Source organism: Gracilinanus agilis, chromosome 3 (genome assembly GCF_016433145.1).
Source record: "Gracilinanus agilis isolate LMUSP501 chromosome 3, AgileGrace, whole genome shotgun sequence".
Taxonomy (NCBI): Eukaryota; Metazoa; Chordata; class Mammalia; order Didelphimorphia; family Didelphidae; genus Gracilinanus; species Gracilinanus agilis.
In genome coordinates, this window is record NC_058132.1 from 419,939,545 (window position 1) to 419,998,047 (window position 58,503).

At 36.5% G+C, this 58,503-nt stretch overlaps 1 protein-coding gene across 4 annotated transcripts; it reads right to left on the reverse strand.

The window, feature by feature from the left end:
• Positions 1–1,170: 1,170 nt before the first annotated feature.
• VPS26C (VPS26 endosomal protein sorting factor C) lies at positions 1,171–50,148 on the reverse strand. Of its 4 annotated transcripts, none has more exons than XM_044670288.1 (8): positions 49,907–50,148; positions 44,949–45,092; positions 41,145–41,294; positions 26,793–26,873; positions 23,506–23,580; positions 4,967–5,117; positions 2,450–2,602; positions 1,171–1,588 (listed from the first exon to the last, which is right to left on the reverse strand). In XM_044670288.1, the coding sequence occupies exons 1-8, from the start codon at positions 49,946–49,948 to the stop codon at positions 1,506–1,508; spliced, it is 879 nt and encodes a 292-aa protein (XP_044526223.1). In that variant the 5' UTR covers positions 49,949–50,148; the 3' UTR covers positions 1,171–1,505. The 4 variants fall into 4 exon arrangements, with proteins under 4 accessions (XP_044526223.1, XP_044526222.1, XP_044526225.1 ...); XM_044670287.1 differs by having other exon boundaries at positions 49,892–50,148; XM_044670290.1 differs by lacking the exon at positions 44,949–45,092 and having other exon boundaries at positions 49,892–50,148.
• Between the last annotated feature and the right edge of the window lie 8,355 nt (positions 50,149–58,503).

Consider the following 58,503-nt stretch of genomic DNA (forward strand, 5'->3'; position numbering starts at 1 on the left):
GCACTTTGGTGACTGAATGGGAAGATGAACTAGAGTGGGGAAGGGCCTTGAGACAGATGGAGTCACCAGAAGCCTAAGGCAATAGTCCAGATGATGAGGCCTGCTCCAGGGCCAGGACAGTGTCAGTGGAGAGATGAGAGTGTACTTGAGAGATGCTTAAAATTTAAACTGTCAAGCCATGGTATATAAGGGAGTTAGATCTGGGGAGTGTAAAGTTGAAAAGACCTTGTACCCCTTTTAAAAACTACATTATCCAAACTCCCTTTCACCATACCCTTAATTCCTTGCCTTTTCCTATTGGTTGTGGGTTAAAACTACATTACCCAAACTCCCTTTCACCATACCCATAATTCCTTAAGACTTTTCCTATTGGTTGTGGGTTTCATGGGCGCTTTTTGATATGGGTCTTGTGGCCGTGGTGACGGGAGCTTTTGGGGAGGAGGCCGCGTGGTTAAGGGTGAGTTAAGACTCTTCCCCAGTGCTTTAAATAAAATCCTTATAAATATCATACTTTGGAGGCATTGAAAATTAATTTCAAAACCCACAGGAGATACTGAAGACTTAAGGATGACAATTAGTGAGTAGCAGGGACTGGCAGGGTAGTATTGCCTTCGATACTAGTAGGAAAGCTGAGGAGAGCAGGAGGATTCGGAGGAAAAGAGGAGTTCAGTTTGGGGTATACTGAGTTTTGAAGTTAAGATGTCTATTGGACATCCAGTTTGAAATGCCTGAAAGCTAGAAATACAAGACTGAAAGTCAATAGAGAGGTTAGGGGAGAGGCAGATCTCCATTAGCTGGTTTACTCTAATGTAGAATCTCAGAGGATTGGCTGGGGCCTTGACAATGAAGGGACTTGCTCCAAGTCACAAAAGCAATTAGGTTTGTGTCAGAGGGGAAGGCAAGACTATAAGGACCACCCTCTATCTACTCCAAACTGCCTTTGCCATGTTGCCAGCATTAAGTAGAGTTCTTCTCAGCTCCCTTTTGATGACTGAAGATATATTTTGAGCTACAAACTTTCTGTCCCAGAGTTAGAGCAGTTAGTCCTTGGTGGTAATTTTGAGAGATCTACAGGACAGAGTTAGGGTCTGGGCCCCAGAGAGTTCCAGGTGACACAGATCTATATCATCTCTGCATATTACAGACAGAAAGTTGCTTAAAGCACTGAAAGCTTTACAATTTCTTTTACTTCTCCTAAAGATTCAGTAATGTTAACACCATTGTTATAAAACTCTTCATTGTAATGCTTAGAGAAGAAAAGTTAAATGTAGGTACAAATACATGTTTTTCTGCCAAGTAACATTATTAATAAACACTAAGAAAATCCTTGAATATCAAAGAAAATATGTCACTGAACCCAGTGACTAAAAAGCCATGTTTCAGAAACATAATTATAATTATAATTTCTGAGATATTAAGTTCATTTCTGATCAGATAATAAAGAAAAACAAGTAAAAGTCTATCAACTATTTGATCTCTTCATTTCCCAAAAATTTCATCTTCTTTTAAATTCTGCAGAGTTTCAGTGGGAAATTCTCTGTGATGAGGTGATCATCATGAAGCAGGACCACAATATTAACTTCAAATTCTATAAAAAAGGAGAAAATTTAGACTTGTATATTTACTGTGATTAGTTTAAGTTAAAATATAAAATGTGTCAGAATCATCTAGCTCTAAACAGAAGACCTGACTAATGTGACAGTGTAGTAGTGTAGTCTTTGCTATTTTCTTGTTGTTGTGTTTAATCTATTATACTCTATCAATCTTTGAGTAAAAACAAAATGCCTATTTAAAAAAATTTTTTTAAATGGCTTCTGGATAAATTTCCATCTCATTTTTAGAAGAGATAGACCTTATGTTTCAAAATATATACCTCTTTTAATGAAAGAAAAGCTTTTGGAGTTATTGAATTCACTTGCATTTTTTGTTAATTCTGTTTTGCCTTCTGAACAATAATTAGCCATTTATTTCTGCTCTACTTCCTTTACAACTAGCTTGCAATAGTCCAGGCAGAAATTTGAAACATCACATTTCCAAATAGGAAAAACAATTTTCATTAGCACTACACAATGTGTTTTTTCTTCCCTAGAAAAAACATTTACATATAAATGTTTTCTTAAGTCCTCTTTTCACTTGAAGTAAATAGGGATCTTTACTAGTTCTTTAACTACTCTAGCTAAAACTTTTCAGATTACAGTGAAATAAGGGCAGGTATAATATACAGCTTTATATAAATATATGCATAAATATATATTTTATGCTAAAAATATATATATGCCTTTATATAAAATAAACCCCTAACTGCTTCTTGCATTGGAAGGATTTTTAAAATGTAAGAAGCTGTGGACAATAATAATGTGGTACACTTATTATGTGTATATATGACCACAATAACCTTACTTTATTTTTTTTATTTATACAAGCTTTGAATTTATAGATATGAACTTACCAACTTTGAAATTCGTAGTTTCAAGAGTGGGGCAAGTGAAAAGTCTGGGAAATATCATGTATATGGGAACAGATAAATTCCTGCAAACGTCACCATCAGCAATTTGAATATTTTGAATCTCTGTGGCATCTCTGGCATAGCCTTCCGCACAACCTTGGAAAAAGAGAATATTAATGAAACAAAAATAAAACTAGAAACAAGAAGATACTGAAATCTTTTAAGCAGTATGAGATCTCTAAATAAAATCTCATTTCTCTCTCTCAAATGTTTACCAAAATTCATGGACAATTAAAATAGATTTTTTTTAAAAAAAAGAGTTCCTTAAGCCAAAAAAACAAATCTACTTTTCTCAAAAGTATTTTTAAAAATGTTTTACCAATGTCATTATTTTTACAGTTATTTTTATATCTATTGTCTCCCACTGCATCTTCCCTTGTGACAAAGAAAATTAACAAAAATATCTGATATAGTGACTACAATATTCTGTTGCAGTAGTCCATTGTCTCTTCCCTTGGATGTCCTCTATGGCCTTCATGGAAAACATGTAAATCTGAATAAAGCAGTGTCAGCAATCAAAAGGAATTTATTTAACAGCAAGAACATAAATGAAATATTTTTATGTCGTTCAAACTATGAGCATTATACACTTAGAAATAATAATGAGAGTAAAAAATATAAATAAGTATTTTGTAAGTAAGGCCTAGGGAAAATGAAAATTTACTTAATTTATTAATTCAGTCTCAAATTATGCTTTACTCTTTTTTTAAAAATACACTTTTTATTGATTTTTAAAAACCAATTGTATTTCCAAATGTAATTCATATTGTTACATGTGTATGTTCTCTATATATACATATATACATGCATATGTGTGTATGTATGCGTAGTCATCCCTTAAAACCGAGTTAAAAAGAGAAAATGAAGTTCAGAAAAACTGAAAAAGCCAGAAATTAAATGCAGCACTAAAAGCACCAATAAAAAAAAGGTGAGATACCTTCTCCTATCTCTTAACTTTGGTCACTGTAATTTCATATGACTCAGTTTTGATAGTTTTCTCACTATTCTTTCTATTTTCATCGTATATACTTTTTTTTTCCTGGTTCTTAACTTTATTTTGCATCAGTTCAGTCCTCTTCTAATGCCTGTTTGTAAACATCACATTTGTAATTTTTTATAGCATAATGATATTCCATTATAGCCAGAGCACAATTTGTCTACTCATTTCCAAATTGAAGGACACTGTTGTGTTTCCCATTCTCTGCTACTACAAAAAATGCTGCTATAAATATTCTGATGTACATAGTGTTATGAGGGTAATTTGAGGAAAGGTTTGGGATAAGGGAATTGAAAAGAGGATGTTGGAGACTTGGTAAGTGGATAAATTAGGCTACAGGTAGGCTGGGATTAAAAGAGATTCAAGGTATAATAGGACTGAAGTCAGGAGTATAACACAGAAGGGAAACAGAGATCTTTTTGGGAGAAGAGAAGTTAAACTAAACAGACTAATACTGCAGGCTTACAGACTGGGACTTAGACTCAAACACAAGCTGAGGGAAATAGACTAGACTGAAATTAACAAACAGGCTTTAGTTAATTTCACAGGAAGGGACCTATTTTGAAGTAACACCTTCCTTCAAGATGGATGCCTCAGCTACCCTCTAAGCCCAGAATATATTGACTCTTTCCCTCTTCTTCCCTCTTGATAACTACCAGACAAATTACACTAAATAGGACTATTGAAACACAAAGGGTTTATTTGTTTGAAGGATGTTGGTTAGGAAGGTAGATTAAAGGAAAGCCCTATCAGTTATCTCAGGAACCTCAGGTGGGGGAAGGGAAGTGAAGATGGAATCTGAGTAAGGACCTGCCTTATTCAGTTTTACAAAATGCTATCTAAAGGGAATAAATGATGATTTGATTAAATTATAAATAATGCTGTCAATTAGATAACTCTTCACAGATTTAACTCCTCTCTAATTTCTCTCCTTATAAACTCCACAGCCACTAAGGTAAGGGAGGGAAGGCAGGGTGATATTAGGAAAAGAAGATATAAAGGATTTATCTAAAATAATAATTTCTTAAGTAAATATATTAATGCTAGGCTAAATTTCAATATTGAAGCTAGATAATCTAAGAGCTTGCTCATTGACTTCCTCCCTCCACGGAAGATCCAGTCAACTGCCTCCTCCTCAAGATTCTAAAAGCCCAACTGCTTTTGGAACTCAGCCAAAGCTAGAAAAAACTATATCCCCCAATTCTGTATACTACAATAGGATCTTTCTTTTAATCCTTTACATCCATCTTTAGCACTGGTATTGCTGTGTTAAAAGTTATGGACATTTCAGTCACTTCCTTAGCACAATTCCCAACTGTTTTCAGAATGGTTGGACCAATTCAGAATTCCATCAGTAGTGTTATACTCTAACTTTTTACATACATACCATATTGACCTTTAAATATAAAGGAGTAACAAGAAGCAGCAGCAAATTACATTCAAATAAGAATGAAGCCACTTACCACAAGTTTCCACTCTTACCAACTGTAACTCTATGTTTTTAATGGCAGCTTCTGAGTACTCAACCACCAGCTCCCCTGTTAGCGGCTGTGTGATAACACAGTTAGTTGAGTTGAGATGTCCTCTGATGAGAAATTTGGGGAGGGAAGCTCTCTAAAGGAAAAGAAAAATAAGTACAAAAAGGAGGAATTTTATTTTATTTTTTCTTCCAAAATTATATGATTTATTCTGTCTCCCTCTCTTCTCCCCTCCACTCTCCCAGAGTCAACAAACAATTCAATCTGGGCTATCCATCTATTATCATGCAAAACATTTCCATATTATTCATTTTTGTAAATGAATAATCTTATAAAACCAAAATCCCAAATCATATACACAAATAAACAAGTGATAAATCATGTGTTTTCATCTGCATTTCTACTCCAATGGTTCTTTCTCTGCAGGTAGATAGCACTCTTTTTCACTAGTTCCTCAGAATTGTTCTAGATCATTGTATTGCTGTTAGTTGCACTTGATTGTTCCACAATATTGCAGTTACTGTGTATAATGTTCTCCTGTTTCTGCTTATTTTACTCTGCATCAGTTCATGTAGATCTTTCCAGCTCTTTCTGAAATCATCCTGTTCATCATTCCTTATAGCACAGTGGTATTCCATCACCATCATATACAACAATTTGTTCAACCATTCCTCAATTGAGGGATATCCCTTTAGTTTCTAATTCTTTGCCACCACAAAAAGAGCAGTTATAAATATTTTTGTACAAACAGGTCTTTTCCCAATTTTTTTTTATCTCTTTGGGATTCAGACCTAGTAGTGGTATTGCTAGATCAAAAGGTATGGTTTTTAGCCCTGTGGGCATAATCCAAATTGCCCTCCAGAATGGTTGAATTAATTCACAACTCCACCAGCAATACATTAATGTCCCAGTTTTGCCACATTCTCTCCAACACAAAATGGAGGAAAGTTAATGAGAACCTCTTCATGTGATCTAAGTTCCTTATTTTCTTTAAAAGGATTCTGAAGGTATTCTAGCCAACATGGCTGCTTAAACAGTAGTGGAATGCCAAGCTTCCATATACTTACTCCCCTCAAACCTAAATTTTGTAACAGACAAGAATTATCAAGAAATGCAAAGAGAAACCACATATAATCTCAGAACTGCATTTAAAAAGTCAGCCAGGTGCCACAAACAAAAGAAAAGGAGGCTACTTAGTGAAGCCAATGCCAACATTGGCAAAAAATCCTATAAACTTGCATTATGACCAGAAATGGATCAGAGACACGCTGACTTTAAAGCTCTTTATCCAAAGTCAGACCCCATAAAAAGACCTAAAAGGAATCAGAAAGCCCCAAGGAGGGTACCCTGAAAGGTCCAGGTAGTAGTGATCAGAGAGATGAAGCAGTGCTTAGCCTGGGACAACAAAAGCATCCAGTCTCTGAGATTCCTAGTGATGCCACAATAATCTCAAACTTCAAAGATTCAGCTAAAATTAGCGCAGAAACCAAAAGCTGGTCGACACCATCCAAGAATGACACCAAGCAGGGGTGACCACACCATGCAAAAGTCAGCAAGGTGTTGGAACCTGGCCCTAGCAAAAGGCCCCAATTCAGTAATTAAAGATGTAGTAGATAATTAAATCAAAGAAAACACTGACCAGAACAAAAAAAAAATTACTGTAAATTATAATCTACAAAATGGAGAGAGTAACTGCAAGCAGACTTAAGGGTGGGGGACGACTAATTTCCCACAGAGAGTACATGAATATCTAGATGAAATGAGTCAAGGCATAAAAATGAAATAAAAGCTTTTAAGGAAAGAATTAGAAGAAGGGTAAAAAGCTAAGATTTTAAAAATAAAATTTACCTAAATTTACTCTCTTAAATTTAATTATTAAATAAATTTAAATAAATTAAATTTACTCTCTTAAAAATAGACTAGATTTAACAAAAGTCAATGAATAACCAGAAAGATCAGAAAATCAAAATGTTGAAAAAATAGAATTTCTAAGCTATCTCAAAAATAACTGATTTAGCAGGTTGAAAGAGAATTTAAAAATTATTGTTCAAACCCTGTTCTCTTTCTGCCCTTACCAACATCTTACTCAAGAGCTACCCCTCTTCCATATACACTCTAGAATTCTTGTTCCATTGGTAACAAACTTGTACTTATCTTCACCTTTTTCCTTGCTCACTCCCTCCACTTCTTGCATTCAGTGAGACTTGGTTCCCTCCTGATGACACAATCTCCTTAGAAGCACTTTTTACCACTGCCTGCATTCACTCATACCCCTGATTGACTAGTCCTATTGGGGAAGTTGGAAGAATAGGCTCTTATTGCCTCGTTCAGGACCTCCCAGCAGCCTCATTCAAGCAGACACTCCATATTTAAAGTTCAGTCAATCCAACTCAATCACCCAATCATGATTCTGGTGACTGTTGTCTACTGATCATCCCCCTTTTCCTTCTTCAATGAATTCAATGCTGGCTCAGAAATTCTCTCCTGCTTTATTCTAGGGGCCTTCAACATACATATTATACTCTCTCAAACTAACCAGTTAGTTCTTCAGTTGATTGATTTCTCATGACTATTCATGAATGCTACCCATAAAGATACCCTTGATGCTGTCATCACATACAAGATCCATGTTCATAGATTCTCAGATCTTGTCTGATCATAGTGTTTTAATGCCATCTCTCCAGGGGTTTTGTCTTAGCAAAAAAGGTGACCTCTTTATGTAAGATGGTCAAAGATAGGAATTTAAAACACTTAAATGATGAGAAGAGGAAGAAAGAAGAGGGATGGCTTAAGTAATCATTTTAGTGAAATGAGGCCAACTTTTCAAAGTAGAGGGAAGGGCCATAGAAGGTTTGAGGTAGAATGACAAGATCTGGAAACTACTGTGGTGAGAAGGATAGAGAATACATTAGGGAGGTATAAAATATTGTCTTACTGAGTGAAGGCCCAGTTGAGATTATATAACAAATTTGTAGTGGACCTGGTCAGCACAGTTTTGTGATTTTTCTGAGTTTCTTTCAGCAGTATGTGAATAGCTGCAAAGAAAGCAGATGACAGGGATAATCCAAGGTTGGGATTTGGCAGGGCAATATATTTGATAGTACAAAGGAACAGGGGACTTGAGAGAAGAGTTGAGGTAGTTCATAAAAGGTTCAAGCTGAGGAGGGGAAGAGAATGTAGCTAATTACATGGCTGATGGTCTGGTAAATAACTAAGTGGTGGGAGGATCATGGATAGAAAAGGAATGAGTGTTCTAGAGGTCAGCATATTCCAGCCATCAGAATCTTCATTAGATGCTAAATATGGACTGAGTGAACCTCAAAGAGCTGGGGGATGGTAATTAAAAAGGTAATCTAGAGGTGACAGTGGGGAGTATTTAAGGAGATAGAAATCATAAAGAGGTAACAGGGAATGGAAAATAGAATTTGAAAAATGACCACAGAGTTCAGAATCATTGGGATGGGGAGGATATGAAGTGGAAGCTTGATGATCATTGAGGAATGAGAACTACTACAATTGTCCCTAGATGGTCTCCTGCTTCTTCTGACTCCTTTCTCCAATATTCCTCATATACTGCCAAAATGAATGTTCCCAAGTCATAGATCTTATCCACAAATCAATCCCCCTCTCAAAAATCTTCAGTGCCTTCTCATTGTCTTTAGAATAAAGAAATAAATCCTTCATCTTGGGATCTATAATCTGGCTCTAACTTACATTTCCAGAATTATTGCCTGATTTCTTATTTTAGCTCACACATTCTACTTTCCAGTCAAAATATATTCCTAGCTTTTCCTTGAATTTGACATCTTGATGTTTCAAAAGAACCTGTCCCTATTACTGAACTGCACTCCCTCATTTCGCTGTCAGAATCTTTACATCCCTTGAATTACCTCATCTATAAAATCTTTGCTACTTCCCCTCTCCATCTCAAATTATTTTGATTTTAGTTCTCTGTGCAAATAATGTATCCTTTTGAAGAAATCTGGAAGGCAGGGGTGGTTACACTTTTTCTTATCCTCACTACTTACCACAGCAGGGGCTTTATTTTAAAAAATGGGTCTGTGATGGCTCTTTTACAAGTAAGTTTCCACAATAGTTTTACAATTTCAATTTGAGCCACTTAATTCATCTAAGACTTTGGTGGGGCAAGAGAGGGTATTTTGACCAATGGGAATTAGGAAAACAGTAAAGTATTTTTAATGTCTTGTCCCAAAAATAACAAAATATTAAAAATTAGGCAATGTCTTATGTCACTTGAAATTGTTATAAGCCCTGGAAGGCTACAATTCCCAGGACTCTCTCTGCTACAACTTCCCCTGACAACTCGTACTTCCTTTGTGGGAGGTGTCAGAGAAAGTATAAAAGGGAAAGTTTGGCGCCTTTTCTCTCTTGACCAGGGAAGCTCTTCACTCTACCCTGAGACCCTGATCTCTCTCTTGGCACCTTTTTCCCTTTCTTCCTACCTCCTAGTTTTCCCTAGACCTTCCCTTTCCAATTCTAAATAAAACCCAGCTATTCTAAACCCTAAAGTTGCTCTCTGATCATTTATTTGAGCTCCTGAAGAGCTCTGGTCAATTTCCCCCTGCTGGGGCTGGGGAGATACCTTCCTTTCCCTTCCTCTACCTTCCTCTCTCCTTTCTCCCATCCATCCTATCCTACCTTCTTCCCTTCATTTTCACCATACCTCTTTTCTGTAGACAAACTTAAAATTAGGTTTGTATATATAGAAACCAAATATCTATGGGATACAGAATTGCTTTTTTAAATAATATTTTCTTTTTCCTCAATTATAGTAAAAAATAATTTTTGATGTTTTTTTTTAAATTTCAGACTCTTTCTCTCCTCCCCCCTCCCTAAGAGAATAAACAAGATGATATTAGAATAGAACAATAGAACTACTTTTAAAGTAAACTGTGTAAACTTCAATATGCTAAAAATTTAGTTCATTTAATCCAATTGCAGTATTTTAAACAACTCTTTGGAAATATTAAAGTAAAACAGACAAAATCAACAACCAAGTCAAGTAAATAGCCTTACTCCAATCCAGTTTTAACAATGACTATACAATATTCTTGAGTACAACTGTGGATTTACCATCTGACAGCTATAGAATTTCACCTAAACATATTCATTAGGACTTACCATTTCTGAGCCTCTTGTACTCTTAATTTGATAGTTTTGTAAATAAAGTAGTTGTACTTATTTTTAAATTTTTTTTTCATAAAAAGCAGCAATTATAATTCTTATACCTAACAACCTACAATGGAGAAATCTCCATAGAAATTATGAACACTAAAACATGAATGCAAATACAGGCAATAATTATACTTTAAAATGAAACCATCCATTTGGTTAAAATATCTGCTTAGAAATGATAAAATTGTTCTCAGCTCTTCTCCCACTCAGTGCTAGATCCACTGTTGTAGCCTTATCTCTGAGTTAAGATGGGTGAGTTGAAGTCAATGCATTCAACCACAGGACTTCTGGTGACCAGGCCTACATTTGCCTCTGGCAAAAAATCATCTTAATGGCCATCAATGACCTCTTAATTGACCTCAACTTTTTTATATAAAAAAAATTGTTTGTGTTCAATAAGATTCCTCTCATAGCAAGTTCAAGGGTACTAATAAGACTGAGAATGGAAAGTTAGTAAACAATGGGAAAGCCATTATCATTTTTTAGAAGTAATGATCCTATAGAGATGCTGGGGTAGAATATATTGTAGTCCTCTGGGGTCTTTACTATCTTGGAAAAGGCTGAGGCTCACTTAAGGTGAGAGGTAAGCATATTGTCATCTCTGTGCCTTCCTCTGTGATATCCCCATGTTGGGGGAAGGAAGGTTGGAGGAGGGGTGGTTTGAACTAAAAGAAATATCCATTGCAACTTTGGCATTGTGGAAGGACTCATGACTACAATTTGTGCCACAGAAAACAATTAATGGCCCCTCCCGCAAGATGTGATGTGATGGGCACTATGTTGCCAAGAGCATCATAATTGCTTCTACTGGACTCTGGGCAAGGTCATCTCTGAGATGAATGCAGTGCCAACAAGTATGATCTTCCATATTCTTACTTCGAATATATTGATCATGGATCTGACCTAGAGAAACTTGCTAAATATTAAGAAATATTTTTTAAATGGTGAAGTAGACATTAAGGACAGCTTTAATAGAGAATCTCGGTCTTCTGTTTTCTAACGCTGGTGTTGTGCCAAGTGACATTTCTGTCAAGTTCATTTGCTAGTGTGACAGGTGGACCATGAGGTTTATTATTATATGGTATCTATAACTATACTCATGTACACCATAAGTACTAAGTAGGGAGAGAGGGAGAAGAGAAACCAATCTAGTTAGTACCATCCTGTCAAGATTCTTAATGGGAATAGGGCTGGGAAATAAAACATATCAGAAAGGAACAGTGAACAATCTCAATATCTCTTCAAAAGGAGAATTTGGCAGACCAGTGGCATTACTTGAAGCACTTCCAAGTATTAAGTAATTTCTCTACTCTTTCCAATATAAATGGTCAGAGGAGAGAGGGCACATGGATATAGAACTTATATGATGTGCCCAGTTTTCTTTTTTCTTAACAGCAATAAAATTCCACTTTTCTCCTGAGAAAACTTGAGCAATGTGACTGTGCCCCCTTCACTTTTTCTGAGAGAGAGATAAATTTTTATATATCCTTTTTTAGAAAATGGCAATATAAAGAGGCTGAATTATTAGCACGAGTAACAAGTTACTTGTAATGAAGTAGAAGATGAAAGACTTTTTTTCCATTTTCCAGTTCTCTCCAAAATCTCAAAACTCCTCAAAATAAGAAATTATACATAATTAAATAATTCCACCTGTCTTCACAGGTCAGGACACCAAATAATCTAATAAGATAACAAACTGAAGTAATAATACCAGAGAAAGCTAAAACTTACTCAGCACCCTCTTTCCAGCAGTGTTCTAATCAAGGAGTAAGTTTGCATAAAGGAACCCAGGGAATTATTCTATGGGACTCTCCAAGCATTTTTTTTTTTTTTTTTTTTTTTTTGCTGCTGCTTTAGTCTCCACTAGTTCAAAATGCCCCTGTCCTCACCTCATGGCAAAAAGCAGCAGATCACAACTCAGACCACCCTTGTGGTGCTATATGTCGTCTTAAAACTCTATAGGAATATAGGATATAGGAAACTGAAAGTGTATTATTCCTGGGACTGCAATGCAAATTATTCTAACAATATTCACTAAAGAAGAGAAAGAAGAGAGGCAAGGTGCCAAGGTACTGTAGGAATGCATCAAGACCTAAAGGAAAGCTAGGAGATGCAGTGGAATGAGCATTGAGGTGTGAGTCTGAAAGTTCAAATTTGGTTTCGGACACTTATTAGCTGTGGACCCTGGGCAAGTCACTTAACTCTGTTTGCTTCAGTTTCCTCATCTGTAAATTGAGCTGGAGAAGGAAAAGGCAAACTAATACAGTATTTTTGCCAAGAAAATCCGAAAAGGGATTGGACACAACTGAAAACAACTAAATATCAACCACCAACAACCTAAAGGAAAAGGGACTAGCATAGAGCTGGGGTCAGTTCTGTCCCCTCAGAAGAGGGAATGTAACAAAAATTCCCTAAGATTAGAGAAGAATGAGACATTTTGGGTCCTAGACTTTTGAAGATTTACCATTAAAGGGGAAGGAACCAGAAACTGGGGAATATAAAGAAAAAAGTGAAATGTCATAGCTCTTGGAAAGAAGTACAATTAAAAGAACAAACAAATGAACAGGGAAAATATTAAAACAAAAGAGAAAGGTAGTCACTGAGGCATTTAACAAGTCCAAACATCTTTGAATAAGTATTTCAAGAAAAAGGATATTGAACCAATATCTGATGAGGCTGAAAATTTGTGGATTCTCAAGAAAGCACAGAACCAATGCAGAATATACCCAAATAGTTGAAGAAAGAAATAAGAATTAAGAGAATTTATGGCCTGCACAATGAAATAACTGGGAAAATGGAAAAACATGAATCTATGGTGGCAAGTCTCTCCAAAGAAGTAAAAGAAACAATTGCTTAAGAATACATGTACAACAGAGACCAATACACTGTGGTAAAGTAGAATGTAATGGACTTAGGTACTAGCAGCAGTGCAATGATCCAGGACAATTCTGAGGGATTTATGGAAAAGAACGCTACCCACATTCAGAGGAAGAATTACAGGAGTGGAAACACAAAAGAAAAGCAGCTGCTTGAACACATGGAATGAGGCAGACATGATTGGGGATTTTGATTTGAAACTACCACACCAATGCAACTATCAACAATTTGGAAATAGGTCTTGATCAAGGACACATGTTAAAACCAGTGGAAATGCGCATCGGCCAGTGGTGGGGGAAGGGCGAGGGGTGAAGGGGAAAGTAGGAGCATGAATCATGTAACCATGTTAACTTTTCTAAAAAATGAATATTAATAAATGTTAAAAAAAAGAATACATGTACAGTGATCCCTCACCTATTACAGGAATTATATTCCAGAGACAGAGAAAATCCATAAAGTAGCAGTATTCACTGCCAGAAGCCTTAAAAGACACAGAATGCTTGGATAGCATAGGGCTTGAAATAAATTCAAACTTCCATAAAAACTTAACAAAAACACAATACCACAGAGCAGTACTATGTGCAGCCATCAGATGTTGATGTGAAGTGGACAAGGAGATGCTGAACATATGGGCACAGTGTGGGAAGGCACACAGTCTAATGCTACAATCACTGAGCCAATTAGTGCCCAGGATATAGAACCCAGTACTGTGGTTGGTCACCTCTCATTCCATTAGCCAATAGTGTGCTGTGTACAATCTCACGTTGGCAAACTTGCATAAGTGATAGCTGTGTACTGCATTTCCATTGTGTACATCCACAAAATCCCACAATATAGCAAAAACTCCATGATACAGAATTAGATTTTTTTAAACCATGAAGTATTTTTTAATACAAGGAAGCTGTAATAAGTGAACCATTATAGTGAGGAACGACTGTATACAGAACTGAAAAATAATCTGGAGAATGATGAGATTTTATGATTAAGCAGAAAGCCCTAAGGATATATATAAGGATAATTTAGAGAATTTTGTCACCTTTTTTCTCTCCAACTATAAGAAGTTATTTTACTCATTTGAAAGCAAAATAATATATTTAATTAATTAAATGTTTAACAAAATTTTTATATTTATTAATATTTTATTTTTCTCCAGCAATAAAATATTGATTTTAAAATATTTTATATACATTATACATGTGCACTCATGCAAAACATTTTCATATAAGCCATTTGCAAAATAAAACACAGACCAAAAAAACAGGCCCTATTAGTGCTTTCTATGGAGGTGGAGAGCATTTTTCATCATAAGTCCTTTAGAACTGTCTTAAATAGTTGTATTACTGAGAACAGCTAAGTCATTTATAGTTGATCATTGTACAACATCCTCCTGGTTCTACTAAATTCACTTTGCATTTCATATAAATATTTCCATTTTTTTCTGAAATACACCTGCTCATCATTTTTTGTAGCATAATAGCATTCCATAACAATCACACAGTACAACTTGTTCAGCCATTCCCCAACTGATTCAGATTTTGCCACCACAAAAAGGGCTGCTGTAAGTATTTTTATACATATAGTCCCTTTCCTTTTTCTTTGATCTCTTTGGGATACAGACCTAATACTGATAATGCTGAGTCAAATGGTAGGCAGAGTTTTATGGCCCTTTGGGCATAGTTCCAAATTGTGCTCCAGAATTTTTTTTATAATACATCATGATCTTTTTTTACCACTCATAAAAAAAAAAAACAGTAAAAGCAAATAAAAATGATGCAATGCAGAAATCTTAATGATTGGATGAAATAGCTTCTTCTAAGTTGCTTTATTTCTTCAGATCTTCTGTTTCTGGGCAAACTGCCTATTGTTATCTTCCCCCTTATAGAATGAATGCTAGAAATGTCAAATATTGTTTGGATTCTAATACTTCCATTTTTTCTATGTCTTTTGGATAGTTTTATTCATTCCTATGAGAAAGGCTTATTCTTCTGTAGTATTTGGAACAAGAGCCATTTCTGTTCTATCAAAGAGTAGATGTACAAAAGCTCTTCCTCCTGATTGCATGAAAAGCCCCAGACACAGAATCATTCTCAAGATTTTTTTCTGCCTGAGACAGCAGAAAAAAAATTCAAGACAACCTGGGTGTAGGGCAAAATTTCAAATTCTCTGCTATTAGATGAACATTGTCCGCCTGGTTTGGTGAGAAGTAAAGGAAGTGAAACCCAAAGGAGACCAATTTCCTGTACTTCTTTGAAATCTTATACTACATCTGACTTTGGATCCACCAGTGCTTAACATCTTAAAGGCTTGTTTAATAAATTCAGCTAAACTGTTAAAGAGTTCAGAATTATCTGAAGGTTATTCTTCTTCCATTGGATAGGAGGTAGATGACTCATTTCCACCTTCTTCAAAATGGATCTTCTGATCATTTGGACAATACATAGAGTTTCTTTGTCTTGTTATAATTAGGATTTTATTTAGTTTCATTAAGAATAAGTTTCAATTAGGGTATGCTCTTCAGTTGGGGAATGGTTGAACAAATTGTGGTATATGCTAGTGATGGAATACTATTCTGCTCAAAGGAAAAATGAACTGGAGGAATTCCATGTGAACTGGAATGACCTCCAGGAATTGATGCACAGAGAAAAAAGGAGAACCAGGAGAACATTATACACAGAGATTGATACAATGTGGTAAAATCAAATGTAATGGACTTCTCTACTAGCAGCAATGCAATGGCCCAGAACAATTCTGAGGGACATATGAGAAAGAAAGCTATCCACATTCAAAGGAAGAACTATGGGAGTAGAAACATAAAAGAAAAACAACTGCTTGAACATATGGGATGATGGGGATATGATTTGGGATGTAGACTCTAAACAACCACCCCAGTGCAACTATCAATAATATGGAAACAGGTCTTGATTAATGACTCATGTAAAAACCCAGTGGAAATGCATGTTGGCTATGGGTGATGGTAGTGGGGTGATTTGGGGGGGAAGAGAAAGATAATGAATCATGTAACCATGGAAAAATTTTCTAAAAAATAAAATAATGAATTTTTAAAAAAGAGTAAGTTTCAAGCCAGAGAAAGGGTTTGTCCACTTTTACAACTTTCCCTTTAAGAAGGAGACAGAAAAAGGTTGCTGTGGGCTTTTTAAGAAACTAGGTAAAAGAGAGTGACAGCTGAGAATTCTGGGGCTGGTCTCTTGGACTTCCTCTGGAGAGGAGGTTGCTAGATCATTTTCTCTGAAAAGATCTGTTAGTGATTTGAGAGTTAACTTTGAGAAGTTGGATGAATACCTAAGAAGCTGAAGAAGAGTTGGTTAGAGTGAGAGCCTTTCTCCCAAAGAGAGAAACAGTTACCAGAAGGGGCTCTGTCCCCTCTCATTTGAACAGTGTCAGTGTCTGGCTCTCTGCTAAGAGAGTCTGACAGCCTAGAGATTCTAACAGCTATATCTGGCAGTTGGCTTTGTGATAATTAGATTAAGTCTACACTGGCCATCTTTAGATTTAATCACCAAAGGTGAGAGTATCTCCAATCTTGGGAGGTCCTAACCCACGTGTGCTAGAGTGGGAGATGAATCAGAATTGACTGACCACCCCCTGGGTGTCCTAATAAGAATCATCTATTGTGATTGGACACATAAAGTAGGAGGGAGGCACAGGAAGTGATGCATAAGTGACCCCTTTAAAAAGAGGGAGTTGAGTGAGAGGTCTTCAGTTGAAGAGGGCGGCTGCTGAAGAAGATCTTCTAGTTTTCCTGGTTCGTGGAGGAGTGCTGGCTGGAACGCTGAAACCTTGGGGAGTCTGTTTTCAATATCTTCTTTAGAAGCCCAAGGGACTGAGTTTAAAGACTGAATCTTCCTGAACTTCCCTTAAGGAACTTCTTTAAATAGACTCTGTGAATGAAGCTTTGCTTATTCCGGGCCTCTGGCCCTCTGACTCTAGGGTGAGGGTTAATTAGATCTACCTGGATTAATTAGAGAATCTTAGTAAATTACCTACTGTGTTAGATTCTTATTTCCTTATTTCCTCTCTCTCTTCTCAATTGTAAATAAACTTCCATAAAGTCAATTTTGACCTGAGATTATTCTTAATTGAGGATTGATAATTGTTCAATCCTCTGGTGATCATCTTTTAATATAGTCAACCCAAAACCCTTTTTCCCCCTTACAGTTTCAAACAGTTTGTTATTTTTCATAGGAGGTTAATATAAATTTAAGTTCATCTATTAGAATAAGTTTAGTTAGACAGAAATTGAATTTTAAATATTTGAGAATAGTTTAAGGAGGTTCACCTCAGTGAACAAGAAGAAAATCTGTGAGGATTTAGATCTGGGGGGTTTTATTTAGAAATATTAGAATTAGGGTAAGATTTCTTGTTTTATTCCTACCGCCTTTATCCTGTCCCTGACTCTCCTCATAGATACAAATAAGAATTGGATTAAGCTGTGTCCAGCACTTCATCCACTACCTTCAAATAGGTTACCCTGACAGCTTAGGCTTATCTATACTACTTGATCAGTATCAACCAGCTATCAATATTCAAAACCCATACAAGATAAATAATAGGGGGCAGTTAGGTGGCTCAGTGGATTGAGAGTCAGGCCCAGAGATGGGATATCCTGGGTTCAAATCTGACCTGACACTTCCTATCTGTGTGACCCTGGCAAATCACTTAACCCCCATTGCCTAGCCCTTACCACTCTTCTGTCTTGGAACCAATATACAGAATTGATTCTAAGATGGAAGGTAAGGGTTTAAAAAAAAGATCAATAATACCTATAAGTCTCCTTAAAATTTTTTTGTAATTTAAGAAGTTGCTGCTTGCTTTGAGTTTTCTTCATTTCAATTTTTGATCATGACTTTGGGTATGGCCCACTTCCTAACTCATATCAATATCTGATAGACCAGTGATGGGCAAACTTTTTAACGAGGGGGCCAAAGAAAAGGAAATGTTCATCTGTCAGTCTGTTTCTAAGGCAACTCTTTCAAAGTGTCACTGTATTGTATCCTACTCATTGTATCCGTCAGATTAGGAATAACGTTGCAGGGCCAATAGAAGATTTTAGGGAGCCACATCTGGCCTGCGGGCTATAGTTTGCCCATCACTATTATAGACCATTCTCCTCCCTTTCTGGAGTGGCTACTAAATGATTCATCTCCAGCCTTTCTTCAGAAGATACTTAGTCCTTCTACTTCCTGTGTATTGTCAAAGCTTTCAGATTTACGAATGCTTTCCACATCTGAAATAATAGCACCAGGATGCAAAACAATAAAACTGCAATTGGGAATAATTGGTACTATATCTTGCTCCATTGTAAGTTAGTGCTGGAGAGAGAAAACAGACATTTTGGTTCTGTAATGGATAGTATTGATCTTTATATCAATGGCCAAATGAACTTGATTAATTACTGCTATCAGGGAGCTTTCAGTGATAAATGGTTGATGAACTTGCTGGACATGATTTAATCAAACAAGTTTATTAAAACTATGATAAGAAATAGGGACAGGATAAGGAGGTAGAAAATTAGAATGAGATATTTTAACCTAACACTTCTATACTACAACGCAAAGGACTTTCTTCTTATTCACTGGAATGAATCTACACTCATCTACTCTCACTGTCTACCTAAGATTTAATCTGTCTTTCTAAACCTATTCTAAGAGATGATCTTTAAATATATAATCCTCCTTAATTCCAGCTATCTTTAACAAATTAATCAGGAATGGCTGTTAAGATTGGTATCCTGTGAATTTCTCACAGCAGGGGTCCCTGAAACTGACACAGCTTTAGCCAGATGGAACAGTGCCACCTGCTGGCCACTTTTCTCTCAAAGCACTCTCACCAACAAATCTCTCTTCTGATCAAAAGATGAATTTCTGCTTCTTCAAAGTAAATTCTCTCAAAATCCCTCACAGAGTGATCAGAGGAAATTTCCCAAACACTTATTCTCCGAGAACAAGATTAAGAGAGTGATCAGTTATCCCAAAGGTCTTTTCCTTGGGATTTCTGGGAATTCTTCTTAAGGAACCCACTGAAAATTCTTCTTTCTGTTTAAAGGGATAGATTTAAGTGACCAACTTTTTTTCTCTAGGCTGGAAACCTTGCTTCTAACTAGAACCTGTTCTTTAACTGAACTAATTAGCTAATTAACTAATTACAATTTACAGTTCTGAGTCCTTTTCTTCACATGGTCTGGTCCTCCAGCTGGTTTGTATGTTGAATATGGCTACTTCCATAAATTGCTACCATACTTACATTTGATTTTTGGTCAAAAGAAATTGGTGCAAAAGGATATCACTTTCTAAATCAGAAATGGAGTGTTCAGAAAGGCTATTTTCTTCATAAACTTGAGGCAGATGCAAGGTTTGGGGGTTCTTGGGTAAATATGGGTTTCTGGGTCTTCAAACTGGCTTATTTGGTTCAGAGATCATGACATCTTCATCTCTGCCTTTGGAATTGTAATCATCTTTTTTTGCATGTTAGGACAATCTGCACACCACAGAGCTGGCATCCTTTGTTGGTTTGGGGCTACTATAGAAGGACTCTCAGGGATCTCAGGAATAGGACTCAGAAAAGGTTTCTTAGAAGCCATCTCTCTTAATCCACAGAAAGATTTCTGCAAACTTTTTCCCTTCCTTTTCCTCCTCCTATTTTTTTAACACCTGTATCTTTTTTTATTCTGATCTGCTTGTGCTTTTTGTTCCTTGCGCCTTCTTCCTTTTCAGTTTCCTATCATCGTTCTTAACATTTATGCTAACTAGGTTGCTAAAACTGGTCTCTTCAGTAATATTGACCAACTGCTTTTGTCTCCTAGCAGACTGTTATTCTATCAACTTTAGAAAGGGAAATTTTTTCATATTTATTTGAAGAATTAATAGCATCAATATCTTCAATAGTTTCAGAGGATGAAAAAATTAGTAGCAGGTCTTAGAACCACAAAACTTACTTCGAGTGTTTCCATACTGATGAGATCCCATTCTGACTTTTTGAAGATTGGCTGAGGAATGGGAAGTTTTGGGAAGAAAGGAGCATTACTGTTTCTTACATCTTACTGTTGAGCCTTTATACCTCCTTTCCAAAGTGGAGTATTTACTTGCAATGATTCATCATATATTTCTGGGCTTAGCTCTTCTCCAAAAGTAATTCTTTCTATGCCATGATTTTGGGACCTAAAAACTGCTTTTATCATTTTTCAGTTCCTCAGAACCCTTTGAAGGATCTGAGAAGGAGAATGGTTGATTTTCATCATAACTAGAGGTGTCACAATGTTCCCATAAGCTTTCCAGAAGCACCTTCAAAGGGGTTTTTTTTCAGCACAGAGCAAAGGAAGGTGGACTCACAAAATGAAAGGTTCCCTTTGTACACAGGAGCAATTGGAGGCATGATCTCACTGAATGTTTCTGGGCTCTTTCTCAAATTTGTCTCTTCTACAATGTTTCGACACAGTATTACTTGCTCATTTTTCCTTTGCACATCCAGCAATGTTCTTCACCCTTGTAGCCCCTAAGAGATCCTTCTGTGGAGTGTCCTCTAAAACCAATCATCCAGGCCATGCAACAACGGATAGATCAAAAGAATATTCCTTAGAATGATTTGGTGTCCAAGTTTCACAGGTTCGATTTATGTCAGGAAAAGCAGCAACATGGCATATCTGGATGCCAGGCAATTTCTTTCAACCATTAGCTATATTTTCTTTTAAGTCTGTCTTGTAAGATGTTTGCCATTGCTTGAATGCTAAGTCCCTATCATCCTCTTTGTTTCTTATTTAGTCATAAATTTTTCCCTTAAAAGAGATCTGACATGTAAGATACTTCTTTAATTTGCTTATATCACCCTTTATGTCTAAATCATATATCTATTTCATCATATCCTAATATATGGTGTGAGATGTTGGTCTATACCTAGTTTCTGCCCAACTCCTTTCCAGTTTTCCAAGCAATTTTGGTCAAATAGTGAGTTCATGGCCCCAAAACACAAACTTTTCCATTTATCAAACATAAGATTACTATGGTTATTTATTACTGTGTATTATGTACCTAATATATTCCACTGGTCCACCACTCTATTTCTTAGAAGCAGATCATTTTGATGATTCCTAATTGTTAATACAGTTTGAGATCTGGTAGATTACCTTCCTTTGGTTCAGTCAGACAGGCCTATTGGGTGAGGGGTGCCTCTAAGAGCTCAGTCACAGACCTTGTTCTTGGCTTATTAAACTACAGGAAACTAGGAAACCCTAAGGGAGTCCCTCCTGGAAGGATGCAGGATTTTCATAAAGACCTTTGCTTTCTACATCTGGGTATGTAGTGTCTTACTCCCCCTTTGTAGGTGAGGCTTTGAATAGGCTAAATCCTTATCCAAGTATCCAGTTTACATCTTATACCAGGAGAAATTCACTCTACCAAGACACAAAAACACAGACACACAGATACATACACACACACACCTACTGGAAGAGTCTTCTTTCCTACTTCCCTCTTATGTTAACAAGAGCTAAGTCCATGTTAACTATGGGAGCTCTTTTAGAGCTCTACTCCTCTAGACTCTCTGCCAAAGTGCACCAAAAACATGAAACAAAAAATTATTTTTAGTTCTAGAAAACTTTCCTAGTCATAGCTTTCCTTTGAAAAAATTTCTTTTTGGTGCAGTACTGCTAAATCCTAGGAAATCCTTTACTGACTGATCCCCTTTACCCAGATAGTAGTTTGGATGGGGTTTGACTGACCTAATGATGTAAAGAGGGCGTTTATTCCCTAGGGCAGTAATGGGCAAACTACTAGAGGGCCAGAAGCAATGTGTTGAAGCTGATGAAATGTTCTATCTGGCCCCATGACATTATTCCTAATCTGATGAATACAATGAGTAGGATGCGATACAATGACACTTTGAAAGAGTTGCCTTAGAAACAGACTGACTGATGAGCATTTCCTTTCCTTTGGCCCCCTCTTTAAAAAGTTTGCCCATCATTGCCCTAGGGGACTTTGGGCTTGCAACGATTCAAAAGCAGGATTTAAATACCTTAAATAACTTGAATTCTGAGTCTAGAGGGGATCCATTTCTGGGGCAATCCTGAGAAAAAATCTTCAGTGAGAATTTTTCACCAGAGTGCTCTAGGGGGTCACCCCTTGAGGCAGCTCCAAAGGTTAAGAGTCTTGCCTTTGAATCTCTTTAAGGTTCTCAATGGAAATAAAGGTAGGGTGAGACTGCAAATAAACCAATTTATGCTCAATGTATTAGCTAGGCTAGCAGTAGCAAATAAATTGGGTAAATAAATCCTTAGTAATTGAAGACCCTGACTGGAGGCTGACAGGGTCTTTTATACTGATTAACATGATAACTGAGTAAAACCTCAAGTAATGTGTGTGCCTTCTTCTAATTGACTGAAAAAAGGAAAAACCTCTCACATGAACTTGACATTATTGGTTGGTTGGTGTGCACACAAAAGGGGCATAAAGGGCATTCATGGAAGACTAGTACCTTTAGTATGAGAGTTTGCTGAACCCTTTTCAGGGCTCCTCATCCTCCTTTGATGTCCTTTTGCCTCTCAATTCTCACCTGTGGCTCCAAGAAACTGTAGCATGAATAGTGGTCACAAGTGGCAAACTGTCTCATCTTGGCAGACTAAACCAGGTTGAGGGTCATCAAAGAGCCTCACTAGTGAGGTTTTTACCTCAGGCATGTTCCTTCCTCAAGCAGAAAGGTGGGATGAGAACAATTTGTTCCAACAGCCATGAAGGTGGCAGAAGCAGGCGCTGTAAAGCACTTAAAGTTTGGTCAGATACCAAAGAAGCCAAGGTCAGCTAGTCTATCCTGAGCCATCACCAGTCATCTTGACTTTTATCTTGCCATTAGACTTTAATGACTCTGGAAGATAAGAGTGAGGTTGACAACTCTGTGAAACTGTGCCTTATTTAAATTCAATTTGTGCTTAAGTGAAAAGACTTTGTCCAAATCTCATTTTGGTCAAAAACAACAAATAACCAACCAACCATAAACAATTTGGGTATGGCTACAACTACTTTGATTGAATCAGCTTTACCCTTTAGGTTAAGCAAGTTTCTCTAGAATGTGAGTAAGAGCAGGTGGGGGTGGGAAGTTATGAGAGTGGAGATATAAATAAAAGGTCAAGGGAAGAGGTACAAGTCACAAGGAAAAGGGAGGAGATACAAGCAAAAGTAAAATTATGAGACAAATGACTGAGGTTACCTGAGTAAACCTGCAGGAGTAAGGAACAACAAGGGGGAACATTAAATCTAGCTTAAGTTTTAACAAAATAGTATTAAAAATTAATTTTCAACTTCATAGTTCATAATATCAGAAAATTACTGAAACCACTGTTAAAGAGAAAGGGAATTAATTTCTTTTGACATCTTGAAATGGCACATGAAGAAAGCCATATCAATTGATTGTCACATTCATAGCACTATAATTAAAAAAACACTCACCTCTTTAACATTTTGCAAGGTTTCAGGTGTGATTGTGAAATCCACAGGACTTGGAGTTGATTTACCCTTCTGAGGCTAAAATGGAAAAGTAAAGAATTCTGTAAATAGAAGTCTTCTTCCTCTGAAAACAAGGTCCATAAAAAACAACAACAACACCAAAAAACACAATCTTAACATTACTGTGTGTGTGTGTGTGTGTGTGTATTTTTAAACATATTCCTTAAAGTCACATATATACAAATCTAAACCTATTTTTTTCTTAAGAAAGCTCATCTTTACAAATATAGTAAAATGTCTGTGCCTAAACTAACTAATTAACTTCCAAATCTAAGTGTATATAAAACCTGAATGCAATGTAAAATTATAATTGAGGCTATCAATAACCATATTAAAAATGTTCTAAATCCCTCTTGATTAGAGAAATGCAAATTAAAACAACTCTTAGGTACCACTGCACATTTATCAGATTAACAATCTGACGGTAAAGGAAAATGATAAATGTTGGAGGGAATGTGGCAAAATTGGGACACTGATGTACTGCTGGTGGAATTGGTAACTGATCCAAAGATTCTGAAAGGCAATTTGTAATTATGCCCAGAGCTATAAATGAATTCATACCTTTTGATCCAGTAATACTGTAAAGATGGGATTATCTCTCCCCTGTTCACTTTTAGATTTAATCACCAGAAGCATATATATCCCACATTTCCCTAAGTGAGGGGAGGTCCACAACCCACATGCTAGACTGGGTGACAACTCAGAAATGACTGACTGCCCCTGGGCAGTCCTAAGAAAATTCCAAAACTGCAATTGGTCCACATAAAGTGAAAGGAAGGCACAGGAAGTGCCGCAAAGAAGGGTCTTTAAAAGTAGTTGCAACTCCCTGTGACCAGCACTTTTCTCCTTTGAACTTGGCTTTGGAAAAGCTCCAGCTTGGGACCTCGGACTGCTCTTGGATTTTATTTTAGGATTACCATGTGGGTGAGTGAAAAGGCTGATTCCTTTCCTGATTTCTGGAGGGACTAGGATCCCAAGAAGGGTCCCCATCTTGGAGGAGGAGGCTGCGTGGCTGGAGCCCTTGCTTAATTTACCCCTAGGCCCTCCAGCTAGGACTTCTGGAGTTCTGCTGGAGTAAAGCCAGGGACAGAGCAAATAGTGTAGCTCATTAAGCTAGGTTTCTTACTCTACCACTGGTATATGAATATAATGGAATATTACTGTGCCATACAAAATGACAAAATAGTTTCAGAGAATCCTAGAAAATATGAAATGAAGCAGAATAAAGTGAGCAGAACTAAAAGAACATTATCAGAAAAATAAATCAAAAGGAAATATAAAACTGAACAAAAACCCTAGCGAAAATAGAGCTAAAAGACATCACATTTTCTAAACGGAACTACTAAACAAAGAGCATATTTCTCAGCATCTCATGGAATGTAATAAAATCTGATTATTGATTAGGGCATGGAGATATCAAAATAAATGTAAAAATACATATAATAAACACATCCTTTAAAGAGCATAACAATAAAAATAGAAATAAGTTTAAGAAAACACAAACAAAAGACACTAACCTAAATGGAGATTTAACAATGAAATCCTAAATAATGACTGGTTCAAACAACAAATCATTGAAAAAAATTATTTAAAGAAAAACGATGACAGTGAAACAATATACTAAAATTTCTAAGATGCAACCAAAGTATTCCTAAGGAGAAAAAGCAAGTGGATAAAAAATGCCCATTGTCCAAACTAGAAAATGTAGTTAGATGGATAATGATCCTTACTTTATATTGGAAGAACACCACAAGTGGATAATGAGCTGGGCCCAGAACTAAATATGCTGGATTGCCTTTGGGAAACTATACAATTCTTTTATGAAAGAATAATGATTTTATTGATAGCTTTTGTTTTACTTCACCTAGATGCTCTCTAATGTATTCCTGCTCTTCTCTAAGAACTATCCCCCATAATTTTTTTTTTAAAGAGGAAGAAGAAACTTTTGACCAAAAATTCAGTACACTGAAAACACCTGAAATGATATACCAGGTGTCACTTACAAAATACACTTCTCCCAGTCTCCACAATGGAGAAGATGAAGGTCTTCACCATATCTATTTTTCCAGCTAGCTCTCTTCTCCCCACAGCCTCCACTCCCTCATTTCCTGTCTGTCACCTCTTTCCCTAATTTTTCAGTTTTCCCTAATTTATTAATTCATTTTTCTTTTTTTTCTTTTATGTAGTTATATAATTCTCCCTCTTTTTTTCTCAGTAAGTAGTCAAAAATTTTTTCTTTTCCTTTATTTGAAGGGAACACTATTTTCATTCCCATTATGGTAGTCATAGTGTATTTTGTTTCCCTGGACCTGCTTACTTCATCTGACAACAGTTTATGTGAATTGTTCTATGTTTCTCTGAATTTAGCATATGACAATAGTAATATTGTAATACATTTGTGTAATATTTTTTAAAAGTTATTCTTCAGTCAACGTGCAACTACTTTGCTTCTACCACAAAAAGCACTTTGGGAACTGTCTGAGTTGAGCCTGATAATACAAAGATCTATTCTAATACTCCATGATACAAAGAACAGCACCCAAATGTCCTATAGGTTAGTCTACATAGAAGTTAAGTTCCTTGATTACAAGGACTTTTTTTGTATTATTTGTATCTTGAATATCTGGCATGACAACCTACATATTTAAAAGTGCAAAAAGCACTTTAGAAAGCACTAAAAAGTGCTTGTGGAATTGATTAATTTAATCACAAGTTCATTCTATAATGAATGCAAGAGACCAAGGGTTTTATCAGTCCCATTTTGAGTGTTCTACAAAGAGTAGAAATGCATATTTCCTTATTATAAAATGTGACCAGTAGCTTTTCTGCTAAAGTAGAATGTTAGGGGCACTATTTTTATCCTTATATATCTATACCATCCACCACAAAGTCCTACTCTAATTAATGTTTTATGTAGGGTAGAGGTAGAAGTATCCAAATATCTACATGCCTTAAATATTTAAATATTTGTGCCTTAAATACTGGGGTATTAAATATTAAATAAGTATTAAATACTTAAGTACTGATTCTATGAATTCATTTGGACAAGGAATTCATGAATAAGGAAATTCTGATAATGCAAGTCAGCACTTATTCTGTCTATATTCTATCCACAACACCATGATGCTTCTCATAGAGTAAATGCTCTAAAACATGTTGAATTGAATGACTATAATAAAGTTCCTATTGTCAAGTATTAAAATGGAGATACCACCCAAAACATATCTTACAGTTGAATGAACGATGAATTCACATATCTTTGTCAAGTCCTTGGCCAAAAGAGAGCGTTTCAAGTCACACCGGAGGGTATACTGTAGAAACAAAATTGAAGAAAAATGTTGCTTTGGTAAAATTTATTTTTGACTTCGTTATTTCTGTTTTAGGTAGTTTTCTTTCAAAATTTTATAAAAAATTTTATATGCTTGTTTTTTCCCTTAAGAGTTTTTTTTATTTAAACATATTTAGTAAAATTTCAATACACAACTGTGATATTTTATTATTTATTTAGCCCATGTTCTATCTTCTTTGTCCATTTCCTTGTAATAGGTAACAAGGGTCTTAAATCTTTGGGCCCAAGTTTCTTCATCTATAAAATCATATTTTAAAATCATAAAATCATTTGACTTCAACAAAGTACTTACTTGTTAAGCACTTACTATGTGCCAGATGTGATAATGACATTAAATCTACCCTGCCCATTCTTAGATTTAATCACCAAAGGTGAAAACAACCTCACTTAATTCTCAAGTGGAAAGTCTATGACCCACATGTATAAGAGTGGGTGACAAATCAGAATGGACTGATTGCCCTATGGGCAGTCCTAAGCAAAGCGTCCATTGTGATTGGACACATAAACTAGAGGAAGGCACAGGAAGTGATGCAAAAGAAGTGCCTTTAAAAGGGAGTGACAACTTCCTGTCAGTTCTCTTCCTTCTCTTCTTGTTCGTTGGAGCCTCTGAAGCCCTACTAGAATAAAGCCCAGAATTAAATACAAATCTAGTTCATTAAGTTAGATCTCTCTACTTCCACTCTCTCCTATATTTTGTAAATAAATTACTAAAAATCATTTTAGAATTGATATTTATTCAATTTTTGGCAACCACCCATTTAAATATTAATATCCAACCAAAAACTCCCTTTTTTCTTTTTACACAGACACTATGCAAAGAGCTGAGAATATAAATATAAGCAAAAGAAGAAAGAGGACTCTCTGCCCTAAAGGAGATTACATTCTAATGAATGGCTGCCTTGGACCATTTTTCAAAATGGATGTTCCAAGAGGACCTCAACAACTGAAAAGTGGAACTTTGGGGGCAAAGGGATCTTCCAGGGTGTGAAAGCTGCTGGGGTAGGATGAGAAAAGCAAAGAGCTGGTCTTAGATGATATCTATGATTCCTTCCAACTCTAATTCTATAATCTTTATATACTACACTTTGTTTAAATATTCTCTTACCATTAGAAACCTTTGTTGCTTCCAGTTCTTTCCTATTACAAATAAACAGCTATAAAAATCTTTAACATAGTTTTTTGTTATTTTTTTGATGACACTCTTAGAATGCATTCCTCAAAGGGAGACTTTGCCTGGGTCAAAGGACATGATTATTTTTATTAACTTATTAGATGCTGTCAGATTATTTGCTAAAAATATTTCACAAATTTGTAGGATCATCCATAGAACAAACATGGAACCATTTCTTCCCTACCAATTTTGTCATTTTTGCTATTTGGCTGTGTAACAGAACCTTAGTTTTCCTTTGATGTCCATCTCTTTAGATATTACTCCATGAGGGGAATATTATTTGTAATTCAAGATAAATATTAAACAAGACAATATGAAAGTGATTCCAGTTTTTAAAAAATTGATTCCAGTTAATAAATTATATAAAAGTCAAATTAACAAGCATTTATGTGCCAGCAATTGGCTAAGGTGTTGTTAATAAAAAGTTAACACAAATCATCTAGAAGGTTTTATTCTAAAGATAAAACCATTACCTCCTAGATAAAATCTTATTTTAACATAAATCTTGAAACATTCCAGTAACCAATTTAAACTTTAATATACTGGAAAGTAGTTACAATTTTTAAAAATCAGCATTTAGCTAATAATAAAGTTAAACTTACAACTTAATAGAACACAATATTCCTAGTATCATGGAAAAATCATGCCAATAATAATAATTAACAGATTTTAGAAATTATTTTTGCATTTCTAGCTGAAAAGATAGAAGTGGAAAAGGCATTCTCACACAAATTTAACAGGACTTAGTAGTTCCTTCCAAAGACTCTAATTCATCCATGCCTACCTATCCTGGGTGACTCTTGTCCATGTTCTCTCAAAAATCTGCCACAGGGGGTGAAATGAAGGTCTTTTAAAAGTTTAAACTTTCTTCTAATGTCTTGAACATTCAGTCTGTCCCCCTTCCATCCCTCATTTTTGCTATATGACCAGCTCATCTTCTTTTCCTATTATTCAGTTCCTTCTGACTCCTTATTAAAAGTTCCTCATAAGTTATGTTGTGGCTTGCTCACACTCAACATATATGAATCTCTCCACTGATCAGGGATACTTATTTTTAGTTCTTAAAAGGCAATATTATTCCATGTCTTGTCTTCATAAAATAATATTACATTAGCACTGAAAAAAATGAGTCTTTGATTTTGAGTGAGGCTTGAGAGAGGAGTTTTGTAACCTCCCAAGAGCAATCCAACCTGCTTCTTCTTCCCATTCAATGTCATTCTCAACTTCTTGTCCATCTATATTGTCTATCTCAGATATACATACAAACATTTCTTCCTTTATATAAATGGCTCATTCTACAGACCCCTATATAAAGTGATTTTTATGTAATGCTAATTTGTTCTCAGACTTGGGAGAGAAAAAGAGAAAAAAAGAGGGACTTCAGACCCATGGAGGAAGATAGCACATAGTTCCACAATATGTGAGATGAAAGAGAAATGAGAAGCCAAGGTCAAGACTAGCCATGTGGGAACCTGTCCAGAACCAAGAGGAATAACATGGGGGCAGACACATGGGGGCTAGATATGGACCTAGATAGGTGAGGATGACATGTGGGGGGCCAGGGACAGACACTGAAGTACTTGATGGCAGAGGGATGGAAATCAGACATGTGGGAATAGGACACACAAACAGGAGGGCAGAGTGGGACAAAGGCGGTCTCCTCTCAAGTGCTGGAGGTCTCAAGTTAATCACCTGCCAGTAGTGGTAGCAGTGGTAGTAGAGTCTCTCCAAATATTCATTCTTCTACTTTCAATTGGAATTCTAATTTCAATTGGTGGGTGGGTGGGTAGGAGGCCATGGAACACTGAGCAGAGGTGCAGAAGCACACAGAGAGAAAGAGCAGAGTATTGTAAAGTATAGTTCAGTGATGGGCAAACTATGGCCTGTGGGCCAGATGTGGGCCCCCTGAAATCTTCTATTGGCCCTGCAACATTATTCTTAATCTGATGAATACAATGAATAGGATATAATACAATGAGACTTTGAAAGAGTAGCCTTAGAAACAGACTGACAGATGAGCATTTCCTTTCCTTTGGCTCGCTCTTTAAAAAGTTTGCCCATCACTGGTATAGTTAATGGAGGGTTTTTTTGGAATGAGGGGTTTTCTTTTAGAATTCTTTTTTTTTTTTAAACCCTTACCTTCCATCTTAGAATCAATACTGTGTATTGGCTTCAAGGCAGAAGAATGGTAAGGGTAGGCAATGGGGGTTAAAGTGACTTGCCCAGGGTCACACAGATGGGAAGTGTCTGAGGTGAGATTTGAACCTAGAACTTCCTGTCTCTAGGCCTGGTTCTCAATCCACTGAGCTACCCAGCTGCCCCCCTGTTTTAGAATTCTTAATGTAAAGTTGAATTTGTATAATGTGAATTAACTTCAAGTGGAAACTATCTGTATTACTGAAAATTACAGGACATCCATTTCAATTAAGCAAACTTTTTTTAAGCACCTACTATGTGCTAGGCACTGTGTTAAGCACCAGGGATAAAAATTTTTAAAAGGCAGTACTTGCCATCAAAGTTATACAATCTAAAATGAGAAGACAAAACACAAAATGAAGCTAGAAAGAGGGAGGTAGATACCAAAAGATACCCAGCACAGGAGTATCTTGTTCTATGGAGCTAAAATTAAGTAGAGCTGCAGAAAGAAAGTAAAGTGTAGGCTGAAATGTGGGCAATAGACACTCTTCATTTACTTAGTCTTTCTTGCATGGATAGCTATAACAAATTGCTTTAGATGATTTTAGATCTCTTCCAGTAAACTGTACCATGTCCTGGGGCTTGATAAAATAAAAAGTGTCATCTGAAGCAAAAATATGTTGAGGAACTCCTTATCCAAAAAAATCTCTTACTAGACACAGCTAGATTGTCTCTATTATGGTGACAAATGCCTCTAAGAAGTATATATCTCCCTGTTTTGTGTCTCACTTGATGTCTTCTCTCTTACTAAATCTTCCCAGGAATCTTAGATGGTCTTAATTTATGGATGGAAGAAAACTTAGAAAAGAACTTATAAGGTTATTCTATTCTTTAAGATAAAATTTTCTGGGTGTAATCAACAAATAATAAGCACAACGGGATCCAATGGTCTCTACATCTTTCAGTTAATTGTGAAATGGTAAAGATGGATAGTGTTGTGAATATCACTTGTGAAAATCTATTTCCCTAGATTTACAAATAGATGACACTCAAGGATTTTTATAGATGGGATAGTAGGCCTAGAGGTGATGATTTCAGTTCCCTTTTTTCAGTATTTAAATTGTCTGAATTTTTTTTCACATTTGTATTATTCTTTCCTTCAGCTAGCTTGCAGGTTATTTTTGTTTAGTTATTTTTCAGTCATGCCCAACTCTTTGTGATGACTGAGTGGTTTGTCATTTCTTTTCCCAGCTCATTTTATAGAAGCAGAATTGAGTCAAACAGGGTTAAATGACTTACCTAGGGCCACAGATCAAGTGTGTATCTAAAGCCAGATCTGAACTCAGGAAGATGAGTCTTCCTGACTCCAGTCTGATATTTTATCCACTGTCTCCTCTAATCCACATAATCCACATAATATCCTCTAAATAGCCATGGTTCAATCTGATTGCTTTTCCTGTTTTTGTTCTCAATGGCATCATTTCTACTTTCTCTTTAAGCATATCTACAGCTGTGATATTAGGGTCCAAATGTGAGAGTACGACCATCCTTAATTGAAAAAACAATTTATTAAAATTATTCTTGCAAATCTTTTCCATTTGTCTTGTTTGTAGTCTTTCTGTTTTCATCCTTGAATGTCCTTAAGTATGCTTTGAACACTGTGCCAAGCTTTTTTTTGAACTGGTTTTATTCCTCACTGTTTCTGCTTTATGAAATGATACTGCTCATAACAGCCACTCACTCTTCTTCATAAGAGCTTACTAACAAGTTTACATACTAACCCAATAATGCCTTTGCCAGTCCTCTCCCTCCATAAGGTAAATAATTTAGATGTTGGCTCCATTTGCTTTCATACTCACATAGGTAAAAATGATGGGTTTTTAAAACAACAACAACAAACTTTCTGGGTTTCCTAGAATTAATGAGTGTTCTGCTCAAGTAAAATACAGAAAGGATAAATATATAACACAATAAATACTAACAGCTTTGCCAACCTTCATCTTCTGCCTTAAAAAGAAACAAAATAGTATTATAAATAAATGGTATCAGCTACAAAAGCAGCCACATTTGCCTTTGCCTTTTCATACCTGTAAGATATGGGTAGGGAGAAACCAAAAAAGAATTTTCATCAAGGTATTATTTTACTATCTCATTAGTTTCAATTTGTCTCTCTTCTCTGTGCAAACCTCCTACCCACAACCTCAAGTGAAAAACAACTCCCTGAGTTGTGAAAAGCAGCTGCCTGAGACTGTTAAAGGATCTTCAGGCAGAAGAACGAGCAAGGAGACCACCAGGAGGCTTGTCCCAGAACAACTAGACTTGAGATCTCAGGAGTCTAAAGAGTGCAGACAGATCCTAGGCGTGAGCATAAAGCTGAGAGGGCACTCAGCTTACAATGGCAAGTCAGAATCATAAGTAAAACCAGAAGAGAAAGATGAAGAAGAAAAAACCTTTAACACTCGACAACTTTTACACAGAAAAAATCCAGACAACAGAGGAAACAACTGAGGAGAACACACAAATAACCATATCCAAACCTTCCCAAAACAATGAAAACGGGTCACAAGGTCTTGAAGAGTTCAAATCTGAGATCATTAGAAAGATGGAAGAGATCTGGCAAGAAAATAACAGTTTAAAAGGCAGAATTTCACAACTGGAAAGTGAGGCAAGTAAATCAAAGACCAGAAATGACCAGATTGAAAAGGAAAACCAAAAGATTGTAGCGGAAAACCAGGCTCTAAAGGCTAGAATTGGGCAATTAGAAAAAGATGCCACCAAATCAAAAGAATTAATAAGCAAATTGAAAACCAAAACCAAACAGCTGGAAAACAGGTCAGACCAAACTGAAAAGGAAAATCAAAAGCTTATAGCAGAAAACCAGTCTCTAAAGACAAGAATTGGGCAAGTAGAAACCAATGATCTATCAAGACAGCAAGAACAAATAAAACAAAGTCAAAAGACTGATAAAATAGAAGGAAACACGAAATATCTCAATGAGAAACTGAAAGATCAAGAAAACAGGTCTAGAAGAGACAATTTGAAAATCATTGGTCTTCCTGAAAAAGCAGAAATTAATAGAAATTTGGACTACATACTAAAAGAAATTATTCAGCAAAATTGCCGTGAAGTTCTACAACAAGAGGGCAATATAGACATTGAAAGGATCCATAGATGACCCTCTACACTAGACCCTGAAAAGACAACCCCCAGGAATATAATAGCCAAATTCAAGAGCTTCCAAGTAAAAGAAAAAATTTTACAAGAAGCCAGAAAGAGACAACTCAGATATCGAGGAGCAACAATCAGGATCACACAGGATCTGGCAGCCTCCACACTAAAAGACCGCAAGGCTTGGAATATGATATTCAGAAAGGCAAGAGAACTGGGTTTACAACCAAGGATCACATACCCATCAAAACTGACTATATTCTTCAAGGGGAAAGTTTGGGCATTCAACAAGATAGAAAATTTCCAAGCATTTGCACAGAAAAGAGCAGGACTAAATGGAAAGTTCAATATCCAACCACAAAAATCAAGAGAAAGAAGAAAAGGTAAATAAGAAACAGAAGGGAAAGTAAGAAAACTCATATTTTTTAAATTTGCCTCTTCGAGGGCTTCAAAAAGATCTAATTATAGGTATTCCTATGTGGAGAAATGTTATGTATAATTCTCTGTAGTGAACTCAGTTCACCATTATAGCATTCACTATTATAATAATTAGAAGAATTATTCATAGGGAAAGGTTGGAATACTAAGTGGTCTAAGATGATATGGGTGGGGGGGAAGGAGGGGGGTGAATAGTAGAGGACACCAAAAGAATCTTGAAGGAATAAGAAAAATAGGATATTCTATTACACACAAAGAGGGCATGGGAAGGGGAAGGGATGAATAAGAAGGAGAGGAAGAGAGAATTAAGAGGTAATATTTAAACCTTACTCTCAGTGTAATTAACCCTGAGAGGGAAGAGTAGCTATATCCATTGGGATATAAAACTCTATCTAACCCTACTGAGAAAGTCAGAAGGGATAAACCAAGGGGAGCAGGGGAGTGGGGAGGTCAAAAAAGGGAGGGGAGGGGGAGGGAATTCATTAGGTCTTAAAAATAAAAAGAGGGGAATAATAAGGAAGGGGGTAAAAAGGGAAGTAAATCAAGGGAGGGGACAAGGGTTAGTGACTTAAAGCAAACCACTGGTTTAAAAGGAAATAATGTAAGAAGAAGGGATAAAACTATGGGAGGATACCAAAATGTCGGCAAATACACAACTGATAATTATAACTCTGAATGTGAATGGGATGAACTCACCCATTAAACAGAAGCAAATAGCAGAGTGGATTAGAAACCAAAATCCTAACATACCTTGTCTACAAGAAACACATATGAGGAGGGTGGACATATACAAGTTTAAAATAAAGGGCTTCAGCAAAATCTTTTGGGCTTCAAATGAGAAAAAAAAGACTTGAGTGGCGATCATGATTTCTGATAAAGCCAAAGTAAAAATAGATATGACTAAAAAAGACAGGGAAGGTAATTACATCCTGATAAAAGGCAGTATAGACAATGAGGAAATAACATTACTCAATATGTATGCACCAAATAGCATAGCATCAAAATTTGTAAAGGAGAAACTGGTAAAGCTCAAGAAGGAAATAGATAGTAAAACCATACTAGTAGGAGATCTAAATATTCCTCTTTCAGATCTAGATAAATCAAACCAAAAAATAAATAAGAAAGAGATAATAGAGGTGAATGAAGCCCTAGAAAAATTATATTTAATAGATATGTGGAGAAAAATAAATAGGGACAAAAAGGAATACACCTTCTTTTCAGCTGTACATGGTACATTCACAAAGATTGACCATGTAATACGGCATAGAAACATTGCAAACAAATGCAAAAGAGCAGAAATAATAAATGTAACTTTCTCAGATCATAATGCAATATAAATAATAATTAGTAAGGGCACCTGGACAGGAAAATCAAAAACTAATTGGAAATTAAATAATATGATTCTCCAAAACCAGCTAGTCAAAGAAGAAATCATAGAAACAATTAACAATTTCATTGAAGAGAATGACAATGATAAGACATCCTACCAAACTCTGTGGGATGCAGCTAAGGCAGTACTCAGGGGGAAATTTATATCCTTGAGTGCATATATTAACAAATTACGGAGGGCAGAGATTAATGAATTGGGCATGCAACTTAAAAAATTAGAAAGCTAGCAAATTAAAAATCCACAGACGAAAACTAAATTAGAAATACTAAAAATCAAGGGAGAAATTAATAAAATCGAAAGTAAAAGAACTATTGAATTAATAAGACTAGAAGCTGGTATTTTGAAAAAACAGATAAAATAGACAAAGTACTGGTCAATCTAATAAAAAAAAGGAAAGAAGAAAACCAAATTGACAGTATCAAAGATGAAAAGTGAGACCTCACCTCTAATGAAGGGGAAATTAAGGCAATCATTAAAAACTATTTTGCCCAAATATATGGCAATAAATATAGCAATCTAAGAGATATGGATGAATATTTACAAAAATATAAATTGCCTAGATTAACAGCAGAAGAAATAGAATACCTAAATAATCCCATATCAGAAAAAGAAATTGAACAAGCCATCAAAGAACTCCCTACGAAAAAAATCGCCAGGACCTGATGGATTCACAAGTGAATTCTATCAGACATTCAAAGAACAACTAACCCCAATACTACACAAATTATTTGATATAATAAGCAAAGAAGGAGTCCTACCAAATTCATTTTATGACACAAATATGGTACTGATTCCAAAGCCAGGTAGATCAAAAACAGAGAAAGAAAACTACAGACCAATCACCCTAATGAACATAGATGCAAAAATCTTAAATACTAGCAAAGAGACTCCAGCAAGTGATCAAGAGGATCATCCACCATGTTCAGGTGGGATTTATACCAGGAATGCAAGGATGGTTCAACATTAGGAAAACCATCCACATAATTGACCATATCAACAATCTAACAAACAAAAATCACATGATTATCTCAATAGATGCTGAAAAATCCTTTGACAAAATACAGCACCCATTTCTATTGAAAACACTGGAAAGTATAGGAATAGAAGGACCTTTCCTAAAAACAATAAACAGTATATACCTAAAACCATCAACAAGCATCATATGCAATGGGGATAAATTAGAAGCCTTTCCAATAAGATCAGGACTGAAACAAGGATGCCCATTATCTCCTCTATTATTTAACATTGTACTAGAAACACTAGCAGTAGCAATTAGGAGGAGGCTGAGGCTTCTCTGGCTGAGAACTAATTAGCCCTGCCTGGGTTGAGCTAGGGGCCAGAGCAAATTATTTGGTGTGTTAAGTCAGTTATCTTACCCTATCCTCTCTGATTTTTTCTTTCACTCTCTCCTATATTTTATAAATAAATTGCTAAAAAATCATTTTGGAATTGATATTTATTCAATTCCTGGCAACCAACTGTTTTTAATTTTCAGTCCAACCAATCATAATTTTCTCCTTTATAATAGGCAAGATATGCCTTTACAAAAATTACAGCTACTGATACTCTAGAACCTAAATTAAAAGTGTACACTCAGAGAGGTTTTACATATCATTCTCCATAATGTGAAATACCAGTGTTAACAATGTTTTGTATGCCTGTTTATTGCATCAAAGTGAATGAAAAATTCTGTTGTATTATTTCTTTGTGCTAACATTTTTTCTGAATGAAGTCATATATCAACCTTTCTAGTGGAAATCTTTCTATATAATTTCTTCTAAACCAAATAAAACCTTCATTAAGTAAAGTAATATAACAATATAGCAGCATAATGTGATAGAAAGAGCTATCACTGAGTCTAGACAAAGGTCTAGTATCATTTATATCACCAACATCTAAGTTGGCTTGAGGGAGTTACTTAACCTCTGGGAGCCTCTGGTTCCTAGTCTGCAAAATGAGTAGTCAAGAAGTGCCAAACTACAACTGATAAGTAGTCAAAGGATATGAAGAGGCAATTTCAAGTTATTAACAATCTGAACCTGCTCCAAATTACTCAAAAATTGAAAAAGCCAAATTATAGGAACCCTTAAGTTCCACATCATATATATCAGTTTGGAAAAACTAATAGAAAGGAAAATGACAAATGCTAGATATAGTGCAGGAAAACAAACACATTAATATGCTATTATTTCAGCAGTACAATACAATTTCTGGGCCTATAAAAAGAAAGGATAAATAGTACCACATGTACAAAAAAATACTCTTCCCTCCCTTTTTCAGCATTGATTATATAACATAATTTTCCCTAACCTTCCTTTCCCTCTCCTTCATCAAGATCTAAGAGAACCACTCCCAGGGCTTGTCTAATCAGAATATACCTTCATGGCTGTTAATGGTTGAGGATAGGTTTCAGGCCCACTCCCAAACCAATATTTAAATGTAAGCAGTTTGTTTCCTTTTTTGTCTCCCAACTAGTGTTTTTACATTTCAAAGTTTCTACACGGCTGTTTTTTTTTATTATCATGAATGCTTAGAACTCCTCTATCATATCATTCGGTTTTGCTAAGTGAATCTTTACTCCTTTATTGTAATGGCTGGATGTATTTGATTTGATTCTTTGACTCTAATTGTTGTTCTTCAGGAATTGAATTCTTTCTCAGTGCTTGCAGTATTTTTACTTTTGACCTGGAAGCTCTTGATTTAAACAGTGACATTCCTGGAAGTTTTCCTTTTGGAGTTTCTTTCAGGAGGTAACTGGTAGTTTCTTTCTAATTCCACTTTGCCTCTAGTTCTAAGAGACCTAGGCAATATTGTTAAGACTTCTTGAAACCTAATACTGATGTTCTGATTTTGGTCATGGTTTTTCAGTAATCTCAAGATTCTCAATTTTTTTATCCTTAGTCAGTTTTTTAGGTCAGTTGTTTGTGCTATGAGATACATTAATATTGTCTTCAATTTTTTCAGTCTTTGGGTGAGGCTTTGTACCTCTAGTGCCAAGCTGCTAATTCCCAATTCTTTTTTGCATAGTTCTTAATTCTTTTCCAATTTTTTTCCTCAAATTATCTCATTTCATTTTTTTTATTTTAAACCCTTAACTTCTGTGCATTGACTCATAGGTGGAAGAGTGGTAAGGGTAGGCAATGGGGGTCAAGTGACTTGCCCAGGGTCACACAGCTGGGAAGTGTCTGAGGCCGGATTTGAACCTAGGACCTCCCGTCTCTAGGCCTGGCTCTCAATCCACTGAGCTACCCAGCTGCCCCCTCTCATTTCATTTTAAAAACATTTTTAGCTTTTTTTTTTTTTAACCTCTTGCTTCATCTCTTATAGGAATTCTAGTTGAATTTGTACTCAAGCTTGGTTTTTCTCTGAGGCTTTGCTTATAGATGTTTTGAGGTCACTCTCTTATAAATTTATCTTATGAATATAGATGTTTTGAGGCCACTCTCTTATGAATTTATCTTATGAATTTATCAACTACTCTGCCACTTTATAAAAGCTCTTTATGGTAGGGTTTTTTGTTTGTTTGTTTGCTTGCTTGCTTATTCTTTCAGCCTGCCTCCTGTCTTGTGTTTGGTATTAGGGTGAGGCTATGTAGCACTTCTAAAGGGAAGGTCTGGGCTGTTCCTGTTCTTGCTTTTTTTAGATATTGAGTGCTGTGTTATTCTAGGCTCTCAAGGACAACTAAGGTGGAGGTCCTGCAAGCTTTCTGGTCACAGAGCACTTTTTATGTTCCCAAAGTGGTCTATTCCAGGATAAAGTCTGATTGAACTGCCCCAATCTGAGCTTTGTAATTTCCTGATGGTTTGGATCTGAGCCACAGTAGAATGCTCTTAGACTCCACCCCTACCGGTCAGCTGCAAAGCTCAGTGATAGAAATATAGATTGTAGAGATCTCTGCACTACTTATTAATTCTTCAGCAGGCTTCAGGCTAGACCAGTGGTTCCCAAACTTTTTTGGCCTACCGCCCCCTTTCCAGAAAAAATATTACTTAGCCCCCTGGAATTTAATTTTTTTTAAATTTTAATAGCAATTAATAGGAAAGATAAATGCACCTGTGGCCATCACTGCTCCCTCTGGATTGCTGCAGCACCCACCATGGGGCAATAGCATCCACCTTGAGAATCACTGGGCTAGACTCAAGTTAGAAGCGAGACCCTGCTCTGCTACTGGAGGCTGTGGGCAGAGAGGTCTGAGTCACATTACTACTGCTTGCCTCAGAAATTATAAACTGTCCTAAGCTTCCTATCCAAGAACACCAGCTTAGGCATAAGTTCCCTCCTTAGGCCTATCTTTGTGACCTAGAATTGAGTGCTAAAGCTGCTAGTCAGGCCATTTCTGCTCTCCAGAAGTGGGGCCCTGGTATGGGTCTATGATCTCCTCTTGCTCTGGTAACAAAGATTCTCTCTGGGTACTAGTCTTCCATATGCAGTGTACTCCAATCCAGACTTCATCTTGTAAGGGGGAAAAAAGGGGGTTTTTAAGTTCAATATATTAAAAGGTGGTCGCCAGGGGGAAAATCCCCAATTAAGGAATAATCTCAAGTCAAATTGACTTTTATTTAAGTTTATTTACAATTGAGGAGAGAGAGAGGAAATAAGGAAATAAGAATCTAACACAGTAGGTAATTTACTAAGATCTTCTAATTAATCCAGGTAGATCTAATTAACCCTCAGCCAAGAGTCAGAGGGCCAGAGGCCTGGAGGTGAATGAAGCAAAGCTTCATTCACAGAGTCTATTAAAGGGAAGTTCCTTAAGAGAAGTTCAGGAAGATTCAGTCTTTAAACTCACCACTCTTCTAAAGAAGATATTGAAAGCAGTCTCACCAAGATCTCAGTGTTCCAGCCAGCACTCCTCCACGAACCAGAAGAACTAGAAGACTCCGAAGAGCTCCTTCACCAGCAGCCCTCTTCACCAGAAGCCCCTCTCCAGCAGAAGACCTTCTCCTTTTAAAGGGGTCACTTATGCATCACTTCCTGTGCCTTCCCCTAGTTTGCATGTCCAATCACAATAGATGCTTCTCATAGTACTGCCTAGGGGGCAGTCAGTTGATTCTGATTCGTCACCCACTCTAGCACACATGGGTTACAGACATCCCAGAATTGGAGGTGCTCTTACCTTTGGTGATTAGATCTAAAGATGGGAAATGTAGACTTAATCTAATTATCACAATCTCCAGGACCTAAAAACTCTGAATCTGTCTCTCTTTGCCAACCTGGGCCAGACAAATGACTCACAGTGATTTTTTTTTATAGATTTCCCCATCAGGCTTTAGTCTGGTACATTTTCTAGATATAGTTGAAGGAGTTTTAGGAAGGAGCTTGCTGTATTGCTTCGTGCTATTCTACCATCCAGGTTCCTGCCCTCTTGCCACACATTTTTAAGCACAAGGTTAACTTAAAGTAGAAACCTTGGCTCTCAAGCACACAGATTAGTGTAAGCATGAGAGAAGTATGTAAAGTACTGGTGTCTCTGTTCCAAAGCAACAAAAAACTAATGCAGAGTATCAAAGCAGATAGAGAAAATGGTTGTTGGCAAAAGGGAAAAAAGCAGCAAGGAACCAGTAACCAGAAATAAAGAAGAGACCTGTTTTAAAAATCTGTAGTATGCCTTCTATGATGCAGGGAGGGGAAGGAGGGAGGTGAGACACTTATAAATTCTACTAATATAAAAAAGAAAAAAGTAAATAAAATAATAAAAGATAATTATAAAAAGAAAAAATCTATAGTATGGTTTCAAAAATTTACTTCAAAAGGGAATACCTACATTCCGAAGTTAAACAAAGTAAAATGAGAAATTAATGTATTATATATACATTAGGGGACAGGAAGAAAAAACAAAGAATGAGCTGATATGTTAAATGAATTTCCCCAAAACTGTTTTTCAGAAGAAAAGCTATGAGTAAACTATTTAAAAGTAAAGAAAATCTCACCTGAATGTTGACAAATACACCATGATAGGTCTCATACAAAACTTTGTTGCCTTTCACATGCAGAGGGAACTCAAAAGGAATTTCTGTTTTGCCACTGGGAAATTTTCCTGGCTTCACAATTTCTATTGAACTGGTAAGAACTTGAATAGGCTGCAAAACAAAGTCAATTTAAGCATTCTAGCAACATTTTCTTTATTTTAAATGAAAAAAGAACTTTGAAATGATCAATTGACAAAAAGTCCATTAAAAACTCCCATGTCCCCTTAGTATTTAGAGAATATGATGCCCACACATTCAAGCTGATCTGCTACCTCAAGAAAGAAAGGAAGCAATCAGCAGGTGTAACTATATTTATCATGAGGTACTAGGGGTCTGGGGTAAGAAAACAAGTTTTTATTTGACACTAGTTTTTTTTTAAGTCTATAAATTCTTTTAAATTGTGTTTCTAAGAACTAAAGAAAAATGAGGAAAATATGAAGAGAGCAAGGGAAGTCATTAAAGAGAAGAGTTCTTAATGATATATATCCTCTTATTTTAGAGATGAGAAACTAAGATCTACAAACATTAAGAGACTTGTCCAAAGCCACAAATCTGAACTGTGAAGATGAGATTAACTCTCCCCTGCCCACTTTTATATTTAACCACCAGAAGAATATATATATACCCCATTTTACATTTGAGTGGAGGGAGGTCTATAACCCATGTGTACTAAAAGTGGGTGACAAATCAGAAACAATTGACTGCACTCTGGGCAGTCCTAAGAAAATTCTAAGACTGTGTTTGGTCCACTGGAAGAGCAATTGCAACTTCCTGTGAAGGGGACATTTTTGGAGTTTGAGTTCCAGTTGGAGTTCAACTTGGAGGCTGGTGAAGGATTTACTTCATGGACCCGAGACCCTGACATTGGTGAGGCAGCTCTTGGACCTTCCTTTAGGACTATCATGTGGGTGAGTGAAAAAGATGACTCCTTTCCTGGCTTTCTGGAGGAACTAGTCTCCGGAGAGGCCCCATCTTAGAAGAGACTTTGTGGTTGGAGCCCTTGCTTTATTCATCACCGGGCCCTTGGTGGGCCCTCCAGCTGAGGTCTAATTAGCCCTGCCTGGGTTGAGCCAGGGGCCAGAGCAAAATACTTAGTGTGTTAGGTTAGATATCTTACTCTATCCTCTTTTACATTTCCCTTACTTTCATTATCTCTCCTTTTGTAAATAAACTACCATAAAAAGTCATTCTGACTTGAGTAATTCATTTCAGCAACCACATTTCTCATAAGTTTAGGCCAACCTTTAATTTTTAACCCTTATAGAACCCAGGTGAATTAATCAATTAATAAGCATTTAGTAAATATCTGCTATGACACCACACTAGGGACCATGTATACAAAGAAAAAGGTAGTCCCTACCCTCAAGGGAGATTATTTCAGATCAGAGGAAACATAATCATGTAAGTATGTGCAAAATATATAATAAATATAAATGTTAAGAGAAGTGGTATGATTCTTACTCTCCCAGCTCAGTTTATGTGATCAATAATGAACAACTAGGTGGCACAGTAGAGAGGGAAGATCTTGAGTTCAAACCACCTGCTTCACTTTCCTCAAATGTAAAATGGGAATAATAATAGCACCTCCCTCTCAGGGTTGTTGTGGAGAGTTCAAATGAAATCATATTTGTAAAGTGCTTAGCAAAATACCTGGCACATAACAGGTCCTTTTATTCCCTTCCCCTCCTCATAGGATATAATCACAGATGACTGTAAGGTAACAAACTATTAACAGATCTCTTTTATCAAGTCTGAATGGTTATCTCTGATTAAGTCAGAAGGGACAACAAGACTGGTTGAACTTAAAACTGAACATGCCTTTGAGGGCTTTAAATCATGAATAGAGGAGTTTAAGAGTTCTGAGCAGTTAGAGCTGAAAAGGCCCTTACAACCTATCAAGTTCAACTCCCTTATTTTACAGATAAAGAAACAAGGGAACAAAATGGTTAAGTGACTTGCCCAAGGTCACAAAGTGTCTAAGGCTGAGGTCTTTCTGAGTCCAATACCATATTTATGAAACCAACAATCTATTTCTAAAAGAGTGCCAAGCAAGCAGAAAAGAATCCAGCTTTCCACCTTCTGGGGGAAATAGAGAGAAAATGCTGCCCCAAATAATGGAAAACATCCCATCCAGCAGCCAGTTCAAAAGAGTTTTGAGGAACACCTGAGGTTTCAGAGACACACTAAACCTGGACATGGATAAAGAGGCTCCAAGGACAATGACTCCAAGAGTCAGAGAATAAGTTGGCTATGGTCTAACAAGAATTTCAGTGCCCTGCTGGAGTAGACCCTAGGAGACCAAATGAATAACTTGTCTAACTGAGGCACTATATATCCAGTAGGGAGCACTGTGAGGAATACAAAGGAGGGAAAAGAATTTGTATCCTCAAAGTACCAAAGGAGTGAGTTATCTTGACTCTAGGTTCTCTACATGTGTTGGAACTATCATACTATAAAGATTCAGAAAAGATAATTAACTTTAGTAATTAATCAAGTTCTCTGATTTTAAACTCCCCTTTTATAACCTCTTCTTCATAGATATCATTAAAAATTCTTCATTTAAATTAGTTTTGAACAATAATTCTTAAAAGCATTTACAGAGGGCAGATAGGTAGCTCAGGGGATTGAGAGTTAGATGCAGAGATAGGAAGTCCTGGGTTCAAATCTTGTCTCTGACACATCATAGTTGTCTGACCCTAGGCAAATCACCTAACCTCCACTGTTTAGCTTTCACCATTCTTCTGCCTTGGAATCAAAAGACAGAAGGAAAGGGTTATTTTTTTTTTAAGGCATTTACTTCACTCCTTAAAGTTTTTGAATAATTATCAACAAAAGTACACTGTAAAAGAATACATTAAAAATTTAAAAAGAACACCATTCTAAAATCACATAAATAGTAATGGAGTTGCATGTCAGCTATGAGAGAGCTACAAAACATATACAATGGGGAACTCTGAAAGACAACAGGAGCAAAGGATGATGTTAAGGAATGGTGGGTCAAGCCATTTAAAATGCTCTAGTTTTATCCTGAAAAGATGAAGAAGGCCTCCAACACTGATCCCCTATAGTATGGGTCTGGAAGCTCATAGACAAGAGCTACAAAAGATGTGCAGACATGGGTGGGACTACTGATGGAGAGAATTCTGAAACATCTGATAATTTTTTTTAATTTTTTAAACGTTTATTAATATTCATTTTTAACATGGTTACATGATTCATGCTCCTACTTTCCCCTTCACCCCCCACCCTGCAACCCCCCCCACCCATGGCCAATGCGCATTTCCACTGGAACATCTGATAATTTTTATATGTAACCAAAAGAACAGGATACTTATCTGCTTTTCTTTTCAGCATCTACTGTTAGTGTCAATATCCAAGCAACTACATTAACTAATTAATTTTTTAATTGTTAATTTAACTTTAAGAAGAAAAGTTTCACTAGACCATGTCTAAGCCACAGGTTCACAGAAAAGGTCATTCATAGAATTTCTTCAATAGGTAAAATTAATATATTTTTGGTTTTCCGGTATCTTCCTAAGTTACAAAAAGTACCCATAATTGCAACAATATGCCAATGGCATTTAGACTAAACACTTGGCTATTTCTTCCAAGTAAGCTGATGATATAAATTGTAGGAATTATTAAAACAGTTTCTTTGTGAAAGTCCCCCACAATAAATTTATTATATTATTCTACTTGCAATATTGAGAAACCACTAATTTTTTTTAACATTAACCCAATTATTCAAAATGAACACATTCTTACCTTAACAGAGTTACAGAAAGCTTCAAACATACCAACACTCTTGGCACTGAGCTGTAGGTTCACTAGACCTTCCATTGTTAATAAAACTCCCTGGTGTTGTACTGAATCTTTGCTAGATATAACCACTACACCAGAGAGCATTTCCTAGCAAGAGGAAAAAAAGAGTCACAATGTAAATTAGCTAGGCTTCATTCACCTGGATTCATTTTTGCTAAAAATATAATTCTAAAAAACAAATCCAATTTATCCACACACCTTTTCACAGGCAAGAAGAATTCCAATGAATGCTATTATAATTGTTATAACAAACAACAAAGATTCTGGTGACATGTTAAGTTCTGTAACTCCAAATCAAGTAATTTATATTTTATATTAGCATGCACAGTGATCTTTTAAGGTGAAGAAAAACCACAACCAAACCTAATGGAGTTATATGCCAATTATTAATGGGTATGGAAATGACCTATGATTTTACTGATTCACAGTACTTTTAGATAAAGAAACTCCCTATACCAAGCAGGTTGACACCTTCTCTGCAAATTAGTCTTAGTTGCTTAGTTAGGTTTAGTATGCTAGTAACCTTTTTGGGGGCTTGGCAGTCCTGTGATACCTAATTTTTTGGCCAAAATAAATTTGTTCAAAATCCTACAACAAATTATTCAGTCTATCTTTTCCTGTTTGCAACCTATTATTAGGTTTCTTACAGATAAAAGTCTTTTGGGACCAGTCTATGATGAAAAGTATAGGGGAAAATTAGATTTAGAGTTGATTATAGGCAAGATAGTTGCATAAGCATTTATAGTATTATAAGAAAGGAGTTTCAAAAGATGAGGTCATTAAATTTGTGAGTCATTTGGCTAATGAGTTTAAGGTTGGATACGTATGACTTTTTATGTGGATGTTAGTATGCCAAAAATACAGAATATTTTATGGTTTTTTTTTTTGTTGTTTTTTAAACCCTTAATTTCGGTGTATTGTCTCATAGGTGGAAGAGTGGTAAGGGTGGGCAATGGGGGTCAAGTGACTTGCCCAGGGTCACACAGCTGGGAAGTGGCTGAGGCCGGGTTTGAACCTAGGACCTCCTGTCTCTAGGCCTGACTCTCACTCCACTGAGCTACCCAGCTGCCCCCATATTTTATGTTTTTAACACTGATTGGTTCTGGCAATGGACACTTAGTACTATATATTCATAATTCAAATTGCCTTTCTTCACTGATCCTTAGTCTCCTAAGCTATAATATAAATGGGTTTAATGAGATAATTTAAATCCTCCAATCTTATAAAAAGTCTCTCATTGAACTTGCTATCATAGATTTCTGACTTTTTCAACTACTTTATTCTATAAAATGAAGGAGTTAGACTGGATCATCTCTAAAGTCCCTTCTAAATAGAAATCTTATGATCCTATAAATGTTATGAGTTAATACGTTTCCTTTATATTTTTCTTCATACTTATGCCCAAGTATTCTAGGCAAATCTTCTAGCACAATGTCTATGATATATAATTTCATTTTCACAAGGTATTCTTAATATCTTTATAGCGAAAACCCAAGTGAAAAAAAAGTGATGGCAAAACGGTCATCAGGTCTGACCTACCAAAACTTAGGGTGCTAAAAGAAATGGCATATGTGATTGCTAAGTTACTGTATTAATGATCTATAAAACATCCTGAAGACACAAAAGGGCCATCTCACAGGCCTGAAGATAAGCAAAAACTGTTTCAATTTTCAAAAAATGTAGGCTAGACATACTAACTACAGGCTCCTGAGGACCTATTCCATTCCAGGAAAAATGTTAGAATATATTACTAAAACGATTTTTGTGAACACTCAGAAAAGTCAACAATGACCATTGGTTAGCATTGCTTCATTAAGAATAGATATTATGGAAGGATGGGGGGCTGGCAGTACCAGACCTTAAAATATACTATAAAGTAGTGGTCATCAAAACAATATGGTACTGACTAAGAGACAGAAGGGTGGATCAATGGAATAGATTTGGGGTAAATTACTTCAGCAATTTAGTATCCAATAAACCCAAAGATCCCAGCTTTTGGGACAAGAACTCACTATTTGACAAAAACTGCTGAGAAAATTGGAAAACAGTACAGGAAAAATCAGGTCTAGATCAACATCTTACACCCCATTCCAAGATAAATTCAAAATGGCTAAATGACTTAAATATAGGGTATGAAATCATGAATAAATTAAGTAAATATAGACTTGAATAGCTATCAGATCTGTGGGAGGGGTAGGAATTTAAGACCAAGCAAGAGATAGAGAACATTACAAAATGTAAAATGAAGTACTTTGATTACATCGAATTAAAAGGTTTTTGTACAAAATCGATGTAACCAAAATCAGAAGGAAAGCAATAAACTGGGAAAAAATCTTTATAACAAAACTCTCTGACAAAGGTTCAATTTCCCAAATATATAACAAACTAAGTCAAATTTTCAAAAAATCAAGCCATTCCCCAATCAAAAATGGTCAAGGGTTATGAATAGAAGTTCTCATATGAAGAAATCAAAACTACCAATAATCACATGAAAAAGTGTTCTAAATCCTTCCTGATTAGAGAAATGCAAATAAAAACAAATACGAGGTACCACCTTACACCTAACAGATTGGCCAATATGGCAGCAAAGGAAAAATTGGAAGGGATGTGGCAAAATTGGGACACTAATACACTGCTGGTGGAGTTGTGAATTAATCCAACTATTCTGGAGGGCAATTTGGAATTATGCACAAAGGGCTTTAAAAGAATACTTGCCCTTTGATTCAGCCATACCACTGCTGGGTTTGTACCCCAAAGAGATAATTAGCAAAAAAACCCCATACAAAAATATTTATAGCCACACTCTTTTTGGTCACAAAAAACTGGAAAATGAGGGGGTGTTCCTTTGATCAGGGAATCCTTCCCTGATTGGGGAATAGCTGAACAAATTGTGGTATCTGATGGTGTTGGAATACTATTGTGCTGAAAGGAATAATGAACTGGAGGATTTCTAAGTGAACAGGAAAGACCTCCAAGAATTGTTGCAAAGCGAAAGGAGCAGAACCAGAAGAACATTGCACACAGAGACTGACACATTATGGCACATTCGAATGTAATAGACTTTTCTACTAGCAGAAATGCAATGATCCAGGACAGTCCAGAGGAACTTATGAGAAAGAATGCTATCCACATACAGAGAAAGAACTGTGGGAATAGAAATGCAAAAGAAAAATATATGACAGATCATGTGTTTTGATGGGGTTATGATTGGGGTATTGGCATTAAAAGATCACTTTATTGAAATTATGAATAATATTTAAATAGGTTTTGAACAATAATACATGTATAGTATAACCCAGTGGAATTGCTTGTCAGCTCTGGGAGGGAGGAAGAAAGAGGGAAGAGGGGTGGTAAAAAATCATGAATCATGTAACCAAGAGAAAACAGTCTAAATAATTAATTAATTAAGAATAGATTGGGGGGATGGGTGGCTTAGTGTATTGAGAGCCAGGCCTAGAGACAGGAGGTCCTAGGTTCAAATTTGACCTAAGACACTTCCTAACTGTTGTGACCCTGGGCAAGTCACTTAACCCCCATTACTCAGCCGTTACAAATCTCATACCTAGAAACTAATACATAGTATTGATTCTAAGAGGAAGGTAAGTGTTTAAAAAAAATAGATTATGCCACACAATCTCATTTCCTTTCCTGATAGGATAAATAGAATGGTGAATAAAGTAGAACAAGTTTTTCACACTGTATATTCATATGGACAAGATGGAGACAGAGATTAGATAATATACATGATTTAGCTTCCAGAGGATGGGAAATAATGATATCAACTTAGAGGCTATCATACATCATGGTCTTGAATTAATCAACCAATCAACAAGCAATTTATAAAACACTTTGTTCCAGGAAGCAGTGGATAGGATCATGAAGACCTGAGTTCAAATTTGGCCTCAAATATTTACTAGCTATAAACCTGGGTAAGTCACTGAATTGTATTTCATCTGTAAAATGAGCTGGTGAAGGAAATGGCAAACCTCTCCAGCATCTTTACCAAGAAAATCCAAATAAGGGCACAAAAAGTTGGATAGGACTGAACATGTGCCAAGTGTTGCACTACATTGTGAAAATAGAAAAGGCAAAAACAAAACAGTCCATATCCTCAAGAAGTTATTGAGAAAAAGAGTACGGTGGGGAGCCCTGGATGTATGTTTGAGTAAATGAAAAATATGTTCAAAATAGATTTTAAAAAGTAACTGAGGAAGGTACTAGGAGCTTGGAGAAATTCTAAAAGGCCTAATGGAGGAGGTACCATTTTAAAGGTGTGCTTTGAAGGAGTTTAGGGGTTATGAAAAGAATGAATAAAGTGAATTCTATACATGGGAGTCAGCTTGTGCAAAGCCACACTGATCGAATGTTTTCTCTGAAAACATAGAATCATAAGGTCTTAAAGTTGGAAGAGTCTTCAGAGTCTATCCACTCTAACATCATTTTACACATGAGTAATCTGAGGCCAGTAGAGGGTAAGTGACTTGCCCAAGTTCACATAGATAATAAACATTTTAGGTCAACTTAAATGACCTAACATCAGTAGTATCTTTGCAGAGCTTTTCCTAATGTTAATATTATTTTTAAGAAACCCAGGCTCTCAAAGCCATGGGCCATTTTCTTCTTTAAACTCTTACCTTCCATCTCAGAATCAATACTGAGTATTGGTTCCAAGGCAGAAGAGCCGTAACGGCGAGACAATGGGGGTTAAGTGACTTTCCTAAGGGGCACACCAGCCAGTCAAGAGACATTTTCAAATGGTATTGTGGTCCTTTAAACATGGACAATTGAATCAAAGCAAAAGTCTCAGTTAAACTAAAATCGTATCACCTAGTGGTAATAGGGTTAAGCACGCCTCCCCTCCCCAAAGGCTTTTGACCCCAACTTACCCCAGCGTAATATACTTTATTGGCCCTTTTGATCTTGATGTCCAGGACGGTGCCCATAATTAATAGCGGCAGAAACACTCAGGGACACTTCCTACTACTGTAGCCTAGGACCTCCTATCACCCAGTCCCGCGTATCTCCTCACTCTCTTCCCTTCTTCTTCCCAGCAGCCATAGAGTCATGTGACAGCACCTCAGGTCACGGGATAGCCTCCACTATCCTTCCTCTTTCTCTTTCCCTCCTTCATGACGCGCCTATCACTCTGCAGCTGGTGCAGGAAACTGTGGTACGCGCTTCTCGCTTCGGAAGGGATCTCAGTGGAGTCTGACCTACTTGGGCATAAAAGCTGAGGGCTACCACGCTTGCCTACCCCGTTGCTATAGCAACGGGAGAAGAGTAGCCCCGGAAATAGGGAGAGAAGGACTGACAGTCGAGACAGCCCCGCCTCTCCTAGCTCTCTTCCGGGTCTAGAAGAGAAAGAGGCTCAAAGAACTGATGGAGTTGGTTAAAGAAGCTCAGTGCCGCCCCCTGGTGTGCGATAGGAGACCCACCCCCCACCCCACTCCACTCCAGGACTCTGGCCCCAGGCGGTTCACAGAGTTTCCAGATCCTTCCTATTTGTAGCTCACACACACACCTCCCAACCTGGCTCCTTTCCTTTCTGGGGCGGGAGGAGGAAGTGTTCTCTCTACGGAGAGTGTGCGCAAGTCCTTTTGTGAAGTTATTCTTTATTTGTGCCTAACAATACAATAAAAAAATTTTAGGATCGGATAGCTGGATGTAGTTTGGGCTGCTTTTAAATCATCTTGTTTTTGGAAACAGGTTTTGAACAATGATACTTGTATAACCCAATGGAACTGCTCGTTGGATTCGGGAGGGGGAGAGAAAAGGAGAGGGGACCGTGAATCATGTAACCATGGAAAAATATTCTAAATTTTAAAAAGGGGGGAAAAGAAAAAAACCTTTTTTGTTTATAAAATCAGTGTAATTACACATTATCGAATAATGTATGTGTTCTAAGCTAAAAGGACAAATAGATATGGCCTATTTGAAATAAACATTTAAGTCAGCTACATATTATAATGGGCAGCTTTGAAATCAGGAAAATCTGAGTTCATGGTGCCACACCTTAAAAATTCTTGCTATTACTACTACTGAATGCTACATCCTTAAGTAATCTTATGTTTCTTAATGTATTGAAATGAAAAAATATCTTTAACTTGTTATAATCAACCAAGCAATGCATTAGGGTTAAAAAAAAACAAATATGGAATAGTTCCTACTTTCAGGAAACTTACAGTTTACCAGCAGGATAATATGTACACATATAAGTAAACCCCCCATATTTAGAAAATATAAGATAATGGGAGAGATACTTGCATAATTGGAGGAGGGGGAGCTTTCAGAACAAAAAGACTTGCATGAAGGAAATGTAAAAGGTGATTCTTTGAAGATGGATAACTTTCAAAAGGGGCTAGGGATTCTAAAAGGAAGAAAGGAAGCAAAGTCCAGAAATGGGACAGCTTGTACAAAGATATGAAGATAGACTGTTATGTAAGAGGGATGGCAAATAGTCCAGTTTAAGTAGATTGGAGAGTGAAGAGAAGTGATATATAAATATGCTGGAAAGGTAGACCAGAAACAAGTTGTAGAGGACATTAAATATCAAATTGAAGAGTTTGTAATTGATCCTAGAAGTAGTAAATAGCTACTGAAACTTTTCAGCAGAGGAATAACAATCCTGGACAGTCCTAAGTTTTTTTCAAAACATCATTTTGCATAAATAGAAGTGATTTTTTTTTCTCAAATTAGTCCATTATCTTGAAAACTAAATTTTCTAAAGTTCTATTCAGCCCTTTAACTTTTCTTGTTTATCTTTCTGTTAGATTCATATAGTTCTAAAAGGGGTCCATTGAGGTTTCCAACTATTACAATTTTGCATTCTAATTTCCCTGTAATTTCATGAAATTTTCTTAAGTATTATGCCATTTGATGCATATTTCTTAAGTGTTGATATTATTTCACTATCTATGGTACTTTTCAAAATAATGTAGTCACCTTCTTTTATTTCTTTTAGCCATTTCTATTTCTTCTTTTCAGGCATCTGAAATCATGATTGCTATAGTAAGCTTTTCTGAATTCAGGCAAAAGATCATAAATTCTGCTCTATCACGTTATTTTGATTCTTTGTGAATTTTTATGCTTTAAGTATGTTGTTTGTAAGCAAAAAATGTTAGATTTATTTTTCTAATGAGTTCATCCCATTTACATTCAGATATTATCATTAATTTTGTATTTCCCTCCATCATGTCCTCATCTTTCATCTTTCCTCTCTACTATCCCTTACAGGAAAAAAAAATTGATGAAAGAGAAAGAATATAATCAATATCAATAATCAATAATTAATCTGTTTCCATTACATGCATTCGATATCCCACCTTTTCCCCCCTTCTTCCAGGTCCCATTCACTGCTTTTTGGATGAGTCTATGACCCACGTGTGCTAGAGTGAGTGACGAATCAGAATTGAATGACTGCCTCCTAGGGGTCCTAAGAAAAGTGTCTGTTGTGATTGGACACATAAACTACGAGGAAGGCACAGGAAGTGAGGAAGTGATGAAAGAAATGGCCTAGATAAATTAAGAGAACTTCTGGGGATCAGCCCTTTTGGCTTCTTCTTGTTCATGACTTGGACCTAGAGGAGCTCTGGCTGGGACCATTGAGACCTTGGTGAGACTGTTCTTAAATCTTTCCCTTAGAGCTATGCGTGGTGAGTGAAGAAGGCTGACCAACTACCTTAACTTCCCTGGAGTTACTAGCCTCCAAGAGGCTCCCTTGATTGGGAGAAGCCCTAGTGGCTAAACCCCTTGTTAATTGACTTTGGGGCTCTCTGGCTGGGCCTCCGGAGCCCTGGAGCCCAGACTTGAATACAAATCTAGTTCATTAAGTTAGATCTCTTACTCTGCCCTCTTATCTCTCTACTTCCACTCTCTCTTATAATTTGTAAATAAATTACTAAAATCATCTTAGGAATTGGTATTTATTCAGTTCCTTGGTGACCACACCTTTAAATATTAATATATCCAATCAAAAAACCCCTTTTCCCTCTTACATTGTTCAGATAAGAATGAGCCTCAATTGATGCCTGCTTCACATTATCTTTTCTTCATATCTATATACTCTTTTCACTTACTCCAACTAAAAACAATAGAATTCACCTTTCTTCTTTTCCACACCACCACATTCTTTTCACCCTCTCTTTTCAAATCCATCTCAAATCCATCAGAACATTGTCATGTTTGCTTTATGTGATTCCCTCTATGGCCTTTGAAGACATTAAGATTCTTTTTATAATAAGGTTTTTTTCTGTTAATTTTTTAAATAAAGATATTTTATTTTATCAATTACAGAAGACATTAAGGTTTTAATGAGTTAATTGTTTCTTGTCTTAATTTTAATCGGAGAACTTCATTACCTTTTTAGGTTTCTCTTGACTCTCATGTTTGCATTTCAAAGATTCTATTTAGTACTGCTTTTTTCATGTAGAATACTTTAAAATATTCTATTCCAATGGTCCTAGGAATCTTTTAGAGGGCCTTGTACTATTTAGATGTTTATAGGGCTTTTACTGGACAGTCCTTCAGATATGGACAATACTAAAGGAAAAGGGAAGAAAAAAAGGAAAAAACAAAAATGTGGAAAACAAAACCCAGAAATCCTAGGAATTGCCTCACCATTCTGAAGGCCCAAGTCACAAGTCTCAGTCTGGTGCATGTGAATGAAGCTAAATTTTTGAAGTTCACTGTATGTCTCTAAACACATAATGATGGCATCAGAGACACAGGACAGAAGAACACATACATTATTTTTGTATATACAGGATTTGCAGTAATAGTTGCAGATTTTTTTTCTCCCAATATGAAATGATGATGGATGAACAGGAGAAGCTCCAATAATATCAAAGCTATAGCTCGTAAGTGCTTGTTCAGCCAAGACAAACACAGAAACTAACTAAATATAATTTAAAAACACTCTTTATAGAAATAGATAGACCTAAATTGGAGAAATATTAATTGCTCATGGGTACCTGAGCAAATATAATAATATTATTATACTATCTAAATTAATTTATGTATTTAGTACCATACTAATTAAACTACCAAAATAGTACTATATAGAGTAAGGAAAAAATAATGAAATTCATCTGGAGGAACAAAATCTCAAGGGAATCTCAAGGGAAATTTATGGGGGGGGGGGGGGAGTGAGAAAGGAGACCTAGCATTACCAGACATCAAACTGTACTAGGTAATGCTGACTACCCTGACCCCAACTGCTTAAAGGCCAGATATATTAAATATCAACACTTTCTCAAGGTTCTCCTATACTTTTTTTTTTAAACCCTTACCTTCCATCTTATAATCAGTACTGTGTATTGGTTCTAAGGCAGAAGAGTGGTAAGGGCTAGACAATGGGGGTTAAGTGACTTGCCCAGAATCACACAGCTAGGAAGCATCCGAGGCCAAATTTGAACCCAGGACCTCCCGTCTCTGGGCCTGGCTCTAAATCCACTGAGCCACCCAGCTGCCCCCTTCTCCTATACTTTAAAGAGGGTTAGGAATATCTCTCTAGGCTCTCTACCACAATGTCCAGCCCTTACCATCTCTTAGACTCAAGTCCTAAGCAACTTGACTATAGAGAATTTCCCTGCCAGGCTGGCTGACTCAACATCCTGCCTGCAAGCCAGGCTCCAAAGTTGCCTTAGCTTAAATTCTAAAGCTGGTAGGAATTGCCAAAGACATCAGAAACCCAGGCACTAAACCTATTGGTATGAGACTCTTCATTGGTGGAGATCAATGCCATCTGCCTCATGAAGGGTGAGGCAGAGATGGTGAGAGTGGGAGAGAAGGAAATCCTCTTTAGTTTGAATCTCTTCAGACAGGTTTCATCAGTCATTTCAGAAACTTCAGATTTTCCACTTTGAGAGAGAAAATTGAAGTGGCTAACCCTGTTTTGTGTTGCTGAATGGGGGGGAGATTCTGGGAAGAAGCTGACATGAGAGGATTTGACAATCTCCATCTTGTCCCTATTTGGCTTGCTACACTAATGACTCTGGGGAACTTCCCCTTGGATGAGATCTAGGATTCTCTCTTTTGGCTGAGCTGAGTTACTTTACTCCCAATGGGAAGGCTCTTTCACTCTGTATTGTTTGGTATGTATTCTCAGATGCATACTACTTTTCATGTTCATTGTATAAATAGTATTTGGTGGGAAAGGTGTCAAGCCTTGGATATAAAGTTTGGGAGTCCTCCTTTTCCCAATGATAAAAAACAATCAGAAGTTACATTTACCCTGAAAATCACATTCTGTAGATTAATAATACTTAAGGGGGCAGGTAGATATGATGTGGCCTGGAATGTCCCACAAATCCTGCCAAGTAGCTCTAAACAATCAAAAGAATATAGAAACAATAATTTGTTTATTAGTATGTGGGTTACCTTTCAGTTAAGACATATGGATTGGTTAGATTTACAATTATGAGAAAATCCCTCACATCAATCTTTAGACATAACCTAGGTCTTGTGTTGGGGGGTGGAGGGCAGTCTCTGGACAGCAAGTACAAGGTAGTTTCCTAGTCACACAGGACTAGATTCAAACAATGCTCAATTTCCACACTCACTGCCTTCCTTAGAGTCTGTGCAGAAAAGAGCAAAACTTGACCCAGTTTCCCCAGAGTACTTAATATATCATTAGCATACCATTTACATTGCAGTTTGTTCCCCTCAAGTGAGCAAACAGAGAGAATGGGGGGGGAGGGGGTAAAGCCATGTAGACCAAAGTGGACCATGGGTAAAGTGACATCAGTTCCCTGGAGACACCTGGCAACAACTGCCCAAACAAATGACCCTTCCTTAGTAACTGAAAGCCTCTACCCATTCTTACTCTCTCTTATTCTTACTTTTACCTTTGCTTATGTCCTTATATTACCTTATTTACTTACTATACTAGCTACTCTGTTACTATATATATATATACACACATATATATATATATATATATTTTTTTTTTTTAAACTCTTACCTTCCATCTTGGAGTCAATACTGCTCCAAGGCAGAAAAGTGGTAAGGGCTAGGCAATGGGGGTTAAGTGACTTGCCCAGGGTCACACAGCTAGGAAGTGTCTGAGGCCAGATTTTTTTTGTTTTGTTTTGTTTTTAATTTTTTTTTAAACCCTTAACTTCTGTGTATTGACTTATAGATGGAAGATTGGTAAGGGTAGGCAATGGGAGTCAAGTGACTTGCCCAGGGTCACACAGCTGGGAAGTGTCTGAGGCTGGATTTTAACCTAGGACCTCCTGTCTCTAGGCCTGGCTCTCAATCCACTAAGCTACCCAGCTGCCCCCTTGTTACTATATTCTTAATAATGAAACTTGTTTCCTCTTGTGTGGGATGAAATCAATGTATAATTCTCAGAGTAACATTTTGGCTTGTAACCCTAATATTTTTTTTTGTTTTGTTTTTTATATTTTTAAACCCTTAACTTCTGTGTATTAGTTCCTTGGTGGAAGAGTGGTAAGGGTAGGCAATGGGGGTCAAGTGACTTGCCCAAGGTCACACAGCTGGGAAGTGTCTGAGGCCAGATTTGAACCTAGGACCTCCCGTCTCTAGGTCTGGCTCTCAATCCACTGAGCTACCCAGCTGCCCCTTGTAACCCTAATATTTTAAGAGTCAAATCAATACCCTGAGTTTCTCCCTTCAAGACAAAATTACCCTACCCCATCCTTCTTCTAATAAAACAAAATTAACCCAACCCATTCGAAATACAAAGACCTCTTAAACCTGTTTGGACTGGGGGAAACAGTAACCATCAGTGTCTTTAAAATGTTCATCTTCCAAGGTCTGTAAAGCTTACTCCATTCATTCAAAAGGAAAACCTGTCTCCAACCCTTGTAACAATGTTATGATCCTTCAGGGAGGCTTGATTGTATTAGGATTTTCCTACAAATAAGGGATTTTTCTGTAAATCTTTGGGCATTTGTCTCAGGTCAATTGACTTGCATTCTAGTTGATGGGCTCCCCCAATCTCGTTTTGAAAAGTGGCTAAAAAGGGTACATCTTGTTACCTCAAGATCCCTTTAAACTTCCACTTCATACAGATGGTTTTCTAACTGGGAATGGAACCCAGGCAGCACTGGTGAGAGTGCTGAATCCTAACCACTAAGACCGCAATGGAGTCAGTTTTAGTTGTCAATCAACTTCTTGGATGAGATCTGATTAGCATAGCCTAGTACCCCTTTCTCTTATGCTAATGGAGGCCAACCCTGAACCCTGTCTTTCTGGTTTCCTCTTCCTGGCAGGTAAAACACTATAACAGCCCTGTGCTACACCTAAGGGACAGTACTTGCTATACTGAGAAGAAATGAAACAGAACAGAAAACATATACATAGGCCCATTTCATGGAGTTATACATATTCCTCTAATTACTACTTTTTGCTATATAATTTTTGGTTGTTGTCTCATTATGAACATTTTCTTTAATACTGCTTATTCTTTAAGGTTATTTAGTCTCTGCTTAATTTTTATTCTGTTTCCATGGCCTCTTATTAAAAACAATTTTATAGCATTATGATCTAAAAAGGAGGCATTTAATATTTCTGCATTTGCCTATAATAATTTTTGCATCTTAATACATAGTCACTTTTTGAGAAAATTTCATGTGCCACTGAGAAAAAACATGATTCTCTCTAAATATCTGTCACATTTAGATATCAAAACTTTTATTTATCTTCTTAACTTCTTTCTTATTCATTTTTTGGTTAGATTTTCCCAGTTTTGAGAGGGGAATGTTTAAATTTCCCACTATTATAGTTTCATTATAGATTTCCACCTGAAATTCTTTTTAGCTTTTCCTTTTAAAATGTGGATACTACCATATTTAAAGAAATTATTCAGCAAAATTGCCCTGAAGTTCTACAACAAGAGGGCAATATAGACACTGAAAGGATCCATAGAACACCCTCTACACTGGACCCAGAAAAGTCAACACCCAGAAATATAATAGCGAAATTGAAGAGCTTTCGAGTTAAAGAAAAAATCTTACAAGAAGCCAGAAAGAGACAATTCAAATATCAAGGAGCACCAATAAGGATCACACAGGACCTGGCAGCCTCAACACTAAAAGACCGCAAGGCTTGGAATACAATATTCAGAAAGGCAAGAGAGCTGGGCCTTCAGCCATGAATCAACTACCCAGCGAAACTAACCATATACTTTCAGGGGAAAGTATGGGCATTCAACAAAATTGAAGAATTCCAAGTTTTTGCACAAAAGAGACCGGGACTAAATGGAAAGTTTGACACTCAACCACAAACATCAAGAGAAAGATGAAAAGGTAAATAAGAAACAGAGGGAAAAGAAAGAAAACTCATAGTCTTTTAAGCTTGACTCTTTAAGGGCATAAATAAGATCTAATTATCTGTATTACTAGGTAGAGAAATGCTATGTGTAATTCTCTGTAGTGAACTCTATAAATTATTATAATATTCACTACTATAGCAACCAGAAGAATAATTCATAGGGAGAGGACAGGATACTAAATGGTCTAAGAAGACATGGGGG

Bases quoted from the DNA above. Each gene is read 5' to 3' on its own strand.
- VPS26C (XM_044670287.1), bottom strand. From the start codon at position 49,948: ATGGGCACCGTCCTGGACATCAAGATCAAAAGGGCCAATAAAGTATAT. The intron at 45,093-49,891 runs GTAAGTTGGGGT...TCCTCTTGCTAG, and splicing joins ATAAAGTATATTACGCTGGG to GAAATGCTCTCTGGTGTAGT. The intron at 2,603-4,966 runs GTAAGTGGCTTC...TCTTTTTCCAAG, and splicing joins GGTAAGAGTGGAAACTTGTG to GTTGTGCGGAAGGCTATGCC.